Below are 72,089 nucleotides of genomic sequence, written 5' to 3' on the forward strand. Positions count from 1 at the left end.
TGTGAATCAGAGTTCTTACATCTAGCCTCTCCAACATGTTATCAGGGTAGTTGGGGATTCAGAGCTCCCAAAGACATCTTTTCAAGAGAATGTAAGAGGAATAATGTAAGGCCTGGTTGGGTTCAACCACTGGCTTTGCATCACTTCTGCCATCTTTTATTCTGTTAATCAAAGAAAACCATGAAGCACACCCAGACTTAAGGAGAGGGGATATGCACCCAATCTTCAATGAAGAGGTATCAGAGAATTTGTGGCAGTTTTAATCTGCCACAATCCATTCTTTGGCCATTGATTATTCACATTCATTCCCTACTAAAAATATATTCACCCTCTCCAAAGAACCCCTAAATTCTCATCCATGATAGCCCTGGGACCGAGGTATGAAGATTAGGTTTGAGATCCAGGAGCTTTTCATCCAAATCAGGTACAGTTGTGGGTGAGACTCTCCAACTGCAACTCCAGTAGCAGTTACTGTCCTACCTTCTGAATATCAGCAACAGTCCCTTGTAGTTCCCTCCAGCTTTCACTGCCAGTGTCCTCAAGTTCTTTCCAGCTTCTGCCCACTGTCTGGTTCCAAAACCACTACCACATACTTCTGGTTTTTATTATGGCAGTATTCTACTTCTGGGTATCAAATTCTGTTCCCATCATCTACTGCTGAATAATAAATTATCCCTAAACTTAGTAGCTAAAGTAAGAACCATTTTTATTATATGAGGATTTTATTGCTCAGGCATTCAGGCATGGCTCAGTTTAGTGATACTTCTGCCCTATCCTGAATTGAATGAGTTCCCTAAGCAGACTTCAGCTGGTGAATGAGCTTGTCTGGAGGGATCAGGAAGGCTTCACTCACATAACTACCACTATGGCGGTGTTGCCCGGAAGGTGGGGCTCAGCTGCAATGGTTGACTGCAGTGTCTATATGTGGCCTCTTCAGCATGGGGACTTTGAGGTGATAGGACTTCCAATATAGTGATGCGGAGTTTCCAGAGAGAGCATTCCAAGAGATAGGATGAGGGAATTGTCAATTTCTTAACTTTTGCTTTGTTCTATTTTATATTCTGTAGTCACAGAGCTCACCCAGATTTGAGGGCATGGGATATAGAACCCCATGTCAAAAAATTATTAGTAGTACAGAAAAATAATGTCTAGCTTTTTATTTCAAATTATTTACTAATATGTCTAAGACTGCCTGACTCAATAAACTAATTCATGATTAGGAATTAGATGTTCGAGGTCTTGGTTCCATTTCTCCCATCACTTGGCTATGTTTAGGTTGAGGTAGAGGATCTTTGCGTTTCATTTTCCATCATAGACAAAATGAAGATGAAGATAACTCTTGGTACCCACCAGGCTTATGTTGTGTCCACTTAAAAAAAAAAAATCAGGGACACCTGGGTGGCCTAGTCATTAAGCATCTGACTTGGGCTCAGGACACGATCCCAGGGTCCTGGGATGGAGCCCCACATGGACTCCACACTCAATGGGAAGTCTGCTTCTCCCTTTCCCTCTCCCTCTGCCCCTCTCCCCACTCCCTCTCCCAAATAAATAAATAAAATCTTGTTTTAAAACATCAGTATTCCAAAAAGGACTCTTGAAAGTGCTCCAGGAAGTAGAATAATAAATTATTATAACTAACTGGACCATTATACATTTACCATATTTTTCTCTTAAGAGAGAAAATTGGGTCTTAGTATTGGGTAGGAGTAACAGAACCACATAGGAGTCTGGTATTTCAAGGTTCACACTTCAAAAACACGATCCCAAGCCATTGCATGCATTTCGACTGTTCCCATACGCCAGGCAGGCAATGTACATTTTCTCACCGAGTCTTTGCAACACTTCTTTGAGTAGGTACCATTAGTAACATCTTAATCATGTTTTCTGAAACATTTTTGTTCTGGAGTTTAAATTCTAACACATCTTTTGCATATTTATACATAATACATCTTAAAAGAATCTAATGAAAACTTTAGTAGAGTCTGTAGGGGTTTTGTTTAAATTCTATGGAAATCTTTCCTTTTTATTTTATACAAAGATTCTTGCAAAATGAGATAAAAGCAGATTTATGAAGAAATCAAAATGATATAACTAAGGAAGAGAAAAAATAAAAGCTGCAGAAGAATGAGCAGAAGCTAGTTTTACTTACCGATGCCAGAAGGAAGATGAGGCTGTTGGTACTGTGGAAGAGTGGTGGGCTGGAGGCCAGGGCTCCTGGCCCTGCTATGCTATTAACTAGAAACTAGGTGTGCAACTTTGAAATTTTCTTCCATCCTCTAGGCCAAGAGTTTCTTTTGGTGTCAAATGAGAGGGTGGAAGTAGATGAACTCTAAAGCTCATCTCCACTTTAATATTGTTTTATCATGCCGAGAAAAGGGATGGAACCCTAAATAAACACAAATACATGCCCTTATCAAGGAAGTAAAGATGTGGATTAGAAGATAGGTCTGGGAAGTGATGAGAGAGAGGAGAGAGAGACAGAGAGAGAGCAACGTATGGAATTTTGACCTGGCAAATTGTAAGTATAGAATGACCATAGCAACTGAAAAACAAACCAGCAGACAAGGAAGGAAATCAAGATTTTATATATATACAAACATACATATATGTATCTAATATATATACCATATATATATATATATACACATATATAAAATATATTTAAACATATGAAAATATATATACATATTTTGAAAGGTATTATTTATTTATTTCATGGAGAGAGAGAGAGAGAGAGAGAGAGAGAGCAAGCCCTCATGTGAGAGAGCACCAGCAGGGAGAGAGGCAGAGAGAGAGGTATAAGCAGGATCCCTGCTGAGTAGGGAACCAGAGAGGAACATGGTGCTCCATCCCAGGACCCCGGGATCATAACCTGAGCTGAAGGCAGATGCTCAACTGACTGAGCCACCCAGGTACCCTAAATATATATATATACTTCCCTTCTCATTTGCTGGTTTGTTTTGTGTGATTTATATGTGTGTGTGTGTGTGTGTGTGTGTGTGTGTGTGTGTATGTATTCCTGGGTATGTATATACAGATTCCAGCCACCATGAAGGCAATTTGTTAAAAAAAGAAAAAAACCAAAACAAAAAAAAAAAAAAAAAGGAGAAAATTTTATTTATTCTTTCAACAAACATTTGTTGTGCTTTCTATATGCCAGGCCCTATTCTGGATATTTAGGGTGCAGTAGTTAACAAAAAATCTCTGCCCTCATGGAACTTACATTCCAGGTTGAGGAATACAGGTGATAAACACATGACCTAAGTAAAGTATGTGATCTGTTAGATAATCGTAAGTGCTCAGCGGAAGAATGAAGTGGAGAAGGAGGATGGAACATGTTGAGTGGGTTTGTGATATCAGATAGCGTGGGAGACCTCCCTGGGTAATGTGACGGAAGTCAGCAAATAAGCTGTGGTGACTGCTTCCTATTTCACGGAGAAAATGAAAGTGCTTAGAAGAGCATTGCAGACAGAGGGAAGAGCAAGTGCAGAGGGGCTGAGATGGAGCATGCCTGATATGTTTGAAGAATAATGAGGAAGCCAGTATAGCTGGAGCGGAGTAAATGAAGAAAAAGGCCGTAGGAGGGAAAGCGGAGGAAAGACGCTGTGAAGATGTGGAGCAGAGTGCCATCTGGCAGTTTTTAGTGAAACACCTTTATTGACATGTAGAGAATAGACTAAAAATGGAGAAGGGCAGAAAAAAGAGGAACAGTCGGGTGGTTACTGCACTAACCCAGGCAAGAGATGATGGTGGCTCAGACTAGTATGTTTGCGGTAGAAACAATGAGAAGTGTTAGGATTCTGGATATATTTGAAGATAAAATGAATAGAATTTGCCAATGGTTGGGATGTGGGGTATAAGAAAAGAGGAGTCAAGGAAACCTCAAGGGGTTTTGACTTGAGCTCAGACTTGCCAATTGCCGAGTAGGAAAGACTATGGGAGCAATAGTCTTGGTCATCGTGGTGGTGGAGCTACAGAAATCTATTTATTTATTTATTTATTTATTTATTTATTTATTTATTTATAATGAACATAAAATGTATTATTTGCCCCAGGGGTACAGGTCTATGAATCTTTAGGTTTACACATTTCATAGCATTCACCATAGCACATACCCTCCCCAATGTCCCTAACCCAACCACCCTTTCCCTACCCCCCTTTCCCCAGCAAATCTCAGTTTGTTTCTTGAGACTGAGAGTCTCTTATGGTTTGTCTCCCTCCTGATCCCATCTTGTTTCATTTTTTCCCTCCTTACCCTCCAAGGCCTCCCACCCTGCCTCTCAAATTCCTCCTATCAGAGAGATCATATGATAATTGTCTTTCTCTGCTTGACTTCTTTTGCTCAGTATAATACCCTCGAGTTCTATCCATGTTGTTGTAAATGGCAAGATTTTGTTTCTTTTGATGGCTGCATAGTATTCCACTGTGTATATATACTACATCTTCTTTATCCATTCATCTGTTGATGGACATCTAGGCTCCTTCCATTGTTTACAAATGACATATCAGATAAAGGGCTAGTATCCAAAATCTATAAAGAACTTATCAAACTCAACACCCAAGGAACAAATAATCCAATCAAGAAATGGACAGAAGACGTGAACAGACGTTTCTGCAAAGAAGACATCCAGATGGCCAACAGACACATGAAAAAGTGCTCCACGTCACTCAGCATCAGGGAAATACAAAATTAAAACCACAATGAGATACCACCTCACAACTGTCAGAATGGCTAAAATTAACAAGTCAGGAAACGATAGATATTGGCAAGGATGCAGAGAAAGGGAACCCTCCTACACTGTTGGTGGGAGTGCAAGCTGGTGCAGCTACTCTGGAAAACAGTATGGAGTTCCTCAAAAAGTTGAAAATAGAGCATTACTGGGGATTTACCCTAAAGATACAAATGTAGTGATCCGAAGGGGCACGTGCACCCAAATGGTTTATAGCAGCAATGTCCACAATAGCCAAACTATGAAATTCATTTTTATTTTTATTTTTTACAAGATTCTATTTACTTATTTGAGAGAGAGAGCCAGCACAAGTCAGGGGGAGAGGGAGAAGCAGGCTCCCCACTGAGCAGGGAGCCCAGTGTGGGGCTTGATCCCAGAACCCTAGGATCATGACCTGAGCCAAAGGCAGGTACTGAACTGACTGAGCCACCCAGGTGCTCCTGAAGTTTAGTTTTAGATGTGTCACCTGTTAGGTGCTTATTAAATATCTAATCCATGCATGTATCATGTATTATGGATACATGGGTAGATTTCAGGAGAGAGGGGCAGGCTGGAAGTGTAAATGCATTCAAGCCATGAGGTTGGATCAGCTTCTCAATAGAATAAGCATAGATAGAAAAGAGACAGGGCCCAAGGATTGAGCCTGGAAACTCCAATGCAAAAATGGGGACAAACATCAAGAATAAACAAAGAGGAATGACCAGAGAAGTAGGATAAAACCAAAGAAGCAAGGAGTCTTGGAAGTTCAGTGGGCGTGGAAAAGTATTTCAGAGAGGAGACGGTGATTGTGTCCAATGCTGATGATCTATTGAGTGAGATGAAGACAGAGAAATGGCCACCAGCTTAGCAAAGAAGAGGTCTTTAGGACACTGATAAGAGGGGTGATTCCAGAGAGGTCCAGGTGAGAGGATGATTGTAGTAATTTTGAGTAAGAATGGGAGGAGAGAAATTGGAGAAGAGAGTATGGACACTCTTTCAAAGGATTTTGCTCTGAAGGAAATGAGATAAAGGTAAATAGCTGGAGGGGAACTGTAGTAAAGAGAGTTTTTACAAAACATACAAGACAATGACGCATTTGAACATTGAAGAGAGTCATCTATTTAGAAAGAAAAGAGACAATTTCTGGAGCAATGTCTTTTAGTAGGTGAGTTTTCTGGGAACTAGTGGCAGGTGGAGAGGATGGTCTTGACTCTGAGCATGGCAAGGAGAGAAGGTTGAGTAGATGGGCACAAATGGAGGGAGGAGGACTGATGACGTGGTGGAAGCTGAGTGACGTTTTCTTGAGTATAGTCATTTTCTCAGTCAACTCGGAAGCAAAGTCATCAGCCCAGAGTGAGGATGACAAATGTGTTTAGAGGTTTGAAGAGTGAGGAATGAGTATGAAGCCATTGTCTAGGGGAGTAGAAGAGTTATAGGACTAGGGGAATATAGTATTTGTGGAAGGTATTCAGGGCACCTTCTGAAGTGAATATAGAAATTTTTGGCTTCCTGAAGACAAATATGGTTGATCCTTTTCAAACTGGTAGTCTCAGATTAAGATATTCCTTGCAGTACCAATGGAGAGGAAAGGAAAGAACACCTGGAAGTTCATAAATGTCTTAAGTGGACACAGAACAGAACCCTTCTTCTAGAACACACTTCCCTGGGATTTTTTACCATAACTTACTTCTTCATTCCTCTCCCCCGGGGTCCCCTTTCTCTGTTTCCTCAGTACAAGTTGAGATGTAGCTAGATCATTCACATATGGGTTCCAGGGAGTAGAACCACATCCTCTACCTGTTGTGTTTGTTTTATTTTTGTATCAGTCAGCTTTTTTTTGTTATTCTCCAGTAACAAACAACCCCTCGTTCTCAGAAGCTTGCCACAATCAGGATTTTTATCTTTCTTGTTACATGATGGCTGTAGGCCACTTGTAGTTCTATTCCACATATCTTCATTCTGGAATTAAAGCTGAAGGAGGAGTCCATATTCAGGTGATGTTATTTTCTGGGCAGAGAGAAAAGAGCAATGGTGGAATTAACCTGATGGCTCCCAGAGCTTCTGCATGAGACTTGTAATTGCCACTTTCACTCTCATTTCATTGGTCAAAGCATTGATCTACTTTGTTATTGGCTTTGTCATTGGCTCATCCTGATGTCAATGGGATAAGAAAGTATAAACTGCTTTTAGGGAGGAACAAATAATTTGGAACAATCATGTGATTAGCCACAAGCTTTTCCATATGTGACAAGAGAAGCCCCTTCTCAGGTAACACAATGGGTCAGATTGCTTCTTCCCAAATGGAACTGACATCTAGCCCTGAGGAATAACCTCAGGGTTATTAGATAGTTGGTATAAATTTCTGGGTGCAATTTTATGTTGGTATGGTAAATGAGATTATTTAGTTCGAGAATTTAGGAAATATTTTACTATCAGGGAGTAAGGTCAGATATTTCCTCACATACGTTATAGGTATTATAGTATTAAAATCAGCCATGCCAAGTTTTATAAGCTTATATATCTTATAAGCTAGAAAAGAGAGTTCTGTCCTGACCTGTCTTTTGAGATCTTCTTAAGTTCCATGACCAATTTTATAATAATAGAAATATAATACAGGAAAGAGCTCTACCTGTAAGTCAATAAAATAAAAATTCAGATAGAGAGTTCCATACATATTCCTTGTTTAGAAAGAAGAATTTTCTAGCTTGATAAAAAGCTGGCATATAGCTTCAAGACACTATGTAACCAAAGTCTATGACTCAGGACTTCCCATGCCAAGGACGGTGCCCTGAACGACACAGTGCGTTGCTCTGATTGCCTAGCCATGGACTCCTAGACATGAGAAATTTGAGACCAGCCATGAAAGTATCAAGGTTGACATGGACACCTGGTATTTCAGTTTAAACATTTCCGTGTTTGGCTATTAACACAGAAGGAACCAGGGTCTGCTGCCATTTGTTCTCTAGTTTCATGTTAGTGAATCTTTTCCTCTTTGTTTATGAATATGTGACTCTGACAGCTGACAAAGGACATTCCAAGAACATAGCCAGAGCCAAATTGTGCACTGCTATGGGAATTTCTCACAGACTTGTCCAATGACCCTGCTCTGGAGAAAACACTCAGGTAATGCATTCCCAGTGGTGGCTAAGCTCCCCTCAACTCACCGCTGGTTCCCTCATTAGGGTGTTTTTCTTTCTTTAGGTTTAATTTTTTAATGTATTTACTTTTTTTCCTAGCCCATCTCAACCTCCCACCACAGTGATTTTAGTGTCCGTGAGGGGGACTGGCTCGCCATCCCCGGAGACTGCCTTAGCTTTATTTTGAGTGCAGGCAGTTTGGAAAAATTACTTTCCCTTGCTGTTTGCACCACCACTGTCTTAACTCTGACTTGAGAATTCTGGACTTCTCACATTGGACTGAGGCTGAGCAGATGAAGATGCCTTCATCTTAAAGATGGAGGAATCACGTGACAATGAGGATGAAAGATTTGCCACCAGGTTCCCAGACATCGAAATGTGTTTTCCTTTGGTCTGTTGGTCTCAGATCTGTAAAATGTTTAACTGTGTAAAATTATAAGTTCGTCTGACTAAATTGGACAGATTGCAGGTAAAAACCCTCACTCCCTAAATCCCAATTGATCCCCTGGGCCATCCCTACTCCTTAAAAGTGTTGTTATTACTATCAAGCCACAACCTCAAAAATTATTTCCCTTGGGAACACATACCTAACCCAGACACAGATTACTGTTTTTTGTTTGTTTGTTTTGGGGTTTTTTGTTTGGTTGGTTGTTTTTCCTTTTTTTTTTTTTTTTTTTTTTTAAATCACTCAATACTCTTTTTCCGAGCTTTCTTATTTGTTTCTTTTTTCACAACTTATGTCTCATTCAAAATGGTATTGAAATGTTATGATCTCCATCGTCCTGTGTTTACTATCAGGTTGAACCGTATAAAATTGCCAGTATTCAGCTCTTTTTTATCCAGGAGTGTGGCCGTTTCCTATGGTCTTTGACCTAACTCAGGCAGAACGGGAGGGCAAATTGTAAAAACTTGCATGCAGAAGAATGCAGTTTATTGACCAAATTAATGGCAGCTCATTGATGATAGGTAGTAGAGTTGCATGTGTGTCCAAGCTTCCATAAGATCCTTTGTAAAATGAAGGTTAACTAGCATGTTAAGTGAGAATTTTAACTTGGAAGAGAATTTCAACTTCTAACAGGAAAAAAAAAAAAAAAGCATATAACAGAGATGCACCTGTGCAAGTTCATATGCCCGCTCTTTTTGGGGTCTTTGGAAAAGCCGCCTTTCCTATCACTCTCTCTCTCTCTCTCTCTTGCTCACCCTCCCTTCCTGGCCTTGCACGGTCAGACTTTGGAAAAGAGCAGTCTACACTCACTTTCTCTATATTCTTCTTACTCACCGTGTAACACACCGTAATCTGGCTGCTGTTCCCAACACTCTGCTAAAACTATTTTTTGCCAAGGTCACTAATGAACTTTCAAGGGAAATTCAAGGGAAGCTTTTCTGTCTTTATCTTATTTAACTTCCCTGTTGCATTGGACAGGATGGGCCAGGATTTGCTTCTTAATACTTCGTCTCTTTCCCTGACTTTCAGTGGTCTCTCTTGGTCGTCATTCACTGTGTGTCCTAGTATCTAGTGTATTGTTGGCACGGGGAGGCACTTATGTAGCTTTGTTGAATAAATGAAGGCATGAATTAATGAAATTATTATTTTTTAGCTAATTATTAATTATTAGTCATTGCCAATAATCAGTGCAATATAGACTTCTAGTAACCTCTCTACCTACTGGCCAGCATACACATTTTTAGCAACATCTAACCTTCAGCATGCCACATTCTTCATCTTTCCATCTCAGAAATCCCCCAAGGTAGCTGGGGGCCAGGCAGGTATGACCGAGGAGGCTGCTGGTTCTTTTCTACGTGGATCCCTCTAATTCTGAGTGTTCTCAATATGCCGGGTCATCAGTCATGGTTTTTAGCAAACCCTGTTAAGAGAAAAGATTCATGTTCTTTTTTTTCCTCCCCAGGATGTATCACTTAGAGATCCAATAAACTGCATTTACAAATAGCCACTTGTTGCTAGCTTAGAGATACCACCTGACGAAATGATAGGGGAAAAACCCAACACCACACTCCGGGAGAACAAAAGCAATGCGCCAACAGAAAATGTGACACACGCACACACTTTATGCATGTTTAATTTCTGTTGTTTTGGTTGGAAAACAGCTGCAGGTGTCCTCTAATTATAACCCCATTTTCACAAATATCAACTGTCATATTTAATCTGTTATATTCACCATATAGCCTACTGTTAGAGCACATTTCTTTCATTACAAATTTAGTAGCAGAGTTTCAAATGCACAAGCTAACATTCAGGCTAGTCAATTAATGCATTATTTACAAGTTAAATGTTATTAAAAACAGGTTCTTAATTTGCTAATGATTTAGTAGACCCAAGGCAATATTCCAATTTTTTTTTTTTTTTTATTGAAAATGGAAGAACATTTAGAACAGTTGGGCTGGGGAGGGATGTCAGGAATATTTCAGGCCCCCTCACTACTTTCTGAGTCTCTCTTCTGCTTCCTTCTTTATTGTGTGTTGTTTTTGCCTGTAATAATCAATTGCAGCATGAGTAAGAAGAAAGACACAGGAAAAATAAAAACAGTGTAAGTACTATTGTGAGCGGTGTTTTTAAAAGCCACCAGGCAGTTTGGAATGACTCAATACACATGTTCACCATACAATTCAGCATATTTTGATTTACAGTGCTGTTCTAACAGCACAGCAGGTTAGGAAGGTTAGAAGTCAAGGAAATTAAAGGTTATTAGCATTCCACTGTTGTCAGGCTATACGAGTGGATATATGTCTTTTCAAATACACTTTGAAAAATTAAGAGTTCCTGAGGTTCAAGGGCCTCAGAATCATCAGCACAATTTGGGTTTTGTTCTGTTTCAGTTTGTTCCTTCTTTATAGTTTGACTAGATCATGATCCAAATCCATAGCTTTCATGTTTGGTCATTCCATGACATGCTACTTATTTACAAAAGATAACATGGGGCGAGATCTTTGGTGACAAGGGATCCTGGCTGTGTGGAGCTGGTGACTCTGTCTTCATGCCTTTCTCTCCAGCTTTCTTCCTGGCTTAACGCCACCCCTTTTCTCCACCCTGGTTCTCCCTTGTTCTCTTCTACCTTTTTTTTTTTTTTTCTTTTTTTGCAGGGGGTTGTGCAGAGGGAGAGGGAAAGAGAGAGGGAGAATCTTAACCACTGAGTAGTGAGTACTGAGCTCCAGCCCCCAGCACTGAGCCTGACATGGGGGGGGGTGCAGTGCAGAGGTTAAAGGTCATAACCCTCAGACCAAGAGCTGAGAAGAAATCAGGAGTCTGATGCTGAACCGATTGAGCTACCCAGGTGCCCTGACCTTGTAAAAAACTTAACAAAGTTTCACCTTCTTCATGAAATCTTGTCAAGATGACATCTAGTTTGTAAGACTCTTTTCCATCCCTGATTTCTTTCTCATGTCTCTGTCACATGATCACTCATTCAAATGTGCCTTACCCTGCATTTTCCTCTAGTTGTTTGTCTGTCAGACAAACTATAGAGTCAGAAAGACCTGCCACTCGATTGGTGGTGTGACCTAGGGCAAAGTATTTCTTTCCTCTTGGTCTCCCTTTTCTCTTCTCTGAAATGAAGATAAAAACCCTTAGTTAATTGTTGTGAGAATTGGTGAGATTGTATGTGGGAAGAACCCAGCTAAATTGTAGAGCCAACATGTGGTGGCTCTTGTTGCCATAATGAAATAAGATAATTTGTATAAATCTCCTAGCATAGTGCCTGGCTCATGTTTGGCACTCAGTGAAATTTCATTCCCTTTGGTACAATAAATAGGTCATAAGCACTTCTTGTTTTCATTTTCACTGAGAGTAAAGTTTTCTCAAGGGCAAGACTAGATTTTTTTGTTTTTTTCTAGTTTGTGTGGATTAATGTTCTACCCTTCATATTTTGGAAGGTATGTTATCTCGGAAGTTCCAGGTGGAGTTGAGTGCCCACTGCCCGCATCAGCGGCCCAGGCAAGGCCCTTGGTTATCCCTTGGGTCATTCTCCGTATTCCCTCCACTTCTTAGGGATCATCTTCCAAATAAACTACCAACATCCAAAGCTCTTGTCTCAGGCTCTCCTTTTGGGGAAATCCAAAAGAAGTAAGGAAAAGATTCAAAAGACAGAGGAAGACAATGAATTAAACAATGGCCAAAATAGCAAAAGAAATTTCCAGGTCGCCCAAGGCAGTAATGACAGGGGAATGTCAATAGAACAAAGCCAAGAATGGAATTCACTCATTCATTTATGTAAAAAACTGTGTATTGAGCACCTAGCATGTACCCCAACAGATAGGGTCTTTTTGCCCCTGTGGCATTCATAATGTAGTAAAGGGACAGGTAATAAACAAATCAACAAGCAAAATTAGGTCAAGAAGTGATAGCAGCTCTGAAGAAAAAAAGGCAAGGTAAGAGTTAGACTGTGTGCAGGACCGATAGTGTGATTTATTTAAAGAGAATCAAGGCCTGTCTGGGAAAGTGATACTTGAACAGAGACCCAGTTAGAGAGAGAGTGCCCCCCTTTTGTCCACTGCCTACTGTCTTCTCGGGTGAAAGTGGAAAACAAATGCATTCTAGCCTGTGGATGGGCTGATAAGAGAAGATCCAATTCCTGCTGGTTGGAAAAAAATGGGGCATGGAGACTTCTCAGGGCAGTCCTCCAAGCAGAGTGCTGGGCTCCAAAATGGCCCTGAAGACCCTACCTTGGCAGCTCTTGTGCAGCCTTTCCTTCAGGAATTCCACAGCCCTCCCCTCCCCCCGCAGCCTTTGATCTTCTCTCTTAACTCTTCTTTGGTGTGTCCTTCTTTTCTATATCTTAAATAAAAAGAATGCCCTTACTCATAGACAATGTTAGGGTACATACAGAGCATACCTCGTCTCACTTAATTTCCACACAACTTTGTCCATTAAGTGCTTTCATTCTTATTTTATAGATGAGGAACTGGGACCTGGGGGTTTCACTTGGGACCACCCAGCTAGGTCCGAGACTGAACTCAAACTCAGTCGTTTGGCTCCAACCCAATATTTGTTTCAGTGCTGAGTGCATAAACCACTTAACCGATTTTTACCCCTTCCTGTGCCACCGCCACCCACCAGTCCCCATGGCAGCTGACGTGCATGGGCTGATTGGCTCCTCCTTCTATAGGAGTCCATCATTCTGACTTTCTAGCAGATCTCAGTAAGCCCAGAGGTTTACTTTTTTTAAATTTTTAATTAATTTATTTATTTTGGGGGGAGATTTGATTTTTAAGTAACCTCTATGCCCCGTGTGGGGTTTCAACTGGCAACCCTGAGATCAAGAGTCGCATGCTCTCCTGACTGAGCCAGCCAGGGTCACCAAACCCAGGGGTTTCTAACTATAAAGTCTGAGGAGAAATCCTTTCAAGAGATTCATTCTTTAGTATTCCAGCCTCGCACAGCTGCTCTACTCTTTTTTTTTTTTTTTTTAAGATTTTATTTATTTGACAGACAGAGATCACGAGTAGGCAGAGGGAGAGGAGGAAGCAGGCTCCCTGCTGAGCAGAGAGCCCAATTCGGGCTGGATCCCAGGACTCTGGGATCATGACCTGAGCTGAAGGCAGAGGCTTTAACCCACTGAGCCACCCAGGCGCCCCGGTGCTCTACTCTTGACTGGGTTTTCTCGCTGCCATATTAGAATTAACAACATTTTTCTTACAAGTAATAATTAAATCTAGGTGTGTGCTAAGGTAGCTGATCCGTAATTCTCCTCCTTTTAAGAAAACATGAAGTGAAATTTGATGTAATTGTTCCTGGATCAGTTCCCCTTTGCCTAGAGGACTGTTCGTTTTTGTTTTTGTTTTCTTGCAGGACTTTGCACTGGATTCTGAATCTGAAAGACTTGATCCCTCAGCAATGGCTTCTTTAACATCTGTGGGAACTCAGAGGGGATTTCCTCTGCTGGGGACTTTGCTTACGGTACCAGGCTGAGTGGGACTCTTCCTTTGTGTTGCAGTCAGAAACTGTACAATTTTATTTCTTTTATCTTTTTAAAGATTTTGTTTATTTATTTGGCAGAGAGAGGGAGAGAGCACAAGCAGTGGGAGCAGCAGGCAGAGGGAGAGGGAGAAGCAGGCTTCCTGCTGATCAGGGAGCCTGATGTGGGGCCTGATCCTAGGACCCCAGGATTATGACCTGAGCCAAAGGCAGACACTTAACCAACGGAGCCACCCAGGCATCCCTTGAAATTGCACAATTTTTTAAAAGTTTAAAACCCAATGCTCTATGTCAGCCTCTCAAAGAATACATGGGAAACTACTGCACTTTTTGGAACATTGCTCTTAAAATGTTGGAAATTAAAGATGACGAATGTCCACTTAAGGTCATTTCTTCCAGCATATAGGTTGATAATGCTGAACATTTTAAAAGTTTTGGTGTTTTGTTTTGTTTTGTTTTGGTGCACAAACTCTCCAATGAATAATCTTCATTTATCACAGGAACTCAGTGTGAGGTAGGTATTTTTCCAATTTCCATTTTATGCTTCAGTAGCACATTCTACTTCCCCTTTTAAGACACTGTACTCATTTTTAATGATTTTAACAACTCAGCTGTTGTACCTATTTGTTCAATATGTGGAGTTGAAAAGGCAAATTCTTGAACCAGACAGACAGTTAGGATTCTTGGTTCTGAAAACTGTCCTAATGCCTCCCTGCCTCAGTTTCCTCATCTGTAGAATGTGAATAATGACAGAATTGGCTTCATAGGATTGTTCTGAGTTTTAAGAGTGATCATGTGGGGCGCCTGGGTGGCTCAGTCAGTTAAGCGTCTGCCTTTGGCTCAGGTCATGATCCCAGGATCCTGGGATCCTGTCCCTCATGGGGCTTCTTGCATGGTGGGAAGCCTGCTTCTCCCTCCCCATCTGCCTGCTGCTCCCCCTGCTTGTGCTCTCTCTCTCTGGCAAATAAATAAAATATTTGAAAAAAATAAAAGTGATCTTTTGAGCAGTGCTCGGTGTGGTGCCTGGGATACCGCAAGCATGCCACAACTGTCAGCGGTTGTCAAGATGCCCTTGTTCCATAATAAATAGGTGGCCATCTGTCAGGGGTTGCCAGGGACAGTCCTGATTTGCCAGTTGTCTTGCCGTAATCAATAGTGTCCCCCGGTGCTCCAAAAAGTGATCCCGTTTGGAAACACTATAGAAATGGTGGTACTGATAAGTGGTTGCCTGGGTGAGGGAAGGGAAACTGGAAAAATCAGAGTAAGGTTAGTGGACAGTATCAACGTCTACATCTTGGTTGTGATACTGTTCTGTTGTTTTACAAGCTGTTACTGTTGAGGAAAACTGGGAAGGAAGTATACAGCATGTCTCTGTATTATTTTTTTCAATTCTGTGTAAATCTGTAAGGATTTCAATACAAAAAGTTTAGTTAAAAGAAGAAGAAAACAAGTCCCAATATGAAAGATAAATAATCATATGGTCATCCCAGAAACTGTTATTTTCCCACCAAGACATGACCACCTTTTATGAAAAGACCTGCCATTGGCTCCCTCTATTTACTGGGTTTTATTTTTTATTTTTTTAAATTTATTTTAATTTTTTAAAAATATTTTATTTATTTATTTGACAGAGAGAGATCACAAGTAGGCAGAGAGGCAGGCAGAGAGAGAGGGGGAAGCAGGCTCCCCTTGGAGCAGAGAGCCCGATTCAGGACTCGATCCCAGGACCCCGAGATCACGACCTGAGCCGAAGGCAGTGGCTCAACCCACTGAGCCACCCAGGTGCCCTGGGTTTTATTTTTATTCATAGTACTTACCTCCACTTGACAACAACTCTGTTTAGAATGTCTACTACAAAGCCTACTACGTGTCAATGAACGAACAATACATCAATGAACAAACTCCTTGTAGAGCTTATATTCTACTGGAGGAAAGAAATAATAAACCAGAAAATAAACAAAAAACATAACTGATGAATTATGTAGTATTGAAAACTGATAACCATATTGGAGAAAGAATATAGAGTAGATGTATTTATTAGCCAAGGTTCTTCAGAAAAACTGAACCAACAGGATCTATAGAAATATTTATTATAAGGAAATGGCTAAATTAGCTCACATGATAATGGAGGCTGGGAAATCCCAACACATGCAGATGGCAAGCTCTTGACCCAGGAGAGCTAATGGTAGAGTTCCAGTCCAAGTCCAAAGGCTGGAGAAGCAGAAGAGTTGATGGCATAAATTCTAAACTGAAAGCTAACGGGCTCAAGACCCATGAAGCCTCACTGTTTCAATTCGAGTCCAAAGGCAGTCAAAGCAGTCAAAACCTGATGTCCCTGTTCCAAAGTGGTCAGGAAGGAAGATTTCCCTCTTTGTGTTGGGAGGGTCAGACCTTCACCTGATTGGAAGAGGCTCGTATCTACTGGGGAGAGCAATCTATTTTGCTTGGTCTACTGACTCAAATGTTAATCTCAGCTAAAAACACCCTCACACCCAGAATAACGTTGGAGCAAACATGTGGTCGCCTCATGGCTCAATTAAGATGACACATAAAATCAACTAGCACAGCAGGATAAACGGAAATGGATATTGGGTCATGGTTAAAATTTTGAACAGGGTGGTCATGTTGCCTTTTTGGGAAATGAATGGATGAACAAACACTTGAAGAAGATGAGCCACTTATTGGCCTATTATTCAAATTTCCATATGATTTTGAAATGAAATGAAATGAAATGAAATGAAAGCTTTATGACTCCAGAGATTTAATTTTTTATGATTATATTCCCAACATAATACCTAATGCTTATTAGGTCCTCAAAAGTATTTGTTGGGTCCCTGAGTGAAAGATCAGGGGTGGGGACTGTGGTCAGCAAGGGGGTTTTATCTCTCATCCTCAGCACAGTGTTTGACACATCTTTAGCCATTGATAAGTATTATTTTATTGTTGCTATGATTATTAATAATAGATAATAAATGCCGTCATGCACACGAGCTTACTTTTTTGTTTGCTGTTGTGTCCTAGCTCTTCAGCATCAGCACTGTGCCTGGAACACATGGAATAATTAGTCAGTAATGACCATTATGGCTACGGGCTCAGGTATAGAGGTGGAGAATTGTGACATGGCATGGCTCGGCCATGGTCCCAAGGCCAGAAACCAGCAGGGCTGGGCCTTCACATTGATTTTCCAACTCTCAAATTGCAGTCTTTCATCTATATCCACAGCCTTTCTGTCACACACCCTGCTTGCCCTTTATGCATTCACACCCGGCTGTGCTGTGACGTCCACCTGAGTGACAGGCAGGCAGTTTACATTGTATTGTCAGTGCACACGCCTCCCCGAGGACAGCCATCTCCCCCAGACATCACAGGGTCAGGGGTCCAGACACGCCCTCACGTTAACACAGGGAGAGGCAACAGAACCTTCTGGGGACCACTGACTTTGTCAGACACCCATGCATGCATTTCAGTTTGAAAGACTCCACCGGGAAGTTGCAGACTTTTAAAACTAATTTGGTGTTTATTCAACTTTGCAATCACTTCTATGTACTATCTGTGTTTCACACACCGTGAAACGGCGCTACACTGTGCAATTGAATTAGTTGTACAGTGACTCAAAGGCATTAAACAATGACTTTGATATTTTAAGTACTGACTAGGAGGGATTTTTAATTCCTTCCTCATAATGAAAGCCACAAAAAAACCCAGTTACACAACCCTGGAACACTTATTCTCTTTTCTATTCTGGGTGGACCCCACTGAGACAGAAAAAAATCTCTGAGCATTTAGTTTGCTTAATGGCAGAAGAAAAATTAAACAAGCATAGACGTGCAACCTTAATGACACCCAGCAACACTAGAATAACAGTTCTGAGCTTCTAAAACCTGTTATTTAATATAATGGGTAAATCTTGTGGGAGCTTTTCAGGTGCTGCTGAGTCTGAACAAACAGCTACTTTGTGAGAAGGGGCGGGGGTAGAGAGGAAGGGCGCAGGCCCTGCTTGGCGCTCATTGGCTTGGGAGGGTTTCAGGGCCCCGTTCAGGCCGGGCAGGTGCTGGCCAAGACCCAGCGCGGGCCGGACAGTCCCCAGGGAGGCCACGTTCCTTCTGGAAACAGCATGGTGCCTACTTGGGCCACATGTATCCTCAGCCCTGCCGGTGCTTAGGAGGAACTTTCACAACAGAGCCTCTCTGGAGATGGCATTGAAAGAAAGGAAGAAGAGGGAGAGAGAGAGAGAGAGAAAACAACTCAAAACAAAACCACAGCAAGTGAATTAGCGCCCTGAACCTACAAGCATTAGCCGGTAATAGTTCAGGGCAAAGCACGTAAGTGATGATTCACATCTGACAATAAATATATGAATAGCTGTTGAAAGCTTGTTTGATTTTCACAAAGAGGTTTGAACAAACATTCGTTTGTTCATTAGTCTTAAGCAACACTTTTATGGCGGGGGATGCATTAAACCTAACATATGTCTGCTACCGAGATATTGGGTGGTTTTAAAGATGAAGACACAAAGCCATGCATATCATTTTGTGGAGCAGCCTTGAACTACCTGTAATGGAGTGAGATACAGTTATTATGTATTAATGCTGTGAATCTTCATCCAGCGAACAGGCGAGAAGGACTGCCGTGTCTTTGGGGATAAAGACTTAGAGGGCCCCGTCCTGCCGTCGGTACAGAGTTTGCATAAACTCATTTTGTTGTTGTTGTTGTTGTTGCCTAATTTTTAAAAACGCGAGTGGTTTAAATCTGTTCCCCGAGGTAATTTATGCTAAACTAGTGTTCCAACACCATAAATTCCCCCCTTATGGCAATCTCTGCTTGGGTGTCAGGTCGGCCTAGGTTACTGAGCAAATGGCCGCTTCAAAATTTTTAGGGTAATTGCCTCTATAACTCGTTTAGCATGCATGCGCCCTGTCAGGAAATCTCTCATTGTCACTGCCCCTCCTGTTCCCCATCTCCCTCCTCCTTCTTTTCCACAGTGTGGTACTGAAGACCCCTCTCCTGGGCAGAATGACAGTGGGCCTCTCCTCTTCTGCAGCACCTGCGTTTTGCTACCATCCCAGCATTTTCTCATGAATGGAAGGTCACACCTGATGAGGCCCAGAGGGTGGTGGTTTGGCGGAGCTCCCTGTGACCCGTCTCCATCTTTGCTAAAGAAGTCCTCGGTGGAGAGGACGTAGGTCGATTGGGATAAAATGAAGGGCAGATCCATAAGCCCAAACTCTTCCAATTTTGTTTTGTTTTGTTTTGTTTTACAAAGCCTGGGTTAGTTATTGAGGTCGACCAGAATGGTGAGAGTGATTTCAACGGTGTACTTTTATCCCTTCCCTCGGGGTCTCATGGGTGTGGACAGGGAGCCTTGGCAGGAGGGATGTCATTGGGATTAGGTGCTGGACACACAGCCTGGAGCTTCTATGGATAGGTGGCTCCGTATGGGTTTTTTTTCATCAAACTGCCTCATAAAATATGTTAAATACCCAGCTCCTAAATCCAATTCATTAATTATCTTGCTTAAAATATACTTCAAATAGATCACATTTGACATGGTATGTCACTGATAAAAGAAGGAAATGATAACCCTTAAAATCAATAAATGTTTTAAATTTATTTTACTTATTATGGTTGTCATAACATTTTGACATGGAGGGCTGATATGTCAACAACGCTGTTATCACGATGGAAAGCAATGGCATTGAACTGTCTCACCTTCCATGTTGCTGTTGCAGGGGAAAGTGGGCCCAGGGGGAAAATACAGCTAAAATCTCCAAGGAAGAATCTGCTGGTGGAGTCAATAAGGGTCATCACTGAATAAAGCAACCTGAGTGCAAAACAAAAGCCTGGCGAGAAAGTCCTCGCTCTAATCTGTTACCTTTCTCCCCGTGGATTAAAAAATAATCGGAGTTAAAAATGTATGGAGCGCTTTCTACGTGCCAAACCCTCTATCATGTATTTTAGCTCATTTCATCCTGTGAAGTGAGGTCCTTGTATCTCTGATTCACAGATGAGAAAACCGAGTTCTGCAAAGAATACATCGCGTGCCCAAGGTCACAAAGCTAGTAAGGGGTGGAGCCCGGGTTTTCATGGATCAGTGCCTGGTTCTACTCAGTCACCGACGCCAGCCGTGTTCTGTGTGGTTTGGAATTCCGATGGATTCTGGCCTCTGCTCAGCCTGACTTACTACCAGAAGACCACCTCTTTTCCAAGCCCTTCACCATCTCCAGCTGTGGGATGCTGATATAGTAGCAAAGGAACGTGGACCGTGGGTTGGGGTTTGCAAAATGCTTTCGTATTCCTAGAGAAGAGAGGCTCGGAGGCAACCAGCACTCTTTTCTTTGTCTGCAGGCTTTAGAGTCAAAGGCAATTGCAAAAAAGGAGCACTTGAGAGCGATGCCTTTTCTGCTAGTTAGGACACAAGTGAAACTAGATTTTTTAAAAGGCTAAATGTAGGTTTGACCCTGCTGGAACTGACTCCAAAGCAATAAGTAATTGATGTGACTTGGAATCCTTCAGAGCAGCAGTATTTTCGATGCCCAGCTAATTAAAGTTCAGCAAAGGGCTCCTGGTGGGCAGGGTCAATGTCTTCTGTCCCTCGGTCTCTGTGTTGTACAGAGTGGGTGCCTAACCAATGTTTGTTCAGTGTGCTTTTCATCCACAGCCAGCGATCAGCAGCTTGTTCATTTCTTAAGTCCTCTCCTTTCAACTGTTGATTGGTTTATAAAGTGTTTTTGTTTTTACTGGGGGGTCCACACCAACTCCTTAACAATTAGCCTTGGCAGCTAAAAGGTTTGTTTTACTGATATGTATTTACTGTTACTGTTACGGAAAAAGATCTGGGTGGGGCGCTGGGCATATAGCAGCACTGAATAAGATAGACAAATGTGGGAGCTAGACATCAGTGAACTCATGAAACAATTATTTAATTATTATGGTGGCAAGTCGTATGTTATAAGACTTTAGTAAAAACTGAAGGCGTAAAAGGTTATGGGTGCCCTCCTAGGAGAACTTGGCCCACACTGGGGCTCTAGGAAGGCTTTCTTGGGGAAATGATGTCTGAGCTGAACTGTTCAAGATGAATGAATATTAACCAGGGCAAGCAGACTAAGGGAATGATAGGAGGCAGGGTGTTAAATAAATAATCCAGAGAGAGAGAATGCATGGGTGAGACCACTTTGCTCAGAGGAAGCTCAGTAGTATTCAGAAACAGAAACCAGATCTGTTTGGCTGGAATGGGGCAGTTGGGGGGGTGGGGAGGTGTGCGTTGAAGAGCAGGGCAGCAAAATGAGACTTTTTTTTTAAGCAGTTAAAACTTTTTGGTTGTGATAGTAAGGGCAATCTATTAGCTCAGAAACAGAAAACTCCAGAGGTAGGATGGCTCATGATCTCATCAGAGTCAAAACTTTATCAGAGTTCTCCATTCCTCCTTGGTTTTCTTGGCCCCAATCTCCTACCATGTGTTGACACGTGTCTCCTAAGGGAGTGAAAAAACTGCAACAGTTCCAGCCCTCATGCCTGCCTTCCATGCCACCTGGAAGAGAGAGAAATTTGTTAGATTCCTACTAACAAGCTGGAAGATTCACCCTGATTGGAGCAGTGCCCTCACATGGCAAGCCCTGAGCCACACCAGGTGTTGAAGGGGCCGGAATGGCGACCGAGTCTGGTCCGGAACAGGCGGGCTGTCTCTGGAGAGACAAGGGGTGAGTCAGCTTCCCTGGAAACACCGAGATTACAAAACAGAAGTCAAGGTTGCTGCAAACACAGAATGGATGATGGAGAGGCCACAGTGTCTAGCCTGTAGGGTTTGGGGCTTATGAAGACCACCAGGGATCATTAAAGGACTTTCAGCAAGTCAGTAATATCACTAGATTACAATGAGATGTTTAAAAACAGCGTTATGAACTCCATCTTGATGTTCCTAGGTCTATAGTTCCTAAGAAGACAATCACTGTCACGTAAATAAATCATTAGGTTAGCAATAAAAAGGCAAATAATTATTTTTTCCAGTGTTCCTAGTAATAATAGCAACTGTTAATTCTTATTAGCCCATCTACTGTTAATAATAGCTAATGAGAATAATGAACCAGCTACTCCGAACAGAGCTTTCCAAGAATTATTTTATATAATCTTCCCTATACTCCTAGAAGGTAAGCCCCACTAATACCCCTTATTACTGACAGAGAAGGTGAGGTCTGGAGACATTAAGTAACGTACCCAAGGTTACACAGATAGTAAAACAGCAAGATCAAAAGCTGCCCGAACTGAAATATTGTACTATTTCCACTAAACTCTGGAATATCATGGGGGCAGTGGAAACCGTGCCTTTATTTATTTGGCAGATAAATATGGAATAAAGCCTCGTGCCAGGATTCAGGAGTCTCAACTGGCTAGCCTTGGGCCAGAATTTAAAAAATAAATTGTGATAAAATATATAATGTAAAAATTGGCCACTTAAACCATTTTTAAGTGTACAGTTCAGTGGCATTACTTGCATTCGCGATGCTGTGCAACCATCCCCCCGCCCCACTTCCAAAACTTTTTTTATCATTTCAGACAGAAACCGTAACTATTAAGCAATAGTTCCCCATTTTCTTCTCCCCACAGCCTCTGGTAACCTCTTATCGACTTTCTGTGTCTAGGAATTTGCCTCTTTCAGATATGTTATACAAGCGAAATCATCCAGTATTTGTTCCTTGGTGTCTTATTTTATTTTATGCTTATTTCACTTAGCACAATGCTTTCAAGGTCCATCCATGCTGTAGCACGGGTTTGAACGCCGTTCCTTTTCCTGGATGAAGAATCTGCCAGCATTTTGATAAAACTATTTTTGTTAGTACAGTGATGGCAAAATATTTGAAGTTGAAAAAGTATAATTTTAAGTTAGCTTTGCATTCTCTAGTTTTCATCATCCTTATAATCTTCTGTCGTCTTTTTTTCTTAGAGAGGGGGAAGGGCAGAGGGAGAGGGACACAGAGAATCTTAAGAATCTCAGCCCTGCGAGAAATCAAGACTCAGGCACTTAACTGACTGAACCCTCCAGGCGTCCCAGTCTTCTGTTGTCTTAAAATCAGTACATTACTTTGCTCATTGATGTCCCTTGCCTGGATCCCAAGGCATTTGTGTTGCAGTCACTGCTTTTGCAGTCTGGGATGACAGAGGTCTTGGAGATCGTTGAGACTGAGTCCTCTCCTCAAGAAGGTAGAAACTTGTCTCTGTGCCCCTTTCTGCCATCACCGAGTGGCATGGTGCCTTATATACGGGGTGCTTAATGAACATTAGTGGGCTCCGGTTTCAATTCAATGTAGCAAATCTTTATCAAATGTTTGTAATGTTCTAGGCACTGTGCAAAGAGTTATATATGGATATGATGGAGAGGAAAAGAAATGTGTTTCCTGTTCTCTCAGACACTATGCTATAGGTAGACAATAATTGCTGATGGTCTTAAAAATAGTCATGTGTTCTATTTTTATAGTTTTTTGTTTCCACAGAATGTTCTTGTAACAAACGTGATGTTTGACATACGTTACTTTTGAAAACTAATGGCTATGTTTTACTTTATTCCGAAATGCAACACAGTGGGAGAAGTTATTGGTTAACTAAGATTTTAAAGTTTGATTTGATGGGGTGGTAAATGATGAATTAATTCTTTCAGAAGGCTTTTTTAAAATCTAAAAATAGTTGGTGTAAAGGAAATTGTTTCTCAGCCAAGTTGGGAGCTGTGCCAATTTTTGCTGTGCTCTAAGAATCCTTACCAACTTTCCTGACATTTTATGGGCCTCCTTCTCTTGAGAGATCCAGGATTAGTTAAAAGGATGCCTTAAAACAAAATCCAGAGTGTCCTCCCCTTGTCTCTTCATGTGTGTTATCCGTGCCAAGATCAGTTGTGAGGGCTTTTAGGAGTGAGTAGCTTCAGAGTGTCCTCGTGGAGGTTTCCTGAGTTCACCAGACTTTCTGTCACCTGGAACTGTCCCACTTATTTGGTCATCAACAGCATCCTAGTGGAAAAGCCCTCAGCAATTCTCCATCCTGCTGTGTAGCTGTAAGTGTGGGTCTCTGTCTTCATGTGTCACAGCCTCCCCACCCTGGAGATGTGGGAAAGAGCATAAGTGGAAAGAGCCAGCATTGAGTCAGTGAGCTGACTGAGAAAAGCTGGTGTCTTTCTGAATTCTCTATAATCACGTAGACTTGTGTCGTTACCAACAAGAGCAAAAGGGGCCCATGGAGAGCAGTGGATTAGAATCCTTGAAAGAATCCAAATGCCGATGACAAAAAATGCTTTTTGTCAAACATTAGGAAAGAACATTAATACATCTGAACAAACCTACCTAAGAAAATTGTGTAGGAGGCAGAGAAGGAGACTCTTGGAATGGGAGGAAATGCCAGTTCAGTCTGGTTTAGAGAAACTCCAACCACAAGCTCTTTTCAAAAGGATATCAGGATTCAAGCATTACATCATTTAGAGAAATTCTCATTGGTGTTCAGACCCTGTCTGGCTGGAATCTGATTCCCTTTATTTAACCCTTTCTCAGCTGAAACCTAGCCCATTCTAACTTTGGGAAGATACATTCCATGTTGTTTGCAACAGCCGTTAGCATTTGAGCAGAAAGCCTTCGAAGGGAGTTGCTTTCTATAAGCCCCTCAGCTCAGTGTAAGTTTTTATGTTTAGAGTTTCAAAAAGTTATTTCAAATGCTTTGTTGCTATGTAATTGCAAAAGCAGCATTCCTGGGAGAAACGCTTCAATGAAAGCCTTTGAAAAATAGAGAACATCTAGTCATTGTATGATTACTTTTCCCACACCTCATTCCCCTTTCTCTGTCCCCCCCCCCCCAGCTTCATTGAGAGTTAAGTGACATGTAACACTGTGTCAGTTTAAGGTATACAGCATAATAATTTGATATGCATGCATATTGAAAATGATCACTGTAATAAGGTTACCTGTCACCTCGCATAATTACCATTTTTTAAATAGTGAGAACATTGAAGGTTTACTCAATTAGCAACTTTCCGGTATATAATACAGTATTGCTAACTAGAGTCACCATGGTGCACATTAGATCCCCTGAACTTATTCACCTTATAACTGGAAGTTCGTAACCTTTGACTAACATCTCTCCCTTTTCCCTATCTCCCAGCACCTGGCCACCACCATTTTACTGTTTCTCTGAGTTCAGCTTTTTCAGATTCCACGTGTAAGTGAGATCATGCAGTATTTGTCTTCTTGTGTCTGACATATTTCTTTTACCACAATGCCCTCAAGGACCATCTGTGTTGTTGCAAACAGCAGAACTTCCTTTTTAATGGCTGAGTAATATTCCATTATCTATGTATGCTCATATCTGCACCTATATCTATATCATCTCCTTTATCCATTCACCCCCCTGAGGGCCACTAAGGTTGTTCCATCCCCTGGGCTGTTGTGAATCATGCTGCAATGAACATGAGAGGGCATCTATCTCTTCAAGATAATGATTCCATTTCCTTCAGATGTATACCCAGGAGTGGGATTGCTAAATCATAGGGTCATTGTATTTTTAATTTTTTGAAGAATCTATATTGACTTTTCTACAGCGGCTGCACCAATTAACACTCTGAACAACAGGGCACAAGTGTTCCCATGTGTACTCAGGTCCTCTGTCCATTTTTTAATCAGAATGTTTGATTTTTTTCCTACTGAATTGCATTTGTTCTTTATATATTTTAGATATTAACTCCTTATGAGACACATGGTTTGCAAACAGTTTCTCCATTTCTTGGATTGGCCTTTCATCTTGTTGACTCTTTCTTTTCCTGTGTAGAAGCTTTTTAGTTTGATATAGTCCCACTCACTTATTTTTCACTTTCGTTGCTGAACGGTTTTGATATCATTCATATTCAATAAAATTATTGTCAAGAACAATGCCAAAGAAACTTTTCCCTTATGTTTTGTTCTAGCAATTTTATGATTTCAGGTCTTATGTTTAAGTCTTTAATCTACTTCAATTTAATTTTTGTGGTGGTGTAACATAGGGGCTCAACTGAACTCTTTTGCTGTGAATATCCAATTTTCTCATACTATTTATTGAAGAGACTATCATTTCCCCATGGAGTATTCTTGGCTCGGTTGTCAAATATTAGTTGGCCATATATGGGTGGGTTTATTTCAGGGTTCTAGGTTCTGTTTTGTTGGTCTATGTGTTTATGCCATTACCATGTTGTTTTGATTACTATAGCTTTGTAATATAGTTCGAAATCAGGAAGTGTGATGCCTTCAAATTCATTCTTTCTCAGGATTGCTTTGGCCATTTGGGTTCTTAAGTGGTTCCATACAAATTTCAGGGTTTTTAAAAAAAATTCTGTGAAAAAATGCCATTGGAATTTCGATAGGGATTACATTGAATTTATAGATAGCTTTGGCTGGTATGATCAATCTTCTTTCTCTTATAATCATGCTCTTAACTTTTGGCCAACATTTATGTCAGATTGTTGCTCTACCTTGTCTTTATGGGTAAATTTAAAATTATGGACTTATAACTAAGCAACCATTTACAAAAACTGAAGTAACTTACCATGGCCACCAAAGAGATATGTAAGCATTTTGGCTACATGATGCCAATTTATTTGGGTATTTCTCATTTGATCTAGGAACAGGAACTCATATAGTTAATGATTTCAAAAGTATACCATTCTGGAATTGGCCTGTGGTCTTCTTGTCTTCCCACTGGATGCTTGAATGGAACCAGATAGACACAGACAATAATTGTGGGTCAGAATGATAAGATCCCTCATAATAGCTTGGGAGTTGTGAAATTTAGGGCTATTTTATTAGTTTCCTATCACTTTCCCTTTCTTCTAATATATGTTTTCCAGTTAATAAATTAAAACCCACTCTATTTCAATCATTTTTGGTTTTCATAACATCCCTGGAGATAAATGGAGACGACTAACAGAGACAAAAAACATAGGTCTAGAGGCATGGCAAATTGCATAGGATAGAGGAAGACAGGGAAGAGAAATAGGACACTCTGATCCCCTACCCACCTGCAGGAGGACTGGTGGCTGAGATGTAACTGACAGTAGACTTGGGAGCAAGGAGCTACTTATTGGGCTTTTCAAGCATGATATGCTTACCCTCCTTTCTGATTCAATTACTACAAAAAAAAAATCATAATATTGGCCCCAGCAGTCAGGATTTGGTCCCCAAAGGTAGGAAGAGAAGGGTGGGAGAGTGAAACCCCCAATGTACTGGCCTTCAGAGAAGATAGGAAATTCAGACAAAGAGTATGTGTACTCAGGGAGTATTTTTAGCTGTTTCTTTACCTTCTTCCATACAGAGACCTACATTTCAATGGAAACAGAATTGGTAGTTGACTCATAATGATAGAGTGTTTAATACTATAAAATTATTTGTGTTTAAGAGTAATATATATTCTCCATCAGCCTTAACAATGTTCTTTTGTCACCTGCAAAAACTGTTCTCTAGAATGAAGATTCCCTCTTAGTCCAAAGGCTCAAAATTAGCAATCATTATTGAACAGAAGAGTAAAAACAGCCAACAAACTTCTGTGCATTTGATTCCAGTTCAGAAATCCATTATCTTAAAAATGTTCCTGTTGTAAGTCAAGTTCTTCAGGAAGCAGACCCAGAGGATATACTGGGTAGTGCTCTGACTCTGGGGGAAGGGAAGGGAATAGGATTGGGGAAAGAGAGAAGTCAAACTGTAACACAATTCCAACAAAGGGCTCAGGGTCCTATGGTCCCCATCATAGGGCCCTTTGGGAGTCTATGAAGCTGGGCTATCTCTGCACAGTTGTCCTCAATTGGGACTAGGGGACTGGGTCTTTATACCCCTGTAGTGACCAGTCATGGGATGTGCGTGGCCCTAGGGGTAGGGTATGACCCTAAGTGAAGTGAATCTCTGGAGTGAGCCCTAGAGAGGTACTCAGCTAAGAGTCATAGGTGGTCAACACTGCCAGAGGCTGCAGGAATGAGTGTCTCTGTCCCAGAGGGTGGATTTGGGCTATGCACCACAACTTCCACCACAATGCAGATAAAAGGTCTCAGCAAAATAGACTTCTAAGATCATTCAGTCCTTTCAAAAGTTGCCAAGGTAAATTAGGGAGCTAAAGACTTCAAAGAGAACCCTGAATGGCCCAGAGATGGCAGATTTCTTAGAAATTATAGGGCAAGGCTCTTGTTTAGAACCTTTTTACTCAAATCATCAAATGAATGGCTTTTCCATATACTAGATTGTAGCAAGAACACAGGGTCCTTTCTGGTTTTTGATGTGTAGGATGGTAGGGGAAAGAGGTAGGAGTGTAGCTGCCTCCATCACGATCTGCTTGACAGAGTAAAAAGCATTTGGCTTAACCTTCACCACCTCAGCTGGAGTCCGCATTCTTAGAGGATGAGCTAAAGGTTGCATTCTGGATCATTCTTTGAAAGAAGGGGAGAAAGCTGCTGCCAAGTACAGGAGTACTGGAGCCTTGAAATGGACTCCGAAAACTGGTTGTGGGATGGGAACAAAGCCTTCTATGGCATCGCTGTTCGGAGCTACTTCAGGGAGCTATGGGATCATCATGGCATTGCCTATGGTAATCAGGGGCTGTCTGACATTCAGGAGGTGAAGCAGGAAGATATGTGTGCCTAATGTTGAAGAAAAGCATTTTTATGTCTGTTAACATTTATAGTGTCCGATTGAGTGGGTTAGCAAAATAAAGACAGATGGCAACAGATTAATGCGAACACTTACAATACCTACAAGATTGCACCCACTGCAGCTGAAACCCTTGCACTCAGCTTCCTCACAGTCAAATGTCACTGAGTGACCCTGAAGAGAAGAGCAATTTATGATGGATCAGGAATCAGGATTAACCATACATTTATCATGGAATGAGGAATCAGAAACTTCATTTAATGTACAACTGTGATGTTTGTCTGGGGCTGGTGGATCATTACTTTGCAATCACTCCTTGTGTTAGGAAGCAGGAATTGATTAGCCTAGGGTCATTAAGTCCATCCCCTGCCTCTAGGCTGTACAGTTTGTGTAAATGGTTCCAGCTGGATATGCCTTTATGCTATTCTTAAGGAGCTCCTGAGGAGGAAATTACGAGATATCCCAGAGGAGCACATTGTGAGGGTCTCAGAGCCCTAAGATCCAAGAAGTTCTTTTCTGTATTTAAGGAGCACTGGACTAGGGAGTCATGAAACCTGGATTCTCTTATCAACTCTGATATTTAGCAGTGGTTAGACCTTGGGGTATCTATTCTTTAACCTAGCTTTTCGTATGTAGGAGGAGACTGAAACTATTTTTCCAGACACACCCGACTCGTCTATAAGACTGTCGGGAGCATCAAAGGAGGCAGTGAGGTGTAGAACACTGTAGCATTTCTAAATTAGATTGTGATTCACCAATTCAAGGGTACAAATGAGATCAATTAGATACAATTAAGGACTGATCAGGCCACGGAGAAGCAGATGCGATTAAGAGTAGAAGGCCTCTGCGAGTTTAAGTTGAGAGAACAGATTGAAGGTAGAGTCGGTCATGTTTACAGTTGAACGCTAGGTGCATTTGACTTGGTCATGTTCAAGCCTGTTGCCCCCATCACAATGTGATACCAAAGGTTAAGTTAACTGGTATGAAGGTTTCAGTCGTCATTGTTGGGTTTAAGGACCATTTGGAATGAGTTTTGTTTCTAGCTTTAAGATGCTCAGTGACCTGGAATGCACTGTCCTGTATTCGGCTAAATCCAATTACTAGGAGGACAGTGTGGGTTTGGTGTTGAACCAGAAACCCACCCACTCACTGCACATGTGTTTCCATATCACATAGTGAAAAATACATTGTAGCTTCAAGCCTCTGATAAATGGTGGTAAATTTTTTCAACGTTGGAATTTTTCTAATGTCTGATAAATGTCTTTCATAATTCACCAAAGCTTTTTGAGTACAAGAGAACATCCATTATAAAGCAGAGATATGAATTTTCCCTGTATATGCCTTCTGACATGACCCCACCTTTGCCTTGCCGGCATTTGAGTCAAGGCTGTTTTGTTGCTGCTGCCCAATGGGCTCCGCGGCTGCACTGGAAGAGTTGTGACCCTCCCTCCCTCGACACTTGGACACAATTTGTCCTGTCTTTTTCACCCTTGGAGAGCCTCACAGCTGGTCTGCATGATACCCGATATCATTTTTATGATAAATGAAGGTCTTTCTTAAAGCGCAGTATCTCTGTCCTGCTATGGTGAACGAAATGCCTCCTCCAAGGACAATGCACTTCCTATTACTTGCAGCTATGCACAGGCACTTCTGCTCTTTGATTTTTGTATCTCCCAAAGTTGGGTCTATTTCCTTCTGTCCTTTTCTATTTGATTCCTGGGGTGTTACAAGCAGAGTTTGTTTGAAGCTTCTGTCTTTCAGAGGCTTTTAAAAGTCTATTTATTTATTTATTTATAAAGTAATGAGTGGAGGGTTATGAAAAACAACATCATGAAGATGGGGAATAATTTAACAGCACATACTATTAGTATTTAACAGTACCTAATAGTATTAAAAAGTAGTACTTAACAATATGTGATATTATCGCTTGGCAAGAACTTCCATTATCAAGACTGACACCGATTTCACTGATGCTCACAATGGTGCTGCAAGGTAGATAAGGAAACAGATCAGAAAACTGGGGCTCCATGAATTGAGGTGTTTTGTTCGTTTTCTTATTTCCAGTAAGGGATGATGGTGTCAGTATTCAAGCTCAAGTCTTCTGATTATTTGTCGCATGTCTTTTCAACTTGATCACAGGGTTTTGTACTAAGTCAAACTTACAGTGATATTTGTTTGACACATGTAATGACATGAATATTGGCGATTGGGCTGGCTGGCCATCAGGCACCCATGGTAAGTTATATCAAAGAAAAGAGCGAGTGTGCTTTAGGTACAGAGTCAGCATTCATAAGGATGGCTGGGGAGTGAGCAGAGAAGGAGAAAAAAAGAGGTTTTAGCTCCAGCAGTTCTTCCTTGCAGGCTTTAGGAGGTTCATTTTAGGGAGGATGCAATTCTACCTCAAGTCAGTTCTGGTGCCCCAGGCTTGGGAAGGAGACAAGGCAGAGGCTGGGGGTGATGACCCTCTTCCCTTTCATAGCACTTGCCTTGTCAGGGCTATCCTTTAATTCTAGAAGACAAAAAGAAAATCCATGCTTCAGAGAAGCTTATTTTAGGGTTTAGTAGGTGATGAAGGTGAGAAGTGTACATCTGTGATGGCTCATTTTATAAATCGAATTGACTAGGCTGTGGGGGTACCCAGATATTTAGTCAAACACTCTTCTGGGTGTGTCTGCACGGGTGTTTTGGAATTAACATTTGACTCATAAGACTGAGAAGGCAGATTGCTCTTCCTAATGTGGGTGGACCTTATCTGATCAGTTGAAGGCACCCATAGAGCAAAAAGGCTGAGCCTCCCCCAAGTAAAAGAGAATTCTTTCTGCCTGATCCCCTTTTGAACCGAGACATCAGCTTTTGCCAGCCTTCAGACTTGAAGCGAAACATCAGCCCTTCCTAGGTGTCAAGTCTCCAGCCTCCAGACTGGAACTTTACCATTGGCTCTCCTGGGTCCTCTGCTTGCTGACTGCAGATCTTGGGACTTCTGGGCCTCCACTATCATGTGAGCCAATTCCTTTAATAAATCTCTTTCTATATATACATTTGTTGCTTTTGTTTCTTTGGAGAATCCCAATTAATATATCATACCTCTTAGTGAGGTAGGTGGCAAATAGGAAATGATGAGGCAGATGTGAGTTTACTATGGAAGTTTGGTGGAGGGGCATTGGGGCACTCAAGAAACAGGAGACAAGAACATAGAAGTAGCTACACGCTCTGTACAACGTATGGGTAGAATTTCTCAGGTTGTTGTGACCTATCAGGGCAGGGACACTGATGGGGAAGTAGAGAGTGAAAGAAACTGGAGAGTGAAGGTGATTTGGGAGCATAAATGGGGAGACCTGGGCTAGGTTTCAAGCAAGGGTTTTGAACAGTCATGGGATAGTTTAAAGTGTGGGGTGTGAGGAGCATTAGAAAAATGCAGAGAGGCAGACAGGGTGAAGGAAAGCCATTCTGAGAGAATGAGAGGAGAGCACACACAGAGAGACCCTCCAAGGCTCTGACCTTTGCCCCAGCCAGCCTTGCTTGCTCCCCTCCTAGAGATGAAGGCAGCTGCCATTTTATTCTATCAAAACTTACCTTATTGTAACTCAATCCAGCAAACACTTGCTTATTCATTTGTTCAACAAACATTTATTGAGTGTTTATGCTATCAGACACTGTTGTAAAGTATCGGAAATACAGAATTAAACCAAAGAGATAAAATTTCCCACCCTCCTGTGGTTTCCATTCTTATGCTATGTGATGGCGGTAGGCGATCTATTATAGACAAATACCCGTCTCCCTTTCTGTACTTCAGATCATGGCTCCTGCTCTACTCAAAGCCCAAATTCTGACCAAACAAGACATCCCTGCTCTGAAGGTATGTATAGCCCGATAGGGTGATTTACAGAGGTACAATGAATGATAACAGCATAATATGACCCATGGGAAAAGGTTCGAGGCAATGAGATTCAGTCCCTCCTAAGTTATTTAACCTACTTTGAGATCTTGCCCTTAAAATATGATTATCTAGTGCCTCACAGATTACAAACTGCATTTGACTTCTGTTATCTTACTTCATGCTCTGAACAATCCTCTAAGTTAGATAAAATGGGTATTATTGTTTGAAAGTTTGAGAAAATGAACGCTCAAATGTTAATGGTCCCGATGTTATGCAGAAGTCTGTAGTTTCCTTTCCATCGGGCCAGACCACTCGTCCTGCCTTTCCTAACTTCTCCCACTGGCTGGAGAAGTGAAGTATTGGGTTCAAAATACTGAGCAAGCCAGTGGCAGTGAGCTGGTTCAGAGGCGTTACCAACTGCAACTAACCAGGTGTATGGGTAGTATGATATTTCATGCTGCAGTTGGCCATGCATGCCCAATTTATGTGTCATGCAATGTGAGGGAGGAGTGTTATATGGTATTAAAAATTTCTAGGGAACACACATCCTCCACCTACAGACAACCTTTAATGTGCACAGATGTATGGCTCCCTGTTGGGCAGATCCCACAAAAGGGAAGCTGAGCACCAGGAATGCAAGGCAACCTGAGAGAAAGTGGCAGTCCTGTTTTGGAAAGCTTTCCTGGCCTTTCCCAAAATATGGGGAACAGGAAGACCAGTTCTCCCAGGATGCTTTCAGGATGGACCCAAGGAATGTGGCAGCCCCAGAGTCAAGGAGACCGCAGACCAAAGACTGATTTTCTTCTAGCAATATGTGTTGAGAAGAGTTTGCCAGACTCTTTCATCCTTGCCATCCTCCTGAGAACTGGGTGACACAGGTACAAATACCACACCCCCCCCACCGCCCCATTATTGGTGAGGAACGTGAAACTGAGGGCTTGAGTAATTTATGGAGATTATAAATGAGTTGCAAGTGGAGTAGAGATTTGAATTCAAGTATGTCTGACATTTAAACCACAGGTTTCCATTTCTCAATTTTTTCCCCTATGAATAAAAACTGAGAATGAAGTGGTGATTAAATTAAATATTATAACTAGTTATGTATGTGTATAAATTTAATTTTTCAACAAGCCCACATACGGTTTACTCATAGGACTGTTTTTATTTTTCTCCATCAGTTGTGGCTTATAGAATGTTAGAGTCTCAACCTTGCTGCTCATCTGGAGCTTCTGAGAAACATAGATGTGTGTGTGTGTGTGTGTGTGTAGATGTGTCAGCTTTGATACTGAAATACTGAAAATTTCTAGGAGAAAATTTCCAGGTTGTTCTGATGGGCAGTCAGTTTAGAATCTACTATTAAGTCCCATACTTAAGCCGAGTCAAGCTCTGATGGTGTATGGCTTGTCTTAATCTCCCTAAATGGTGTCCAAACAGTGGCCAAGGTCAGTAACTCAGCAAGCCCCTACACAGTTGACATTCATGGAACAGCCTACTTGTATAATTCTAAGATAACCTCAGTAACCCATAGCTGGTATATGCAGACTGGTGAAGATGATGAGACAGTCACTCCCTTGATTGATTACATGGTATGGTAAAGATGAATGGATTTTACAGTTGTGATTAAGATCTCCAGTCAGTTGACTCTAAGTTCATCAAAAGAATGATTATCATGGATGGACTTGACCTAATTATATGAGACATTTAAAACAAAGTCTTGAAATCAGAGTCAGAAAAAGCAATAGAGTTGCTTTTCTATAAGCTGAGAAGAAAGAAACTTCCATGTGGTAGAGCAGGCCACATGGTAGGGAAGGGTGGAGCCTCTAGGAGTTGAAGGCCTCAAGGAACTGAATTCTTCCAATTAACTTTGAAGAGGACTCTGAGCCCCAGATGAGATCTGCAGTCCCTGCTGACACCTTAATTTTAGCCTGGTGACATTCTGAGCAGAAGACCCAACTCACCAGTGCTTGACCCCTGACCCATGGGAACTGTAAGATAACAAATTTGTATGGTTTTAAGTTTGTGGTAATTTCTTATGCAGCAATAAGGAACACTAATACAAATATCCAAGTCCAAATAAAGATTTTGAAGTATGTGGGTTATATTAACTTAAAAATTATAATACATTTTACCTTTATATTTCCCACGTACACATCCTATGTTAGAGGTAAGTGGAGATTTAATTGCAAGTATGTCTGACACTGAAGTTTGTGTGCCTGTTTTCTTCTTTTTTCCCCCACTATGTGGTTCTTTCTCACCTAGAATAAATAAAAAAGGAAAGCACTGATATAGTTCTAAGATTTTTGCAAACCTGTGTCCCCTTACCAATCACTACCCATTTTTCCCCTCTATAACTCCTACAATTAACAAGTCTGTTTTCTATCTCTATAGGTTTGCCTATTGTGGACACTTCATAGTCATGGAATTATATAATATAAGGCCTTTTGTGTCTGGCTTCTTCCACTAAACATAATGATTTCAAGATTTATATGTTATATAATAAGCAAAGTGTGTCATATCCATGTAGTGGGTATTATTCAGCCATAATTAGGAATGAAATATACTTTTGCTTTATAGATTTTGGTTTTCTGTTGTTAGGTATATAATGTTTAAAATTATGTCATCTTGATGGATTGATATTTTTGTTATTTTAAATTGTGCTTCTTTGTCTGTAGTAACAACTTTTATCTTAAAGTCTGTTTTGTTTGATATTCACATTGCCATATAAACTCTCTTCTGGTTGTTATTTCTATGGAATATCTTTATATTTTTACTTTTAACTTATTTCCATTTTTGAATCTAAAATCTTTCACTTTTAGATAGCATATAGTTGGATCATGCTTTATAAAATCCATTCTGCTGATCTATTTTTTTTATTGGAGTATTTAATCTATTTGCATTTGATGTAATTACCAATAAGGTAAGATTGATGTCTACCATTTTTCTATTTGTTTTCCATATGTCATATGTCTTTTTTGTTCCCAGTTTTTCCATTAATGACTTCTGTGTTAAGTCTTTTCTTGTGTGGTAGTTTAATCCCCTTGTTGTTTCTTTTGCTTTATTTTTAGAGTTATTTTCTTAATGGTTGCCATGATGATTACAATTAATATCATAGTTTATCACAATTTAGTTTGTATGAATACCAATTTAATTTCAATAGTATACAAAATCTTTGTTCCTAGTTACATTCCTGGCCCTCTCCATTGTCATATTATTGTCATGTAAATGACATCTTTGTACATTCTTTTCTTATCTTTTTTTTTTAAAGATTTTATTTATTTATTTGACAGACAGAGATCACAAGTAGGCAGAGAGGCAGGCAGAGAGAGAGGAGGAAGCAGGCTCCCTGCTGAGCAGAGAGCCCGATGCAGGGCTCGATCCCAGGACCCTGAGATCACGACCTGAGCCGAAGGCAGCGGCTTAACCCACTGAGCCACCCAGGTGCCCCTGTACATTATTTTCTTAATGTATAATGTATAATGTAAAATAATGTACATTATTTTCTATAATTATTTCCTTATGCAGTTTTATTTTAAATCTTATAGAAGAAAAGAGTTACAAACAGAAAATAGATTTATACTGTTTTTTATATTTATCTATGTAGTTACCTTTACCAATGTTCTCCATTTCTTCATGTGGATTTGTTTTACTATCTAGTGTCCTTTCTTTTCATCATAAAAGATTCTCTTTAGTATTTCTTATAGGGCATATCAGCTAGTGACAATTTCTCTGTTTTGTTCATCTGGGAATGCTTTGATTTTTCTTTTATTTCTGAAGGATAATTTTCTTGGATATAGAATTATTGCTTGATAAGTCTTTTTTTCATCACTTTGAACATGTTAACTCATTCTTTCTGGTCTCTAAGGTATTTTATTAAAAAAAAAAGTAGATGTTAATCTTAGTGGTGATTCCTTAAACATGATGCATCATTTCACTCTTACTGCTTTCAAGATTTTCTCATTGTGTTTCAAAAATTTAATTGCAGGGCTCTTAGGTGTGGATCCCTTTGTGTTTTATCTTATTTGTGGGATTGAGCTTCTTGGATGCATGGGTAAATGGTTTTATAATATCTGGGGAGTTTAGGCCTTTTTTCTTCAAAATTTTTTTCTGCTCCTTTCTCTCTCCTATTGGACTCCCATTTTGCATATGTTGATACCATTTTTGGTGTGCTACTAAGTAATTGAGACTGCTTATTTTCCTTTATTCTTTTTTTTTTTTTTTCTGTTCTTCAGATGGGATAATCTCATTATCAAGTTCACTGATGCTTTCTTCTGCCAGTTCATCTATGATATTGATACCCTTTTAGTGAATTTTTTATTTTAATTATTATAATTTTCAATGCCAGAATTTCTATTTGGGCTTTCACAATAGAAATATCTTTTTGTTGATATTTTCTATATGGTGAGAACATTATTCTCATACTTTTATTTAATTCTTTAGGTGTGGTGTCCTTTAGTTCTTTGAATATATTTAAAATATCTGATATAAAATTTTTGTCTACTAAGTCTAGTATCTGGGCTTCCTCAGGGAGAGTTTCATTTGATACTTTTTCTTTTGCATGTTCCACAACTTTGCTGAAAAATAGATGTTTAAAATAATACAACATGGCAACCGTGGAAATCAGATCCAGAATTTGTTGTTGTTTGTTTACTTAGTGACCCTCTTGAACCAATTTTTAAAATTTGTTTCATTTGTCATGTTTAGCCACTGACAGCCTCTGTTTGGTTAGCTTATAGAAATCCAATGATTGGGAAGAGACTTTCTTAAATACCTGGAACCAGTAAGTCTCCTAGCCTTTGCTGAAGGGCTTTGCATGTGTATTGGGATTCATCTTCAACACTCAGATACATTAGCCTTTGCATCTTGCTTCCAGAGAGCCTCAAGATTAGCTGGACATGTGAGTTTAGGGCCTTCTTAGCTCTTCCCTAGACATGTGAACAGCTCCATACATGCACTTGGATTTCTAGATTCCCAGAAATATATCAGCATTTTTAAAACTGCAATGAACATTTTATTCCCAAGATTTTTAAGTTTTGGGGGTTAGCTTCTAATTTGTCCTAATTATCATCACTGCCTCAGGTAACTGCAATGTTATACAATTGCTGTTGATTGTTTTTGACAAGCACAAAGCTTTTCATTCTAGTGAATCCTGAGTCAGGTGAAATAGAGATAATCCTACAAGTGGGGGTTTTCAGGAAACTCACAGACTGATAAAATAAGGACTGTTCACTGGGACCTCACCAGTGGCTGCTAAGCTGCTGGTTTTTACTATAATTGTGGGGCTGTTGGTTTTCAAGATTACATTAGGACTAAGAAGAGTGGGATGGGGATAGGACAAGTTATCATACCACAAATCTTGCTTTTCTTATGGAGATTCAGGTGTTTTTCTTAAGTAAACTTTCCTCATTGCAAGCGGGCTGTTAATTTCCAGAGTTTTGAAAAATTTGATTCTGACAATTTTTTGCTGGTGTTGATTTTGCTTTATGATGGAGCAGAGTTTTGGAAGTCCTCACTCGTGCTCGCTTCGGCAGCACATATACTAAAATTGGAAGTCCTCACTCTACCTTTCCCATTGATATCCTCTTCTCTAACTCATGTTTATCCTTCAACAGTTTTCTTAAGATTCCATACTTCCTCTTTTTGGAATGTGCTCCTATCTCATTTTAGGCTTATGGTAAGAACTAAATAAAATAATACCCTTGAAACATAAAAAGTTCAAAACAGGGCAAATTGAAATTGAATATATATTATCATAGTTCTTTTATTTATATACATGTGAACAATATGTTATATATATATGCAAATACACACACACACACACACACACACACATACACACATATTATCAGCCAAGTATTCTGGCAGAAGTGCTTGGCTTTCCTCGACCTTTGTGCTCCTCTACCAGGTGTAGAGTTATCGAATGGAAATGATTTTCCAGCCATGGACTATATTTTTAGCTCCCCACCCTATCCTTCTAGGAGGGATTACATAATTGGTTTTCACCAATGGATTGTATGCAGTGTGTTGATGCTGAGTCAAGGGCATTAAGAAACAGTGTTCCTCTCTTTCCCTTTCTCTCAGTTTGATGCAAAAGTGTGTGGTGACCTTGGGGGCCAATGTTAAAGACAGTGGAGGCATAATGTGAAATAAGTCAGGGACCCTGGATCATTTTCCTAAAAAAGTATCCATTCTGGGTTTTTTTGATTGAGAAATAAATGTTTGTTTTATGTTTTGTTTATGTTTTATGTTATATTTATGTATGTTTAGTTAATTAATGCCTGTGGGGGTTCTCTTGATATAGCAGATAGGATTTCCTTAATATAAGAGACAGTCTTCAAAACCACTTATGTTACAGGATAAGGTTGACAACTGGGTCAATATATTATTCTGTATGTAGTGACAACATTTTTGGTAAAATTATTTCATCTAATCGTGTGTATTAGAGATTTGGAGGGTCTCCAAATGAGGGTCTCCACTGTACCTATGGGCATACCTAGACATGTTTATCTGGGTTCGTGAAATTAGCTGCTGAAGCTTTCTTTGGACAGAGGAGAGGATTAATAGCTGTCAGGTTGAAGCTGATGATATCCTCCCCCCAAGGAGAAAAACTTCCCCAAAATAAATGGTCAGCCTTTAACTTCCTAGATAATACGTTAGATAGAGGAAGAATGGACTCCTTTTATTTAGGTCTGGGAAAGCTTCTCCAGGCCAAGGTCACACTCTAAAAGAGATTATGTTGGAATGGAAATATTTGGCTCGAGGACTAATGTCAATTTTAACATCTGGAGTGTCATTCAGGAGTCAGGAATGACGGAAGTTTAAGGAAGTGCCATAGAGTGGAAGCAGAGGACCCTGGCAATGACCTGCGACACACGTGAGACACACCCCAGGAACCTCTTGAATCAGAAAATGGATGAGGGCATCTCGAGATGTTGTCAGTGAGGGTTATGTAAAGGACAGGTCTTTTGTTGCTTTATTGTGACATACATTTCTGATGGAACCAACAGGCTTTTGAAACCTGAGGAAATGTGGCTTACACATGTATGCCATGATGAGCTGGGTTACACAGCTTTATAATGGAGGTAGAAAACGATACTGTGCTTCGTGTCTGTCCTTTGCTCATTCCCTTTTATTGTCTGAAGTTCACTTTTTTTCCTAATTGTATGACCACTGGGACTAGACGTCCACTATGGATGGAGTTCTGAGAAATCCAGGGGAATGTTGTAATAAGAAAGTGTTTCCTATTGATCTTCTCTCCTCCCAGTAAGCTCCGTATTTGGATTGCTTTGGGCGTGGAGGGAATGGGGCGAGGGCAAACATCCAGTAACTTAGATTTTCAGGAGCTTTGTGGTTTCTACTCAGAAACTCAGTGAACTGATAATGATGGCAAGCAGAGGTTAAATCTCCATTTTATCATCAAACCGGGAAGAATAAAGGATTTGTATTCAGTCGCACAATGTGGAATGAGGGCAGCTCTTAAAATGATTGCTTAAGGTGCTTTTTTTCACACAGCCGCTGTTTGGCTGGATGTGACAAAGTCTGCTCAAAAAGAAACTTTTGACTAGATATATAATAAATGAGAAATGCCCTTGGGAAAAGGGAAACACCTGTTCCCCTCACCCCCTCAGTTCAATTCCTACCCAGTAATTACTTAGGAATATTTAGATGGCAGACGGGGAGAGTACAGCACCCCCATTCCGGAGCCCCCACCCCAACACAAGTCCCTTTGGCATTTTCAAATTAAAAGAGTCTGGGTTGTGTTTTTTGTTTTGTTTGGTTTGGTTTGGTTTTGTTTTTGTTTCTGTTTTTGTTTCCTCGTTGGGCAACCGGTTTACTTTTCCATCCTGCCTCTATTCCTATGCCATAGGCCATAGGAATACCCTGTCCCTAAACATACACAAACCCCAATTTGAAAAGCCTGAAGCAGGAATGATCCACAGAAACAAGAGAATGCCTTTGTTTTTGACCATACATGGATCTTGGCACTGCGGATTCGTGTTCCACAGACTGCCCTTAGCAGCAGGCAGCTGTGCTTTCTTTAGCATGGATGCTTCCGGAAAGTGACCGCTCATAAACCTCAACCTCAGATGCTTTCCCTTCACAACAGAAGGGTCCCGCCTCAGGATTTTAGCCAGAGCAGACATGACTCAAACGGGGACATTTGCTGAACATCCTCTCCCCTTAAATCCATTCTGCTCCTCACCATAGCTTTGCAAGAATCTTTTTTCTTGCCGCCTCCCACAAAACTTTAAAAGATGTTTCTTCCCCACTTCATTTACTTTCCAATTCCTTACTCATACTTGGCTTCCGTCTTTATTTTGCTTCTGCGTGACTTGAAGGTAATAATATGATTTAATAGTCATATATACACCTTCCCACCTGGGGGCTACATCCTTGTTACATTCCAAGCCCGCAGCTCCCTGTTTTATTCCTCGAAATTCACAGGAAACCCCCCCCACAGAAGATGCTAGATAATTAGCTTGGCTACCGTTTGCCGCAGAGAACGTTTTTGGTTGGCTCTGGTCGCAGCATCGGTGCTTTCGGGCTGGGCCCCCCCGCTTCAGTGGAAGGGCAGTCTGAACGGCGGCTAGCAGCGCCCGGTACCCCGCTCCCTCACCACAAGCCCTTAATTGTTTATTAATGAAGCTTTGGCCAAACAAATCTACACATTGTCTAAACCCTCCGCCCCCAGAGTACATTCCAGCCCGCCCACAAACGTGTGTACTGTGGGGCTGCTCTCTGAGAAGTCTCAGAGACTTCTTTCCCTGGCAGAGTTGGTTCCTATTCAAACTTCATTTTCCCTTTTTTTTTTTTTTAAACTTTTATTGGCAGCACAGGGTCCATATGAGATCGTTTCTGACCCCCCCAAAATGGCAGCACAGGTGTTCCCGCTCAGAGCCGAGCTCACATCCCCTTGCCCCATACACCTCCGGAGACCCGGGTCCCTTCCCGCCCCACACTGGACCCCGGGCCTAGAAGACGAGAAAGACCCGGATGGAAACTCCTTCCCAACGCCCAGTGGATGGAGCAATCCAGCAGGGAGAAGCCAACAGTTGCTGCTTGGTATTTGAACATCATTTAATGAGTGCCCAGAATTCATCTGTAAATGCACATTGTTAATTTAGGGCCTGCTATTCATTAATTAGGGGTTTAGTGGCAAGTGCCATTGAGCTATCTGCAATGTTTAAGGTTACGTCAAGCCCTGGTAAACGGCTTGCTGATAACAAGCAGTATCCGTCTTCATTACTCGGCCACTCCTGTCTGACTTCGCTCCGCATCTTCGAAGGGCTATGCCTCTTGGAACTGAAGAATTAAACTTTTATCCAAACCAGATTCTGCTCTTTCACCTCTTCTGATTCCTTGAGTACTTCTCATTTATTTTGCCTAAATGACATCTGATTACCTAACATGGAGTGGAGCAGGGTCTTAACCTAAAACAGCCCGCAGACCTCAGTTCTCAGCTGGAGAATTCCAGTGGGTTAACGCTAAGGAAATCCTTACATTTCCATTTCATCTGATACTGGGCTCCGTGTAAAAGAAATAGTTTCTGATTTTTCTTCTCATAAAGTTGCCGTTCCAATAGAATTTTTTTTTTTTTTTCGAAGCCAGAGAAATACAGGAAATTAATTTTAAACCTGGAGAGTAAATGTCCCTATTGGTTCAAGTTTACTTTTGCAGTGTTTCTTTGCCTGAAAATATGTATCATTTGAGGCGATCGTGGTGCCAAATGAAATAATTCCAACCATCTGAAGAGCCCCGCATGTCAAGCCTCAGCTGTACAAACGCGGTCGTGTTGGAGGTCCACGTTCAGTCCCAGACAAGCTCCAGAACCCGGCCTCCTCTCCCGTTTCCAGGCGGACAGTGGGAGCAGGCAGCTCGAGTGGGCAAGCAGGGAGCTACTTCTCCGAGAGGAAAACTATACGCTTACAAGTTTGTTTATCCTTCAAACGCTAGGTTAGAGAACTTGCATAAAAACAAACTTCCACTGACAGATGGTCCTCCTAAGTAGTTGATTCTGAGAAGGGAGAGAGCTACCTGGCACGGCTCTTTTAACACATTAGGGTGCTTGCAGGGAGAGCCTACTGCTCCCCTGAACCATGGTTCAATTTTAAGCATCACTGGCCGGGATGGGTTATTGTAACTACGCGGAGAAGGGCACTGGAGAGCCTGATGCTCAGTGCGTGTGGGTGAGGGGAGGAGGAGGAGGAGAATGAGAGCCCAGGGGAGGGTATCTGCAAACCTTTGCACCACTGAACTGGCACACTTATCACAGGGTGACAGTCTACACCGCAGGCTTGCGGTTCGTTGCTGTTTGTGGTGCGTGCTGACAACTGGCTTAGAAAATGCAGATCCCCCTCTCAGATAGAGAGAGCGGGAGGCAGGATGGCAGCTGACTGACATCCCCCACAACAGGGTTTCTGGGGCTCTGGGAGCCGGAGTGCGGCTCCTAGCTGGATCTGCCCTGGGGCTAGCTCTTCCCAGGGAAGGCCCATCTTTCCAGGCTTTCACCATGATCTGTACCCCCCAACTCACACACCCCTCCTCCCTGCTACAAACTGGGGCTAGCATTCAGCTGGAGGACTCCCCCATCCCTTTCCCCAGGAGGGCAGGGATGCCATCTTGTCTTTAACTTGGTAATTAAGTTCCACAATGTAAAGATGGAAAAAAAAAATGGAGTTGTATTTGTGGATCTTCGTCTTGTCCTGCATCTTACTAAACACAACATAGAAAATGTCCTAGAGACTATGGTAAGAAGCAAAACAAAACAAAACAAAGCCAACAAAAGGCTTGGTTTATAACATTTAGTCATGAAGTTATCTACATTATACGCAATTGAAAGAGACGATCTTAAGCTGAGGATTTCTTAAATTTACCGTGATGATGCATTGGACACTTGAGGTAAGAGCCCTTTGAAGCTGATGTGCTGCGGGAGGAGGTACACTCTTTCTCTGGAAAAAAGAAAGCCAATATATTGTGGTGGCAGAAGGAACAAAGGAGCCAATGAAACAGAGGTCAGAGCTGAAGGTTTCTGCTCGAAGCAAGCTATATACAGGTATTTAAATTTTTTTTTTTCTTCAGACAGAAACTCTGCTCTGGGACCTGGAGCACTGCAGGCAGACTGCTGGTAAGAAAAGCACTCAATTGTTCAATTTTTATTATTCAATATTGTATTAAAATTTTTTTAGGCTCTTCGGGTCAAGGCAACTTTTAAAAGGTTAAAAGCTATTCAAAAGGGTTACCATATCCATAAAAGCAAATGAGATTAAGCCTAAAGACTGATGGAGGAAAAACAATAATTTAGATAAACTGCCACCGCCTCAAAAATGTTTTGACTTTTACCAGAGAGAGGGAATGCAGAGATTCTTGGATTGGTTGTCATATCAAAGAAAGATTCATTAAATTTAAAGCAATTATTTTTGTGCTTTTTATCGTTTGGTGTGTTTTAGGCCCGGTTCCACCTTTCTTCGGTTACATTCTTTATAATGGTTTGGGAAATGTAATTGCTTGGCTCCAACTTCCATCTGTCAACTATTGACCCTGCTCGTTGGGCATCTGTAACATCAGACACTATTGTCATGGAAAGAATTATGATGTTTCAATCAAATGTATTGCAAAGTTAACAAATCCATAACATGGTCTGAGCCACATGGAAGAGTTTAGAAAATGTGTTTCAGAGACCTCAGGGAAAAGCAAATAGGCTCTCCCCATTAATGGTGATCTCCATCACTTGCCATTCATTGTGGAGGTTCTCCTATTACAACAGAAGAGCTAAATTTGAAGGGGAACTTGAACTTGAAAGGGAGTACTTCACATCGAAATGTGGGGCTCAGCAAGGGAGACCAAAACCATGATAGGCTCCCAGTGCGAAGTTCTGCACTCATACCATTGATCGAGCTGGTTGCAACTTTGGGATGTCCGCTCATACTGAGTCTCCCTAGTTTCTTTCAAAGTACGTGAAGATAGGCTTTTGTCTGGTTCTTGTTGCTGATCTCCAAAAACTCAATCTGCCAGAGGGTAGGACTCACAGAGCTAGTAGATCAGTCAAAAAGGTGAGTGCTACAATCAGGGTTAGCTGATAGTTACTCGAAAGTCTAACCATATAGAACAGCAACAATTTCTTGACATTAAAGTGAGAAGTGAGTTGATATAAAAATTTAATTTCATCTGCTATGGAAACTGGGTCTGGCCTGACAAAATTAAAATGGATAGAAATAATATTCTGGACGCTTAAATTTTATTTTCACTGTCCTGTGTCTGAACAAATAAGCATTCCAAGAAAGTAAGAGGAGCTAAAATTTCCATTTCACGAGAAATATTCCCTGACAAAGAGTTTTTGTGCTACATATCTTTCACTTTTATAAACTCTAAAAGGAGAATGGTTGTTGCGGACGTTAAAATAATCGGGTTTCTTGAAACGCAAAATGGCAAAGCACTGCTGATGCATCTGAGAAGAGGAGGAAAAGCACGAATCCGTTTGGCCCTGCTGGAAGGAAATCTATTATATGAAAATAAAAATTTACAGATGAATAAATTAGGGGGTGATTATTCATAGTGTGGAAGAGTCTTTAAAGGATTCCCCTAGGATTCTTTTAAAGGCTTGGCTCCACTAGTTCATGTAAGTGTTTGTGTGCAGATCATTAACTATCTGACAGGCAGGCCGGAAATGCAGGTAGAGAACAAGTTGGGGAAGGGAGAGAATGTTCTGGAGGCAGAGGAATCGCTGACAACTGAGGCTTCCCAAGCCTCAGGATGAACGTTGATGAAACAATAATGGAAGTCAAAATGAAAATATGATACTTATTTCCAAATTGTGCTTTATATACCAGGACCCTTGAGGGCAGACTGCTTGGTTCAAACGCCAGCTCTGCAACCTATTTAGCTGTGTGACTTTGGATAAGTTACACAACCTCTCTGAATACCAACCATCTAGGGCTGTATAAGTATTACATGAGTTAATATATATGAAGCCCTTAGCATCATGTCCTGCAGTAAATGCTGTATACATGTTTCTAAGATGATTCTGGAACAAACTATTACAAAATACTGATTTTCTCCAAAGCAGGGATTATTAGTGTGATTAGGATACTGGAAGTGATTTAACAAAAGCAAAATACCCACTCCTTAGCCTCCAAAAGAAAAAACAAAAACAAAAACAAAGGAAGATCGAGGAATGAATACTGCTGTCTTTTTGGATTTGCCAAGGAAGTCAATCTGAAATTTAATCTTCTTTGAAATTATTATCCTAATTTCAGTTTTCCTAGGGGGTTGGCAAAATTTCCAAGATTGAGATGCACATAGAGGCAATTGGCAACCTAGGGTCTGTTGACTTTTCTATGTTAAAGGGCTTTGATTTATCGATTATTGTATTTGTCATTTTAAGAACAGCAGTAAATAAGTTGAAGTGTAACTTAACTTTTTTTTATTTGTGAAAATAAATCTTTTTGCTTGTTAGGTTTTGCTTGGTTTACACAAAAATGAACACTTTCTACATATCTTATCTAATGCATTTGTGCATATGGAGTTGTGGGCTTGGAGTAGACATTCACTGATCCTTTCCAAAAGAACAACCAGTAACAAAGTGTCTGCAATCTGCCCTTCTAGGTTGATCAAATGGTTAACAGATTGCCAGACCAGAAGCATCAGAAGTGGTATGTGTGGACACAGATAGTGTGGTCCCCAGGAATCTCAGAGTCAGGTAGATGTAAGGAAGGGTACAGGTTCATTGTCATTGAGGTGGCCCATTTGGGGGTCTTGGCAATTGTTGGCTTTACCATGTCAGTTTCGACATGGCACATAAGAAAGCCCAGACTACTTTAAAGGCCCATCATGACATTCTATTAAATTATAAAATTATTTCACCAAAATAGAGTCCCCAACTCTTCTCTTCAGGACAGGCCTCCTTGACTGACTCTCGCTCTGATCATATCAGAAGACCTACTACTCTCTCCCATTCTATATTCTGTATCCCAGTTGGATACAGGCTGAATAAAAATATGCTTTCTGGTCCTCACACTTAGTTTATATGAGTGAATGCTGATGGAAATGGGTAAGTAAATAGTTTTTAAGTGCAGGAGATCAAATTACTTCCTTCACAACTCAAAGTTCTTGACAGCTCTGGAAATACTAGGCTTTTTTTTTTTTTTTTTTTTTACCATGTTAAAGTGGGTTGATCTTTACCTGGCCTTACAGCCAACTGCCAAATTGTCAGCTTTCAATATCTTATTTTTTAAAAAATGAAGTGATTTGATTCATTTTGGGGAAAAATTTCTCATGCTCCGGAAACTTAAAACCATGGAAATCTGTAAACGCTTTTTGAGTTATACAGAATAAGGGACAGAGCTATAAGTGGTAACTAGTTTAGTTGCTTTTAATTTTTAATTTTTGTTTGTTTGTTTTAAAGATACGGCTCGGTTCATGAATTTGCATGTCATCCTTATTCTAACCTTCTCTGTGTCGTTCCAATTTTAGTCTATGTGCTGCCGAAGAGAGCACTAGTTGCTTTTAGTTAAATAATTGTCTCTTACTGGTTATTTCCTGTGTGTCTAATAACCTTTATGTTAGTACCAAGAATTCAAATTTTGTTAAACTTTATTATACAACTTTTCCCAAAACAACTTGGTTTCCCAGGCTTACATTCCCCCATTTTATTTTCTCACTGTATACTTATCCTTCACAGGATGTAACACAAGTGTATTGAGCGATGTGTTTGTGTATTTATTTGTTTAATGCCTGTCTTTACGGATAGACAGTAATCTCCTTTGTGATAGGGGTGGCATCTCTCTGGCTCATTGTTACAGACTCAATGCTGAGCACAGGGACACACACACAGAGTAGGTGCTCAAGGAATTTGTTGAATCAACAGATACTTGCTAGTAAATTTCCTGTGCTTACTCTGCTTAGAAATAACTAAGTATCTATCATATATATGTATGTATGTATATATATATATTTCCATTGAAGTTTTTTCCATTTTTGATTTTTTACTTTTAAATTTATATACATACATACACACATATGTGTAATATTACATATATTTGTAATGGTTAAAATACCTAAACTTGTATAGATGCGAAGTAGAGAAAAGCAAAATTCATCCTCACTGCCCTTTACTGATCTCCAAAGATTTCCAAAGTTAATGACTTTAGTTACTTCACTTTTTAGCTCTGCTTGTATTTACCATCGTATTTCTAAAGAACACATTGTATTGATGATTTAATACTTCAGGTAGTGTTTATGGATTTCCAGATGAAGGATGCAAAATTTCATAACTCAAACTCTTACGTCCTCCCTTCTCCCCTATATTCTTCTAAGTGTAGGGTTTTTGTTGCTGTTCATTGTTTTTGTCTTTCTCTTGGTTATCTTTATTATTTAATATTATACTTAACCTATGTTTTTCAAGCTTCAGACTGGCTCTGTTTTCCTCATACAAGGTGAGATGAGGAAATCAGTGTGTCTATACTTTCTTTTCTTCCTCCCTGATGACTTCTATCAGGTAAATTATTATATTTTTAAAATCATTCTTTAGTTTAAAATGACTTACATGCAATTATTAGCATTTTAATAATTTATATTTATACACTGTACCACTACACTTCCTTCTGAATCTAGGGTCTTTCAAACATTGTCTATAATTTGATTTAAAAATAGGAACATCTGAAATAATCAGTATATAAACATTATGAATGTTACTCTTTCTATAACCACATAGAATGATTAGGCACCTGGAGATTACACTATGTGTAATCCCACATAGTCCCAAACAGCAAAGTCTGAAAGATTAACACTGAAATAATATAAATATTATATATTATTAATATAAAATAAATAAATATAATGTAATTATATATTAATATGTTATAGATATCAACAATTGCTTAAAATAATGTCATGTTTTAGTTTGCTTCATGTTTTACCATGGCTTTCTTTTACATTTATTTTCATATGCACACTACCTTCCTTAATCCACCTCTAGTTTTTGTTTGTCTGTTTGTTTGTTTTGTTGTTGTTGTTGTTGTTGTTTTTTCATAAAGTCCTCTGGTTGCCTTCTAATTTCTATTCATTACTATTTGCACATACCGTTCATTCTGATTTCTTTCATTGTATCTCTGGATTAGATTAAACTGTTTCTTAGATTCCTTTTCTTCCTCTTTTTTAGATGACTTTTTCATATTCTTTGAATACATTCTCTATTTTCTTAAAAAAGGTGGATGAAGGGTGCCTGGGTGGCTCAGTTGATTAAGACGATTTGAGTTCTTTATGTCTAAAATACCTATATTCTTCACTTAAATTTTATTTATAATTGCACTTGATATAGTATTCTAGGTTTAAAGTTGCATAATAGGCGTTTTTAAGATCTGGTGTTGTTGGAAAGGCATTGATGTCGTATCTGATGGTGGTCTCTTTTTGAGTACTTTCTCTTTGTCTCCCTTTGAAATCTTTTAGAATTTTTTTTCTTCAAGCTTAGTTCTGAAATTTTACAAGTATGTATCTAATGCATTTTTGTCCCCTTGACATTTGGTGGGTTTGCCAACTGTTGGGTTGATAGTTTTCCCAACTCTAGGAAATTTTCTTCATCTACTTTCTTTCGTTATTTCTTTGATTATTTCAACTCCTTCATTGTTTATGCTGTCTTCCTCTAAACTACTTTTTAGATACACATAAGACTTTCTGGATCTGTGTTTTACATTAGTGCTTTTTCAAGTTCCTGCATGTGAATTACCCACAGATCTTTTCAAAATGAAGAATCTGAGTCAGTAAGTCTTAAGTGAGGCCTGCGACTTTGCATTTCTAATGAGATAGATGATGCCTGTCCTGCTGGTGTGTGAACCACATTTTGAATAGTGAGGCTTTCTGTTTCTTTTTCTTTTTTTAAAGATTTTATTTATTTATTTGACTGACAGAGATCACAAATAGTCAGAGAGGCAGGCAGAGTGAGAGAGGCGGAGCAGAGAGCCAGACGAGGGCCTTGATCCCAGGACCCTGGGATCATGACCTGAGCTGAAGGCAGAGGCTTTAACCCACTGAGCCACCCAGGTGCCCCAAGTCTTTCTAAGTCACGAAATAAATTTTTGTGCATTTTTTCCCTTTCTATTATGGAATGCTTTATTAATTCCACCTTCCAAATTAAATTTCAGTCTTCACTTTGGTCTGCTATGGTTCAGCCCACAGTTTAATTTATTTTTATGTAATTACAAATATTTTTTAATTTTCAAGAACTCATAGCAGTCTCTTTTTATATTATGGATACAATATACTCTTGAAATTTTTGAGGATACTCATTAGAATATTTTAATGTTCTCTTTTATTCCTTCTATTACCACTATCTCTTCTGTGACCAATTTTTGTTTATTTACCATTGTCTTTCTTTTTGTTTCACTTGATTTCCCTTAAATATCTGGTAATCCTTGGTTCATTATTAATTTTGTAATGACAAGGACTATATTATAAATGCATTATATTTATATTTATATAAGTATAATATAAATATTTATTTATATAAATATAATTATTTGTATAAATATAAATATTATTATTTGTATAAATATATTTATAACATAAATATAAATATAATATATTTTATAAATAAATAAATAAATTTATTTATTATATAAATATAATATATTTTTATATATACCTCATATCCTTTGAGGTCAAATGGACCATTTTACCCAAAAGGCTAGTGTTCTGAATGAGGGGGATGCCTTCAGGCTGTGTGTCAAAGGGTGAGCCCTACTGACAAATGGCTTTTTCTTTTAGCACATTAACAGGCATGGGGTATCACAGCTGCCAATAAAGCCAACAATTCCATATATAGGGGAAGAAGAGCGGCTTCCTAGCACAGCTGTTTGAAAATGGTCTTCCTGTTACAAGCCTTTATTACTACCCCTTAGCAATTTCTTCTATCTGTATCTGTTTGGAGCTTCTCCAGAGACATTTTAAAGAAAATGAACCCCATCTCCTCTACACCTCTTTTCTATGTGTGTATTTTGGGTTGTGATTTACTCTGTTAGAGTTTACCCAACACTAAAATCCAAATTACTTCCTATCTTCTGAGACTGTCAGACTTTCTGAACTGCTAATGTCATCTCCTTTTCTCCTCCCCACGCCCCCCCTTTTATTTTTTGGCTTGTTTCAAGTGCTGTTAAGGATTTATTTATTTGTATGTATGAATTGTCATTTCGATGATAAATTAGCATGAAAAGGAGGCAACCCAGGTTTTGTCCATTATCTTGAATTAAGAAACTATATAGCTATCTTAGAACTGTTCTAAATGCTTATCTGAACCTGGCTAACACTCATCTGGCTGTTCATGAAGAGACAGACCTAACTGTAAATAGGTAAATTCCCATACAAGTTCCCCAGACCTTGCTAATTATTCTTCATGGATCAAGTAGGATTTAATAGTGTTAAGGGCTTTGGATGATTTTAAATTGTTCCCTAAGCCTCTTGGCAGTCCCATGTGAGTACGGAATAGCGTGATCACAAATGAAAGTAACTATAGAGAAGTACCTAACCTAAAAAGGCTAGGATAAAAATTAAAATTAAAAAAGAACTTGAACTAGCCTACAGTTTACTTTGGGGTGTTACATATTTTTATGTTAGTTGAGCTTGACCAACTCTACCTTGGATTTGCCAAGAAAATAATTGATGTAATCACAGAGCCAAGAATGATAACATGTGAAGATCTGTGGAGGATTGGCAGGACCCCAGATTACTGGGAAAAAGCCAATGGAATACCTATTTTTAAAAGGCAATAAAATGTTGTTTGAGAATTAATGACCTTTAATAGAGAGAAAAAGCAGTGCATACTGATTACCTTGACCCAAATAAGTTTTAGATAGTCTTACATAGTAATGGCAGTAATGAGTAGAGAAAATATGTATTCATATATTACACCAACATAACATTAAGTATTCAAAACTGGATAAATGTTTTTAATGTAAAAATATTAGATTTTTATTTATTTTATTTATTGCTATCATTTTGTTAAAGGATTAAGTCCATATCTTCTCAGGCATCTAGATAATTGAAGACAACTAGATTTTGGCCATATTTCTCCTTTTTGCACAGATATACATTGTTTTGTAGATGTTCCTAATAACATAGAACTATGATGTTAAATTGAAAATATTAACAGAACCATTATTCATATGCCAAATCCTTCCTCAACAACATACGTAGGATATACATTAAAATTTTGCATACATGACTGAAACCTGATGGTGGCTGCCTTACTCTAGAATTTAAAATTATATTCAAGATGATTTTAATAACCAAAGTCATTATTCTGAAATAAAACCAAATAAAACAGAATAAGTGCTGATATAAGTTAGTTTAATTAAGAAAGAAGAAAGAATCCCTACATTTTTGAAGTAGGGGATAACTATTAGGCAATAATTGGGTAGAAGAAAAAGATTAGGAGTTCTCAGAGTCCCCAAGCAGTATTATGCACTGACTGTAATTTGATGAGATCTTTCACACCTCTGGCCTTTGTCTATAATGCTTCTACTGCTGGGATCTATTTCTTTCCCCGCTTTATCTTGCAAATTTTCCATTAGTCCTTCCAGTCTGAACCCTACAAAGTCTTTCTTGCTATGCATTTTGAGTTAGTTTTTCTGTCTTCTGTGTTCCCTTGATATTTTGGACATTAAGATACAACCAACATGTGTTGAGTGCCTACTACCTACCAGGCACTGCATCAGGAAATAATGTATCACAGGAGCATGACCTCAGCACGATTATCTTCCTGTAACCCAGTAAGGAAGCTGAGGCCCTGAGAAGACACATGAATTGCCCAAGGTTACACAACTAGAAGGTAGCAAATAGATTTCTAAACTATATAATTACTTGTTTATAGTTCTTTCTCCATCACCGGACAAGGCAGAAGACCTGTCTTGTTTATCCCTCAGTCTCAGTAGCTGCACACTAAATGGCACATAGTCAAAATGTAGCAAATAAGGAGTAAATAATGTAGTGGACTTGCATGAAAGGGAAGCTGGATTTAGGCTTAAGTAATTTACCTTTCTCATATCTTAGAAGTAAGCATTTGATAGATACTCATTGACGCTCCTATCTCCATGTTTTACTTTAATTTCGGTTTAGGTAGAAGTATTATAATGGGTAGTGATGAAAATATGGACAGTTAAAAAAAAAATAAGGGAACTAGGTGTAATTGATGTAGAAGGACAATGTTGACGGTTTTGTTCCAATGCCCCAGGCAATATTAAAAATGATTCAGCTCATTTTTTTATTAGGTATTTATTTATATTTAATGTGCCTAAGGTACTTCATCAGTCATTATGGAACTAATAAAGTATATAGACACAGTCCCTTTCTTCAGCGTATGACAGGCATGTAAGAGACATATGTCTGTAATGACAATCCAAGGGAGTATGGTGCTACAGAGTCAGCAAATAACGTGCCAAGTGACCAGAGGAGGGTCTCTGGAGAGCTGATATGCAACCCAGGCCTTCAGCAGGACTGTTAGGTGGTAGAGGTGCTCAGTGTTTGCTGAATGTTGAGTGGCATTTTGAAGATTGAAATTTAGGGGAAAAGAGTATTCATTCATCCATCCATTCACCCAGTACATATCGGAACACACGCTAGATACCAGACGTTCTCCCCGGCCCTGGGATATTGACTGTTGATCTTTCTTCAAATGCATCCTCATTGTGTTAGATTCTTAAGTAATAATCAAATTTCAGGATTGGGATGGGTCTTTAAAGGTCATCCACCTAGTTTTGATTCTAACTTCTAGAATGGTAGTAGCTACCAGAGAATTAATATAAATGCTGGATTTTAAGCCTGCATTCATTCCTCATTCCATTCTCAGAAAATTTACCAGACTAGCATAAGGGAAAACCACAACTATAACCTAGTGCTCCCTTTCACATGCTTCCAGCTCCATGGCTCACCACTGTAACGGGGAAATTAAAACTGCAACAAAAGATCAGCTGTACTTTAAGAAATAAATTGACAGTCTAGATAAATCTTTCTTATTGATATTAGATACTAGCTACTAGTGCAGCAGGATCTGGGTAAATACATTTAAAAAGTATTATGTGTCACATTGAGAGAATCTGAAAAATATTAAAAAGTACGCATTAGTTAGCCCAAGATGATATTAAGACAATCACAAGAATATCATCCATTAGTTCTAGTCATTCTCTGACTGAGTACGAGAATGGCTGGCTACATTTAAGAGGGTCCCACTGCAAAGTAGACATTTTGCGAGAGGGTCAGCGACTCTGACAGAAGGGGGATAGAAAGTCCCTGTTGGTTCTGAGGCTCTCACCAGGACAGCTCACAGAATTTGGCAAGAATCAAAATACACATTCACTTGGCCAATCTCTGCCTATAGCTGAAGTCCTTGGTGTTGAGCTAGGAAGGAATAATCTAAAGCAATTTCTTTGTACCATCAACATTTGTAAGAGAAAGAGGGGAAGAGTCTCAGACACCTGAAAACAAGACTTATCTAACAAAAATTATTTTGTAGAAATAAGTGTTCACTTCTTGACTGAAAACCTGCCACATTTCACATTAGCCTAATACGTCTTTAAAGTGATAAAGTACTTGACAATTGAAAAATGATTAACAAGTAGGAAAATGCACATTGAAATGCTCATCTGTAGAGGGTCTCCTAAGGGGAGGGGTGGGTATATGAAGACCCAGGTAGCAATATCTGTCTTGCCTTTCAGAATAATTGTATCAATTATTCTGCAGATAATTGTTAAGGAAAAGCACCGTAAAGAAGTGTCCAACTGACTCCATTTCTCTCTTGCTTTGTCAGAGACCCACACAATGAATCTTCTAGTTACCATCTTCCTTTCGTGGCTGTTTCCTCTCTCTTTTTGCCGGAAGAGCTGCTCTGAGTGCCACTGTGGCCCAATGCTTCCCTTTCCATGCACACCTAGGAGGTGATTCCTTTTCTCTACTCCAACATCCAGAAAAGAGAAGCTCATTGCTTATGCTGCAATTTTGATAACCTAACTGGCAGAACAGTTATTCAAATTTTAAGCTTTTGAATGCAGCAAGATCAACCTGGCCTATCCACATAAATAATTTTGACACGATAAGTATGCGAGAGCGATGATAACCGATAAGTGAAGCAATTACCTTGCTTTTTTGGATTATATTAAATGAAGATTCTGATAGAGTAATGAAAAGAGACAAAGCAGACAAAAAGTCGGCTGCACAGCTTTTGGGCACTGTGTTATCTCTATTATACCATATTGAAATAGAGAAGCTATCACCAATCATGCATTTCTATGTAACTTCTGGCTTCTAACAGTGAACAATGAATAAATTGTCACAAGACAGTAACTGATAAATTGGGATTGGCAGTGCTTTTTAAAAAGCATAAATAAACTTACTAGTCACCTTTTTCTCTCTCAAAGCAGTTTTTAGGGCACTCCGGGAGAGGGGAATACAGTGCAATCTATGTTCCCTTCTGTTCCCTGTCTCTATCCCGGCCCCTTTGCTGCCTCTGTTCTTCGTTTGGTACTCAGTTTTAAGGAATCAGGAGACTGTGTTCTGGTGTTATCACTCAATTTCACCAATCCATGGTCCTTTTCACCTGGGGTGTGGCTTGACTGGGTGGAATTCACAGCAACGCAAGTTAGGTTACAAAGTTTGCTTTGGGTGACGCGAGTTTCACAAATAAGAGTGAGTGTCAACTATGGACAAATGAGCTCTGGGTTCCAGCCGAATGGTAGTTCTTTAACAGCCAGGGAAGGCTTTAATGACGGCCCCGTCCAGTATTCGCAGATGGTTCAGAAAGAGTATCCCCTTGTTGGAGGGAGTAACAAAAGGCCCTTCTTCTGTTAGCAACCACCTAAATTTGAGGGGGCTGTGGGTGTGAGCGAAGGAAGTTGCTCATGAGGACCACTCCAGCAGTTTGCGGGCTGCTTTAAGGAGTTATTGTCTATTTATTTATTTATATTTTCTTTTGAGACAGTCTGAAGTATAACGGGGTATGGCTTAGGAATGCATGGAATTCGGTTGATTTTACAGTTTCGGCATGGGCCAACTAAGCTAGTTATAGTGACACACCACCCATCATGGTGTAGAGGCAGAGGCTTGAACGTGGAGGTAGGGCAGGGTTCAAGTCCTAAAGCCACTGCTTGCTTGCTTACTTATGGCGCGGCGTTGGGCAAGCCTGTGTTCCTCTGTGTGTCTCATCCGTGAAATGGGAGTCATAGGATTTAAAAGGAGTTCACATTAGCGAAAGTACTTTGTGAATGATTAGGCACAGTGCAAAAGCGAGTACTGACTTGCCTGGGGGGTACCTTCATGTTTCTGGGAAAGGACCTGGGCCAGTACTGCCATTGGCTTTATCAAGGCCAGTGGCTTATAGCAAGCAGCAGGGTGTGCTGACTTAGTTCCACGAAACAAAGAGTGTGGGAATAAGCATCATTAGTCTCCTGCTCTTACAAGCGGGATCATTTATTTCCTCTCTTGTTAAAAATGCAAAAGCAAACCATTCACATGGCCACTTTTCAAAATGAAAGGGCCAATACAGTTATTAAAAGCAAATCACATTTGATTAAATTATTATCATTATGGTGTTTAAAATAACATTTGTACTGTTTATCAAACTCTGGTCTTACTGCACTAGTAAAGAATTTGCCTTTAAAGAGCAGAAAAACAAGAAAATGGAAAGGAAGGCCAGTGTCCTCACCGAAGACTGGATCCTTGGATCATTTTTCACGAGTTCTTTAACAAGCCTGCACTGCTAGAGCTCAACTTCCAGACCAGTCATACAAGTTAACGATAGTAGGGTTGGGGGAATGAAAGAACATTGGGCGGGGGGGGGAGAGACGGCTGGAGGAGAAAAAGAAATGTTGACACTGCTAACCCCCAAGCAAGGTCTGTTCTTACATTTGCTTGGCAGCTCTCTCGCTTTTATGACACATTTAGCTAGCTGACTTTACATAATTATTCTTCTTAAATGTAAAATTGCTTCCCTACAATAAAAAAGATGAGGGGTGCCTGGGTGGCTCAGTCAGTTAAGCACCTGCCTTCGGCTTAGGTCATGATCTCAGGGTCCTGGGATCAAGCCCCTCATCGGGCTCCCTGCTCAGCGGCAAGCCTGCTTCTCCTTCTCCCGCTCTGCCTGCTTGTGTTCCCTCTCTCAATGTTTCTCTCTCTGTCAAATAAATAAATAAAATCTTAAAAAAAAAAAAATGGGTCGTTTGCATCCCTTGAAATAAAGGCAAAGAATAATTGTCAGTTTGTAGATGGCCCATCACCTTATCCCTCAATATTGGAAATCAACAATTATAAAGTGTATTGTAATGAGCTTTACCATGATTGATCATAACTGGAAAGACAGGGATTCCTCGGATGTGGACCAGGTACCCGCCTCATGGCACAGCGCCAGTTATGATGATAGGTCAAGAACATCAGCCAGGAGCTCCAAAATTACTCCCCCTACCAAATTACTGCCACCAGAGCAGCCCCCTGCTTCTTCCAGAACTCCCTGCCACCCAATAACTGAAACTCCATTCCGTACCCACTCTGATTGGTCAGTACCCATGTCCTACTGGTTGTGAAGGATTTGAGTATTGTGGATATCCACTTAGTATTACAGAGTTAAGTAGATAGAATAGAGAGCTGTATTTCAGCCCATGGAAATGAACTTATGTCTGGGTCCTTAAAAGAAATCAAGGTAAGCCTAATAGAATTCAAGCAGGCAAACTCAAGGACATATAATACTTTTAATCTATGTTTCGCACAGATGCTTTTATAGGTTACTCTGGATATACTTAACAAGGATACATGAGCTTTCCACTTCGGATGGGTATCAAACACATGGAGAACACCAAAATCATAGGGTTTTGGCACTCACTGACAAAAGTTTTTTTGCACCAGTCAAATGCCTTTGCAAACCTCTTATGGTATTGTACCTTTGACAACTAGCCTTAAATAACATGGGATAGAGCGAAAGGACGGGAGCTTGACCCAGTTCAGGCCATTTAGGAGAACACTGACATATTTATAAGACTTGCAAAAATTATGCTAGGCCTGTTTATGTCACGGGACCAAAATACGGCTTCTATAAAACCTAGAAGGTATTCCAAGATAGTCTGGGATTCCAACTAGTAACCCATTGCTTATGGACCGTATCCTTTTTGAGCACTTGACTTTGGAAGAGGAATAAAAACAAGGGCTTCTGGTGAGACAGTAACAAGGGATCTGGCCATGATTGAATGAGTGCATTTGGAGGTTTGAGCTCATGCACTGAGGAAGCCCAGCATTTGCCACTGGCCCACATCCTCACTGAGCCCACCGCTATTTGGTAGTGTCACATGAAAAACAGGAGCTGTGGTGATGTTTGTGTAAATAGGGCCTAAGGAGTTAGGAGAGACAGGCATATTCTCTGACACTATGGTGAATATAAGCATAGGTAAATTCTGTCTCCCACTCACTTGAGGGCTCATATTCCATATTCCTAGTATCTAGCACATAGGGGACATTTAGCAAATATTCATAGAAAAAAATAAATATTCTTGGAGATGAAATGTGAAGTTCTTTTTTTCATACCTCATACTGGTTCTTCTCCTTGGAATGATTTTCTTTTCATTCGCTTTATGCCAACTCCTTCTCATTCTTCATTTATTTATTCATCAAATATTTACTGAGTGCTTACTGTAAGCCAGGAACCATGTCAGGCCCTGGGATCCAGCCCTGAACAAGACCTGGCTCAAAGGTCACTGCCTCTGAGAAGCATTCCTCAAGTCTCTTGGGCAGGAGTTGCCCCACTTCTAGGTCCCATATTCTCTCTGCTGTTATTTATTACATCGCATTTTAATTAGCTGTGTCTAGTTCTTTCCCCACTCTAAAGTGATTTTTCTCAAAGGCAGTCATTGGATCTTAGTTATCACTGTGTTCTCACAGCCATTAAAACATTATCTTTGTAGCAAAAATGACCACGTCTTCACTTTTTCCTGCAGCCTTGGCCTTTGTCATATGACCTTGTAGCTCTGTCCATCAAGAGGCCAATCTTATTTCCTGATTCCTGGAACCTGGGTTGACCTTATGACTTGCTCTGGCCAATAGGATATGGCAGAAGTAATTCCAGTTTTAAGTTTATTTCTCAGGAAAGAATAAGCCTCATCTAGCCTGGTGGGTAATGGGAGGCCCACGGCTTCATCACCTTCATCTCCTCAGCTAACAGCCATCCAAATGCCACACATGTGAGTAAGGCTTTCCTAAATCAGCAGCCCTCAGCCAACTCACCAGCTGAACACAAACATATGAACATGTCCTGTTAAGGTAAGCTTAGCGTTGCCCAGATCAGGCAGCTATCCAGCTGATGCATAGATTTAGAAAAACTAATCAATACTTACTGTCCAAAGCCACTGAGTTTTGGTATGACTTGTTACACAGCACTGGCTAACAGATACAATGATATTCCGAAACAACTTTTCTTTTCTTTCACTTAAATAACCACAACTGAAGATGGTATAGTCTCTTGACTAGAAAGTCTAACATTTTGTTTGAGGAAAAGCAGTCAGTTCCTTATCTTTCTGATGTTAGGGGCTGTCAGTCTTGGCCCTGGTAAAGATCAGGAACACCTGAGTGTCAGAGCTGGAAATAACTTAGTGACCATCTTACTTATACCCCTCAATTTCTGGAAAAGGAAAGTGAGCCAAGAAAAATGGTTTAACTTACTGAAGGTCACCCAGCCTCTCACTAAGTACAGATTCAACTCTCTTTTGGCTTAGTGCTGGGAGAGAACTCTGGGCCTCCACATCCACAACCTATTTCTCATTCCCCCAACCAAGCTTTGATAACTGAAGTCTTCCAGTTATCTTCTCTTTTTAAAAGGTGCAGTTGGCACAAAGTGTTCATAAACATAGTGAAACTTAATGAGGAACACTATAAGCATCCAAGAACAAGGTTGTCTAATTGATTCAATTACTAAAAAAATGCAGGATATGTGTTTTCTTCTGCCCCATTTATAATGTTTTTGGACCCTCACTGTAGGCTTAACTGATGCCAAGAGTTCCTCAACAGGCAGATGTGTGTTCATGCATGCCCCCTCAGCTTGGAGCTTATTAGTCTTACAAAACACCGATTTCTCAACTGGCCACGTGTTTATTAAACTCTGATGCAGAAGATAGGATCACTCCTGAGGTTTGTTTGCTAGAGGAATTTCATTTGCTGCTAGATCATGTGATTCTAGGAGGACTATAATCAAATAGTGCTCAGGCCCAGGAGCTCTTTGAGGAACATCATTTTCTAGCAAGAAAATGAGCAACTTCATCTGAAAAGTATATTCTAGGGCCTAACACTTCAGTGTTTGGCTTAGTAGGATATAAAATAAGCCTTCTTTGCTGAGTAGCAAAAGAAACCATGGATTGGAGCTTGGAAGGAAAGAGCTGAGGGTTGTGGTTGAAGCATCTGGGTGTTAGTACAGTATTTTCCTGATGAAAGTCAATGGCTAAGAAACTGATACATATCCCTGGTCTAAATTTATAATAATCAACAGCTATGAAGACAAAGCATTTGGTATGGATCTTCTCCTAATCAGAAATCAAACTGAATCTTATCTCATGACAAAGTAAAATTAACTCTTTTGTTAATTACTGTGATTATCTTCCCCACATTTATTTTGACAGCAGGTCAATGGTGAAAGACTATCTCCTTAAATTGCCTCTTGCTTCTTGTGAATCACAGATTCATATGATTTTGATAGATGATTTTATTTTCTCCTTTACACTTGCTTTGGATCCTTTCACAACATGATTTTTTTTCATAGAAATGCCTTGGGACTTAAAGAAATGAGAGGAAAGGTCATATCCAAAGGATGAACTATTTGGAGAGACACCAGATCTTAGAATTACCTATCAATCACAGTGATTCTCATCTTTCCTTTCTGTTTCCCTCTAAGGATGTTCCAGAATTCTGGAATGTTATAAGTAGAAATTAAGAGGTTATTGTGATTGGTTCAGGGATTGTCAGTTCAGGATTTCCTCGAATGTGACATTTGAGCTTAAGGCCTAGTGTTGCCCGCATGTTGCATTGCAGCTGAGGAAGGAAAAGAAAATTCTCAGGTCCACCATAAGCATTCAAACTCAGGAATAAAGGTCATTGCTTTATTGTCTGTGCAAATCTCCATCAGTCACCACTGAGACTTCAGACTTCCCCTGACTTTATCACAGTTCCTCTCCTGGGCTTTACAACTCATCCCTCATCTCCCTCTTCTGGTTCCTTCAGAAACCAAGAAAGCTTGGGTAGGAGAAAGACCTCTGTTGGGATCAAAAGGAACATATTATTTGCTAATTTAAACACTTCATTCTCTGGAGAGGCATAAGTTCTCGGAAGAGTTGGCTGTTGGAAGTATTTTCCCCAAGCACAAGTTCTTCACTAAAAATGTTAATCCTCCAAAATGGCTTTGTTCACCCAACTTGTGAAGCAGATGGGGGAAAGGTAAATGTCAAGATTTATTGCTATTTTATTATGATCCTCAGAATATAATGAAATTCATTCATTCATGCATTCACTCATCGGTTATTAGGCATCAAGAATGTGGCAGGTAAGTATTAGGAGGACCTGTATTTTTTTTTCCAATGCTCACAGACCAGTAGTGGAGGTATGCATATAGAAGGTTGTAGAATATGGGTAGAGACATTTTTTTCAGCTTTTATATTGGGTCCCTCTTAGTAAATCTAATCTCTGTGTCTTACTTGGTATTCACAGGAAAATCAAGATACTGTACTTTGAACATCTGTAGATTGGAGAGAATATCGATATGAAGGTGTGGAGTTAAGCTAGAGGCAGGCACAGCAGAACATAGAAAATGTACCTCATCAATGTCTGAGAGCAGAGTGGGAGGATGAGGGAAGGTGTGCAGGAAAAGGTGGATCCGGGATAAATCTCAATATCAGTAGGAGTTCATTTTAAAGCAGTTCCACAAACAGAATATTGGAGAGGGCCCCACTCCGTATCTCCCTCATGCAACCTCTGCTCTTCCCGAGCCACTATTCACTAGAGCACTCTGAAGAACTGAAAGCCTGTTTTATGCTCTGGCAAGCCACCAGAGATCTTTCTGTGCACAGATCAGCTTTTTCATGTTGGCAAGTCTATTAACCAGCGTGGCCTACCCAACTGGGGTATAATGTGGTTTGTACTGTGTTTTGTGGTCAATGTTCATGTATGTTACCGTTACTGATATTATCTGCTATTGATATTCTAGTGAAAACCTTTTTTTTTTTTTTTTTTTTTTGCTTCCTCCCTACTGGCTCAAGGAAAAGGATGATTTTACAAACAAATAAATAAACTTAAAATTTCCTGACACACAGAAAACATGGAGAGGCTTATTCCTTGGTAAACACATTGGCATTTTCATTTGGAAGTTCTTGTTTTCTAACGAATGACTTTCTTATTGTCCCCAAGTAGTCCTACAGTACTTTACAAAAGAACACAAAAGATTGAAAAGATAGGTAATTTTCTCAGTTAAATTGAGACTTGAAAATTTCTTTGGACTTTTTAGTGATTTTTCTTGCACATTTTGCACATTTTATACATTTTCAATTTAATACACTCACGAAGGCAGTTCTGGCTTATCTATGAGTAACTAGGCACTACCTTGGCTCAGACATTCCTAAATCCATCTATTTTAAGAATTTTAAAGTACCTCTTATCATTTCAGAATTCAGATTCAAAGTCAGGGAAAGGAAGAGAGATATTTGTTCTTGGCCTCGGTCCCATTCTGAACAATATGAGGTTGATATGGTAGCTTGGAGAATGAATTTGGGATGTGTATAGATTTTATTTTAAAACTACTTACATTTCTTCTTTCATGAACAAGCAAATGGTGGTTTTTGCAACTGTCTTCCCCAGCTAAGAACACATCTTTTGTGAAAGGAACACTCTCTTAGCTCTCCCTGTATCTTTTTTTTTTTTTTAAATAAAAATAAAACTGTATCTTATTTTTGTGTGTGGGAAGATTAAGATACTTTCCTTAGAAAACCTCTAGTATAGAGAGAAAGTCAATAAAAAGCCTGAGATCGTTTGTCTCATGAATTCTTGGAAACTCAGGTACCTGGACCAGAAAGGTGAAACACGGAACCAAGCCCTATTTCCAGTTCAGAACTCAAATGATCTGGGCAAACTGAGGCCTCCGGATTCTTCCGGCCCTGTGAAAAATCGCACAGGAGTTCTTTAGGCCATCAATTCTGCTCTGTGTTTTGGAGTTTTACTATTTCTAGAAATAACTAAAATGACTCCAGTGAGATTAGAAAGAATACAAAGGCTGTTTCTTAGATGACACTGTCCCATTGTCAACGTCCTTGTTCTCTTCCATGTAGACAGGTGTGGCAGGAGATAGAGCACGTGCGGCCTTTCTCCCCTTCCTTCTCAATATGCTGGGCTATTGAAAGTTAAAAGTTAGTCTTCAAAGTTAGTTTTAACTTGAGAACTGTCGCCAAGTTTTTCTCTTCTTAAGTCTCCTCTTGTGGGTCGGGTGGCTGTGTCTCAATGGCTCTCACAGAGGCCGTGGACCACTCTTTCTGGCAACCTGCACTTGCTCCCATCCCAGTAATTTCTTTCATGTCCTGGCTCTTCTATTTCATTATGGCTCTTCTTCCATGAGCTCTTGTTTTCAATCGAGTTTTTCTTCAGGGAGACGTGAGAAATGGCCCTTTCGTTTTCTTTGCTGTTTGTACTTCTCTTCACCATCACCATGGGGCCATTTCACACTATCATTTTTAAAGGTCACTTGTTTTGTTCTATGTGCAGTTGAGCCTGACAATGGGTTAATGACACCCGAACAAGCCATATTAAAATTACGGGCTGTATGATCGTAAACAACTATTGAGTAAGGAGAGGAAAGTAAACAAGCCCCCTTCCAAGGAACCAACACTGAAGATATTAGTTAAAATGTTAAAGTATATTAGCCAATTACATAAAATCCTTTTATATTGCCTTGCTTCATTTCAAACATGGCATGGGCTATTTTGTCTGTGAACTCAAGTGGAACAAAAAGCTACAGAATGCAATTTGTGTCAGGAGCTGGACTACAGAAGGACAACTAATTCTAATTAGTACGAATTCCCCATGGGCCAGAGGGAGGCCAAGTGCAGGAACCAACTGCCTAATGCTCTTTCTATCTTGCAACAGGTGGGCCAAGGCCTTCTAAAGGTTGTCATGGCAATGGCTAATGGTAGACCTTTAGCTGGACACCAGTAATTAATTGCGGGCATGTCTAGCCTTTGAATGTGATATCTTTTAATACATTTCTGAACGAAAAGAAGATTGGCTCTTCTAATTGGTTAAAATTAAAACAGCGGAAGGCTTTGCCAAGAAGTACTGCGATATAGTGCAAGTCTGATTTCGGCTTCTCAAACTGAGATTCTTGGCCTATCGCTACATGAAGGAGTAAAGAGAAAGGTATTTACTTCTGATAAGGCTCATAGTCAGTTGAATGTGGGCTTAAGAGCAAAATATTCACGCTCAGCCATGCCTATGGCCTTTACAAAGCCTAACTTCAAAATTCTGACGGATGATCTGAAATGTGCCCCTGACTTTCCTGAGCGTTTATAGCCTGTAGGGCGGCTCTCAGTGAGTAGCCATCTTCTGTGATAGCCTTCTGCTGGAGGGTGGCCTGGACACCCCGCTTGGCCTGCAGATGGAGCTCAGAGCTGGGGAGCGTTGGAGCCCCTTGGGGGATTAAAGGGCCTCAGAAGACAGCTGTGCCACGTGCTCTACAGGAGTCCCCGGGATACCCAGCTGCAGATCCTGGGTGCACACTCCGACCTGGATAAGCAATCCTAGAAACCAGGCAAGGCTGTAAATGCGGCCTGTTGGAGCAACAGGGCCTGGTCGGGTTTTCACACAGTGCCTGCAAATAAAGTGAAAGAATATTCTCTTCCTTTGGGTTTGGAGTTGTGCTGTTGCCTATCCCGGAATTTCAAAATGAAAAGACCAACCAGGACAGAAATTGACAGCTAAACGGGGATTGGGTCTTCCTACGTCAGACATCGTGCTAAGTACTATGCGTGCGTGAGTCCCCCAGGAACATCCAGAAACAGGTGTTGTTATGATTCCAGTTTTAGAGATTGGGAAACTGAGGCATAGAGAGGTTGACTTGTTTTTTTTTATCTCCCAGATTAGAAGGGACAGAATTAGGATTTGAATCCAAGCCTGGACCCAAGGTTTGAGCTGTTCACAGAAGAGAAAGCCACTGAAACGGTAAGATGAGTTGTGTTTATTTATTGTAGAATGCAACCAATCCCCCTCTTATGTGATTCAGTGCAAAACACAATATGTAATCTCCGAACTCTGAGTTCTGAGCCCTGAACCTGAATTTCTGAACTTTGACCCCATGTGTTGAAATGATTTTTTTCAAGGGACCCTGTCTTAAATGCTTATATTTCTAATTGCAGGTCCATTCATCTTTTTCCCCTTTCTGTTGAACAAAATGGGAAATGCTTTTCCCTTGCTCTAATGGTACAAAATAAATAAATAAATAAGGGAGGATCTGTCCCCCTTCTCACTGTATCAGCCAAAAACACATTTGAAATTTTCCAGCCACTTCTCTTTTATGTCTGATGTTTAAAAAAAAATAATAATGTTTTAGTGAAACAAACAGACTCAGTCCATTTTAAGAAATGGATGTTTTAAAAATATGAGGTTCTAAGCAAAATTATGCTGAATTATATATTTATGAGGATTAACTTGTTTTCATGAATAGTACAGCTTTTCCTGGGTGAACAATTTCCTTTTGGCTTCACTGGATGAGAAAAATATACATAGGAGTAGATTTTTTTAGAGATCTTAGTTCTTTAGGTGAACACTTGAGTTCGGGATATTTATTCTTGCTACTCTCCAAGTGTGCATGAATAAGAAGTCTATGAGGAAAAAGAGAACTAAGGCATCTTCAAGAGTTGAGTTAGGTTCCTTGAAAAAAAAAAAAAAAAGTCTTAGCATTCTCTGACCGTTTTACTGTGATACGTTAGGTGGGGAACAGACTCCCATACTGTGTTATGACATGTCCCCGTGTTGGTGTATGTATGTGCTGGTGCGATCACCTTTACCTACACATGTTCAAAGCAGAACAGTTTTTTAATGGATTGTAACAGATGGAAAATTTCTGGGCTGTGGACCACAAAAGGAGGAAGATATTTTTGAAAGTGTTATTGCTTTAATACTGTTTTTTTTTTTTTTGTTGTTTTTTGTTTTTTTTTTTTTTTTACAAGGGCCTACTGCTCGGTAAATAAGGCAGCCATCAGATTCCCTATGCATTTACTTTTACCAAACAATTGGACCAAAAAACGCTCTAGAGAGGTACACCCCACACCCTCACCCCCCTCCACACACCCCATTCTGTTACTGGAATCGTTTTATTAATAAAATGCTTTTAACATGACCTCCCAAGATTTTTGACTCTTATTGCTTGGGTGGCACTAGAGGCTAAAATGAGGCTCCTTTTAATAACACATTTGCATAAGTTGATCTGAAAGATCCCCATGCGATTACATGACTCCAGGGTTGGCCTGTCATCTCAGAAAAGCCTGAGGTACTCGTCCCAAAGAGATCAAAACTCAAGAATTAACTAGTCTTCATAAAACGAGAACATCTCTAGGAGCAGTAAAACAAATGATTATCATTTCTTTTTGGCGTTGGACTATGCCAAGCTAGAGAAAAACAGAGCTTTCAAACGTTGACAATCTGGTATATTGAAGTATGACCATTATTTTTTATTTTCCACATTTTTGGTCCAAAGACAGTTCTGAGTAATTGATTCCCATAATGAGCTATGGTTCGTTAGTCAATTTAATTTATAATTGAATTGGATGGATGTAACTCTGTGTAAAATTGTCTCTGAAGAATCTGTTTTGTTCGTCTGTTCAACTTCTGACAGGGATGGAAGAAAATCTAAATTATTCCCTCCTGCAAGGGGGAAAAATTCAGAGTCTCAGCCTCCCTGGTGAAATTAAGAGAAAAAAATATTTTTAATAGTTGCCATGCAAAAATATTATGGCTTTACTAAAATTTATACAAGCATGTCAATTAACACATTCATGGCGAGCCTGGTGGATTCGGGCGTCTGAGTGTTGCCTGAGGCAAAGGCCTTTCCCGGGCGCTGAGAAGGGTTTCTCATTATTAGAACGAACACCAAGTCTCTCTGCATTTATTTTTATCAGTTATTGACAAAGATGGTTGCATTGCTACGTCAATATGCCCAGAAAACAATAGCTCTAATTCTCCAGGTGTTTAGCAATCATCACAACTTGTATTTTCTATACATTTCTGCTAATGCTGTAATTTGGGGAACAATTATTAAAATAACCACGTGGCATTTTTTTTTTTTTTCTGAAATTCTTAAAGACTGTCAGGGAAAAAAAAAAATTCTTTTTAACTTTAATTGTTAACAACAGGCTTTCATTTTTGTTCAAAGATTTTTTCCTCTTATTCCCCAAGCCCTTCACATTTAAAACTTTTACAACCATCTTAGCACACACTCAAAACAAAGCCATAATTATGTAAAAAGAAATGTTTTACAGTTAATGCCATCTAAGACACTCACCAAGTGCCAAAATGCATAGGATTTTGGTAAAAGGCAATCTGTTCTTTGAGGATAATGCATGCAAACCAGTCTTGTGCAAAACCTGAGGCAGGAATAGTATACCGCCTTAGATCACACCTATGGAGCTGACTTTGATGCTATGCCCAGAAGTGGGTTACAGGCTGGGATTTGAATGAAGTTTAATCATTTTTAGAAGCGAAGGCCCTTCAGGGTACTCTTGTTCTATAAGACTTATTATATCTCAGCAGACGAAGGCAGAGGCTGTATTCTTCCTTGTTAACAATAGTAATACAGTAATGATCTCTAATGACGGACTGTTGTGTGGAATAGACCGACTGGGATGAAAACAGCTGTCATTTCCCGTCGTCAAACCCCATCCTTCTGTGGACAAAGAGATCATGAATGTACATCCCAGACTCTGACGGAGAAGGCATTCTCTCGCTGTGGGTCCACTGCCATTTGTGTGGGCTTTAATCTAATCCCTTGCAAATGTTAAAAATATATATTTCAGTTAGCTACAATGATATGAATAAATAAGGTCGAATGAAGGTGGGTCAGGATCTAAAGTTCAAATGCTACAGTTCCCAAGAGACAGGTACACCCAACTGTTCCGTGTTGCCCTGACCTTCGTGGGGTTTTGACCAGCTCTCTTTTTTTTTTTAATTTCTTACCTGGACAAAAAAGATACTTCATTTGGAAAAAGACCTCCCAGATGAGCCAGGCTTGACGTCGGCCCCCTGATTCTAAACAAAGCAGGCGTTAACTTTGTTGGATGAACAAAATCACCAGAGATCACTTAAATCCATAATTGTTACACTCCTCCCGAAGAACTTTTCAGTAGGACTCATCTTTTATGTAAGTCGGCTATGTAAAATGGACTGAAAGTTGAACCTCACAAAATATTCAAGCCCACATCAATCATTCATACATAATGCACAGTTCAATGAGGGCCGACTCCAGGGCCCAGATAAGCAGTGTCACAGTAAGTTATGTTCTGTGGCGGCAAAATCAGTTGTGATCAATCACCTAGTAACCAGCATAAGTTACATTTTTACTTTAGTCCTTAAACTCTTTGGAGTGTACTTTGAAAAGTATTGTTTTTATCTAAAGTAGCAGATCAATACCGGTGATCGATAAGCACTCATTTCCAACTAACGAGGACAATGGTGAATGAATTCCTTTAAACATTTTCATAGCAGCAAATGTTGGGTTGAATAGGAGATCATTAATATGTCAAGTTTTAAGCGGGATCTTAAAAATCTCCTCTGGGACCACTCTCCACAGCATCCTCGTACTTCGAGAGAACTGTTCTGTTTCTAGGATTTCTGGCAAACTCAGCCAAACCTTGTATATTGATAGGTCCTGCGGTTTCAAAACAGACCCAGGAAAGTCTAAATCATTAGGTATTGAAAGTTTGGGGCGTTGTGAAACTTCATCAGGCATTTTGTGTGATGAGGAGAAGGCCCTTGCAATGGCATTCATGAATATCAAGAAAATAGGGGCTTCTCATCGTGGGCTCACACTTCCTCTCAGACACGAGATGTGGAAAGAAGCCAGTTTACCACTCTTAAGCGTAGGAGAAAGGAAGAAGGTTTGGATGCTGGTAACACCAATCAATTTTTTCACAGTTGACACGTTCTCTCTTTTAACCAATTCTTGAGGGCAGGAACTACGGTTTATATTTCAATGTATTCTGGAGTTGCTAGTGTACTTTTTGCACAGACAAAGATATTAAGGAAATATCCACTGGTGATATTTCTCCAAGACCTTACAGTTTTGACTGAAAAGCCACAGCCGGCCATCGATTCAGTGGCTTGACTTCGACAACAGTAGAGGGTTGACCTGGGTGACAGATACATGGAACTGGGCAGTTATCACAGGACAGGATGGACTATAAAGTGCCCATTAAAAGAGTAGCAGGCTTTCAGCTTTGAGAGAGTGGAGGGGGACAGAATGGGAAGTGGAAGATAAATGGAAAAGAAGGACAGGACTTGCTCCTCCGTGGACCCATGTCCTTTGAGCTTTTTTTTATTGCACAGCCTTCAGTTGAAAAAAAAAAAATCCTATAAGCAAACATTATACATGTTTATCTATAAATTAGATACATGTGCTGGTATCATCAGTTAATATCTCAAGCACAACACCCAGAGCAAGATGTGTCATTTATAATAATGAATGTGGCTGACTCAAAAAAATTTCTTTTTCCTATTTTTGGTTAACTTGCCATATAAAGTTTTATTGTCCTTATTTTAGTTAGTAATGTGGCTGTTACAGAGCTCATGCTTGGAAGACCACATGCAGCAGCTCCTTCTTGTACCACTGGTATCAGTTTGGATTTGTAAATTGCACAATCTGTATTAATTTCAATCTATAGTTTTGCAGCAATTTAAAACTATAGGTGACTACTTTGTGAGGTCAGTGTAGCTAATGTTAGATAGCAGATTCCATAAATCCACCTTATCCGCAGAGGTAACCTACAGTGATTGCGTGTTTCATGTGCGCTCAGCACCTGCTTTGGAATCCCGTGGTTACCACACTACTCAAGGCTGTCTGATGTACATATAAATCTGGGCAGGCATTTAGATTCATAAGGCAATTCACATGGCAGATACTTGCAAAGCTTTTTGTAATGTATCATATATGTATGTATATATGCATGTATGTATTTATTTATTAGAGAGAGAGAGAGCACGTGCACATACTTGCATGATTCGGGGGAGGGGGAACAAAGGGAGAAGGAAAAAGAGAAAATCTTAAGCAGGCTCCACACCCAGCGAGGAGCCCGACGCAGGGCTTGACCTCACAACCCTGAGATCATGACTTGAGCTGAAATCGAAAGTCAGAGGCTTAACCGACTGAGCCCCCCCAGGTGCCCCTCCAAAGCTTAGTTTTAATATAAATGCAATTGAACCTCCTAGCACTTTTTCCTGCATACTAAAAGATCATCCTGCCCATCCCACTTCAGAGAACACTGTGCTTGACGACAGGAAAATGCCCCACTGTTCTCTGGACGTGAACAGACTTCATCTGACATGAACACCAGAGACACTGAATTCCATACTCCTGCGAGGGGATGGTAGTATTGTATTACAGACAAAGAGTCACTTCTGCTTCTTCCCCCTTTAAGCAATACATAGAGACAGGAATTTATTCATCCATTCATTGATTCTATAAATATTTACTGGGAACAATCTGTAAGTCTGACATTCAGTCCTCTGTGCATATGGAATTTATGGTCCAGTGGAGACTATGGAGGTAGGACATTCTAATCCACCAGGATGAGTGCCCCAATGGCAGTAAGCACAGGTGCTCTGTGTACCAGGAGGGACAGCTCACTGAGATTGGGAAGGTCGGGAAGAGCTCACCATGGGAGGTGACATGCGCGCTGAGACCTTCAAACCAAGAGGGACTAAAATGAGAGAGAGCAAGGTGTCTTAGGACCAAAAGAACTCCTGGAAGGCTGGTGTGTAAGACGTTAAGGCATTGAGAAGTGAGACCAAAAGCTTAAAAGAGAGATTAGCCTTAGCAAGTCCTTATCTATGTTGTTATTACAGTTTGAACTTTATCCTGAGGGCAAAGGAAAGCCGTTTCAACAGGGGACAATGTGATTAGAGTAAATCAAGTATGGAAAGTATTTACTAGGATGCCTGGCTCTTGCTAAATAGTCAGTGGCAGCTCTAATGAACTTTACCAATACCAATATCATTACCAATCTTGGTGTCTCAATATTATTATCAGCTTTGATCTGTGGAGTCATCCTTCCAGTTACAATCTGGAGAGTAGATTGAAAGGGGTAAGACATTTTATCTCAACTCTTTGTTCTTAACTTCTCTTCTTTACTTCTGGCGATTTGCTGAGCTCACTTAGTTCTATGCTTCCCCTCTTAAAGAATCTTTTACAAAATTTTAATTTAATCTACATATTTATTTATTACAAAAATGGATTTAATGGGAAGAGGTAAGAAGGGACTCTGGGGAAATAGAAAAGGATAAGACGTGGAGATGAGTTATTGAAGAGCTTTGATCATAGAGAATCACATATCTCACATGAAAGCATTTCAGACCGGGCCAGTTAGGTGTGCATACTTAATAAATACTTGTTGACTGACATAGTTTTTCTGTTAACTTGAGGAACCCTCTCACTCTCAAAAGCTTGTTTGACTTATTATTTTCTTATATGAAAATGTCGCTCCCCCCCTTTCCTTTGCAGGGTGTGTGTGTGTGTGTGTGTGTGTGTGCATGTGTACATGCATGCACTCATGGGTGTTTGTGTGAGATGTAGGTGTGCTTAGTAAGTTTATGTAACTGCATGGTCAGTTCCTGTGGCCTCTCTTCCTGGAGCAATTAAAAAGGCAAGTGCCTCTCCTTTTAAATGTTGTACTTACTGCACACATTCGTCTGCCATTTTGCAAGAGCTCCACGAGTCACATCTCATTGAGAGAAATTCTTCACTGAGCACTGAGGATTGAACATTTCTTTAGATTATGCAAATATTAACGGAGCTATTGTCAATGGAATTGCCGATGATTTTGAAGATAATTTCTCTTTGTGTCATCAACATCTGCTCAGGAAAATCTGGAGAGCCCGTTTTTCTTTGATGTCCTTAGGCTGCCATCTTGTTGAAAGGAAGCAGCCCCCAACCTTTCTTCTGTGTGTTAATCTCAGTTCAAAAAGTGTCCAAATGAATACAGATGTGGAGCTTTACATCCTTAGTGGGGAAGATGGGCTGAGGAAAATTATCTTAGAAATGGTCATGGGAACCCATAAAAAGTACCATTTTTAAAGGAATAGGCACTAGCTGGGAATAGGGATAAAGGACTAGATGATGTAAAAACCTGGCTGTGTTTTAGGCATTTCATCATTCAGGGAAACAGGCAGCTTATTCCCATTTTTGGAAACAGTAATACCTGCTGTGCTGAAATTAAACATTGCATGAAACAGGTATTTAGAACGTCCATCAGTAAAAAGATTAAAAACAGTAAATCTCAGGCCCATGAGGCCGAGACTCAATCTGGCAAGCAGCCTATTCTGCAAAAGACTTCCTACTTTTGAAGACAGCAGACTTCAGTCTGGCCAGGCAAAGACCAAGCACAAATACGACGAGGGAATCTTTTATCTTTCTTTCTTGCATGAAGGGTACTGATGCCTCAATCCTTTTCTTAGGTAACACGGAATTTACTCCCAAAGGCAAGAACTTAAATCCCTGAGACAAAAGTGTAAAAAACCTACTGAAAGAAACAGTGTGCAAGCAAGAAGCACACCTCTTCAGATGAC

The 72,089-nt window shown here is 40.1% G+C and overlaps 1 long non-coding RNA gene and 1 pseudogene across 1 annotated transcript; both read right to left on the bottom strand.

The window, feature by feature from the left end:
* Window positions 1-4,104: 4,104 nt before the first annotated feature.
* Window positions 4,105-34,490, bottom strand: LOC132002004 (uncharacterized). The gene is made up of 5 exons (XR_009399744.1): window positions 34,412-34,490; window positions 21,227-21,303; window positions 16,772-16,818; window positions 9,547-9,711; window positions 4,105-6,716 (listed from the first exon to the last, which is right to left on the bottom strand). It is a non-coding gene; the product is annotated as an uncharacterized LOC132002004 (long non-coding RNA).
* Window positions 34,491-46,676: 12,186 nt separating this feature from the next.
* Window positions 46,677-46,772, bottom strand: LOC132002342 (U6 spliceosomal RNA; annotated as a pseudogene).
* Between the last annotated feature and the right edge of the window lie 25,317 nt (window positions 46,773-72,089).

The sequence above is a fragment of the Mustela nigripes genome, chromosome 14, assembly GCF_022355385.1.
Source record: "Mustela nigripes isolate SB6536 chromosome 14, MUSNIG.SB6536, whole genome shotgun sequence".
In the NCBI taxonomy this organism is placed as follows: domain Eukaryota; kingdom Metazoa; phylum Chordata; class Mammalia; order Carnivora; family Mustelidae; genus Mustela; species Mustela nigripes.